At 39.3% G+C, this 57225-nt stretch overlaps 4 protein-coding genes across 8 annotated transcripts in view; 2 read left to right on the forward strand and 2 right to left on the reverse strand.

The window, feature by feature from the left end:
- LOC105386763 (parafibromin) overlaps window positions 1–6923 on the forward strand; it is a 10336-nt gene extending 3413 nt beyond the window's left edge. Inside the window, exons 9-12 of the mRNA XM_048625951.1 lie at window positions 349–457; window positions 713–854; window positions 1240–1381; window positions 6450–6923. Coding sequence (XP_048481908.1) covers window positions 349–457; window positions 713–854; window positions 1240–1381; window positions 6450–6486 — 430 coding nt within the window. The 3' untranslated portion in view covers window positions 6487–6923. The remainder of the gene's footprint in view (window positions 1–348; window positions 458–712; window positions 855–1239; window positions 1382–6449) is intronic.
- A 2404-nt stretch (window positions 6924–9327) lies between these two features.
- LOC105386735 (b(0,+)-type amino acid transporter 1) lies at window positions 9328–37117 on the reverse strand. 4 transcript variants are annotated; one of them, XM_038108584.2, is made up of 13 exons: window positions 36963–37117; window positions 20674–20780; window positions 18667–18763; window positions 16606–16707; window positions 16189–16295; window positions 15741–15876; window positions 14583–14708; window positions 14028–14175; window positions 13074–13301; window positions 12561–12657; window positions 12096–12245; window positions 11400–11568; window positions 9328–10854 (listed from the first exon to the last, which is right to left on the reverse strand). In XM_038108584.2, the coding sequence occupies exons 1-13, from the start codon at window positions 37000–37002 to the stop codon at window positions 10787–10789; spliced, it is 1575 nt and encodes a 524-aa protein (XP_037964512.2). In that variant the 5' UTR covers window positions 37003–37117; the 3' UTR covers window positions 9328–10786. The 4 variants fall into 4 exon arrangements, with proteins under 4 accessions (XP_037964512.2, XP_037964511.2, XP_011555656.3 ...); XM_038108583.2 differs by lacking the exon at window positions 36963–37117 and adding an exon at window positions 25570–26511; XM_011557354.3 differs by lacking the exon at window positions 36963–37117 and adding an exon at window positions 21301–21484.
- A 3675-nt stretch (window positions 37118–40792) lies between these two features.
- Window positions 40793–43225, reverse strand: LOC119691156 (ras-related protein Rab-7a). The gene has a single exon (XM_038107805.2). It carries the CDS (start codon window positions 43098–43100, stop codon window positions 42474–42476), a length of 627 nt encoding a protein of 208 aa, XP_037963733.1. The 5' UTR covers window positions 43101–43225; the 3' UTR covers window positions 40793–42473.
- A 299-nt stretch (window positions 43226–43524) lies between these two features.
- Window positions 43525–56086, forward strand: LOC105386736 (serine/threonine-protein kinase GA29083). 2 transcript variants are annotated; one of them, XM_048625945.1, is made up of 13 exons: window positions 43525–43746; window positions 43840–44058; window positions 44206–44305; window positions 44533–44724; window positions 45802–45915; window positions 46332–46606; window positions 47067–47209; window positions 47589–47707; window positions 48158–48257; window positions 49049–49194; window positions 49943–50092; window positions 53695–53937; window positions 54316–56086. In XM_048625945.1, exons 2-13 carry the CDS (start codon window positions 43841–43843, stop codon window positions 54370–54372), a joined length of 1857 nt encoding a protein of 618 aa, XP_048481902.1. In that variant the 5' UTR covers window positions 43525–43746; window position 43840; the 3' UTR covers window positions 54373–56086. The 2 variants fall into 2 exon arrangements, with proteins under 2 accessions (XP_048481902.1, XP_048481903.1); XM_048625946.1 differs by having other exon boundaries at window positions 43525–43700.
- Window positions 56087–57225: the final 1139 nt, after the last annotated feature.

The following is a 57225-nucleotide window of genomic DNA, read 5'->3' on the forward strand; positions in this document are numbered from 1 at the left end:
TCTCCATGTTCAATGTTAAGGATATGCTGCAGGACTTCAAGTGAGTGTTATTAGTATTTAGTTGTAACATTTACACCTCCTACGTCCTGCTACTGTTGCGCAATTGACTACACTGGCGCTCATCACTCATTAAATAGGAGTCGAACTTATTCTAATAGTAGTATTAAATTTTCAGGTTTAGTTTAATTAAACAACGACAGATAATTTGAACATACCTTGGAAATTTTGACTATATATTAGGGGGGACGGCAACTAAGGGATAACTTATTTATGAACATGACCATTGCTTTATATCGAGCGTGAATACATAGAAATGAAAATGGTTATTTATATTGTTTGTATTTACAGGTTCGTACCAACGGAACAGAAGAAGGCGGAAGGCTCAGGGCGAGAAAATGAAGTATTATTGCAGAGGAGGAAAGGGGACGTGGCCGCTCCCAGCGCCGCTTCTATTACTGTAAGTAAATCTAAATAGACAACATAAAACACAAAGAACCGCGACGAAGCACATTATTATTTAACCCGATGAGATAATGGAGTGGTAGGTACTACTAGGGATATATTGAAAAAGCTAACCAGCTTCCGCAAATCTTCACGAGTTACCTGTAACTGCCTTTTTTTGCCTGAATTTTCTTCAATCTCTTATTCTCTTATAACGATATAAATCTGCTGTCCAAGTACAAGATCACACTAACCGCTCATTTCTCCGCAGGTGCCTTACCGCGTGGTGGACAACCCGGCGCGGCTGTCGGCGGCGGAGTGGGACCGCGTGGTGGCCGTGTTCGTGCAGGGGCCCGCCTGGCAGTTCAAGGGCTGGCCCTGGGACGGCAACCCCGTGCAGATCTTCTCTAATAGTGAGTTGAAGGGCTCTTAAAATGTAAAAGGTGAAGTGGCAGTTGGCCTGCCATATATGCCGAAGAACTGATGATCGGTGAACTAAACAGTGGGATGGAGACCATAGTTAGGCTAAACGAGTGGAGACTATAGTGGAACCGTCGATCTTAGGCTGGTAGTGGCTGGATGTGGAAGGCCAAGAACCGACTGTTGAGGCACTAATGTGTGTCTAGCAGTGGACGATGCTTATAATAGTGAAAAAAACCGTAGCAGTTCTGTCACAGCTCCCTGTCCCGCTTGCACACATCGGCGCGCATCAAGAGCGAGTGAAATAGAAAGCGCATGCGCCTTGCGCACACACTGTTTAAAAAACCGCCTTATTTATTTGCTATTTTGCCCTTGCAGTATGCGCGTTCCACCTGAAGTACGACGAGATGAAGCTGGACGCGAACGTGGCGCGCTGGGCGGTGACCGTGCTGAACCTGAGCCGCACCAAGCGCCACCTCGACCGCTCCGTGCTCATGGCCTTCTGGGAGACGCTCGACAAGTAAGTCTCACTGTTGTACGTGTGTGAAATGTGTAGGTGTAAGCTTAGCGTGTAAGAGATTCTTATAGCGATGTGAAGGATGAGGCATTCGATTAGCGTCTATTGCTGGCTTCCTAGGATATAAATTTTGGGGTGTCGTGGTGTGTTTAGTAGTAGTACCTTTACAGAACTACCGGTCGACTTGCTTTGCTTTGCTTTCCTTCTTCTGGCCTGCTTTGCTTTGCTAGTGGTGGTTGCTGACTGGACTACAAACCACCATAATCTCTTCGCTGGTGGCTCCAAGTAGCTGTCGTGCACGCAGCGGCCACACCCCGGTAAACCGCGTCGACCCGCGGGCTAAACCTAGTGAAGGGGACTGTGCACACTTCGGTGGACATAGTTACCGACGGGTGATCCCCCGTTTAGTGCATGAAGACTGCTCCGGTGTAGGAGGCGGGCCCTGTCAATATGACAAACAATCCGGCTACTACAGCGGTGTAGCGTCGCAATGTGACAAGCGTAGGGCGCATGTCTGGATCTTTTTAAAGACTTGTGGCCTGTCACTGCATCCTGTCATCCTTTCCAGCCGTATCGGTTTACCGCTCCGTTGGGACAAGGGAGGGCCGGACGAGAGAGGGGATATGCAACTGCGCAACTGTTTATCCACTAAAAATTTTCACGCGCTGATGACACCAAGCTAGAACCTGGACTATGAGCACAAGCCCTACGGCGATGGATTTGTTGGCGGGAGGAACGTGAATAGGTGATTTCAGTTTCTAGTCGGCAATCTGCACGTAGGCGGTCAGATGAGAGTGGTCGCTCCTTGAATCGACAGAGGCAGGATTAGAGGTTCGGCAGCACATCTGACGACAAAGCAGGCCTATTTAGGATCACTCTGCTTTCCCCAATCCGGGGAGGGGCCTAGAAAAGGTGGCCTAAAAATTGTCTGTCTCACCGTAACCCAGTTGGCAGGCCGTGGTCTTCTGGGCACCAACCAAATATCGCGGTCGAAAAACACATAAAAACACGATTTACATTGCTACCTGGAATGTCAGGACTTTACTGGATAATCCGAACAACCTTTGTCCTGAAAGAAAAACGGCTTGGATAGCCCGTGAACTATCTCGCTATAATGTTGATATTGCGGCAATAAGCGAGACGCACCTTGCAGATAGCGGAAAGTTGTGTGAGGAGCTTGGTGGCTATACCTACTACTGGAGCGGAAAGCCTGCTAGTGAGCGCTCGGCTAGTGGCGTTGGGTTTGCCATAAAGAACTCGATTGCAAGATCCTTGATGGAGCCACCTAAAAGTATCAATGACCGGCTTATGACACTTCGTCTCCATACGGCCAAAAATAAATTCCTCCACCTGATCAGTGTTTATGCGCCTACTCTTCCCTCATCAGAGGACGTCAAACAAAAATTCTACGACGAGCTTAGAAACGTACTGGCAAAGATTCCAACCACCGATAAAATCATCCTGCTTGGCGACTTCAATGCGAGAGTTGGCACTGAACATGAAGCATGGACAGATGTTCTTGGTCGGCATGGAGTGGGCAACTGCAATACAAATGGCTTTGCACTACTTCAAGTCTGTGCTGAATTTAATCTTAGTATCACGAACACTTTCTTCCGCTTGCCAAATAAGTTAAAAACGTCATGGATGCACCCCCGCTCTAAACATTGGCACCTTCTAGATTACGTGATCGTTCGAAGAAGTGATATTAAAGATGTCCTCATAACAAGAGCTATGCGAGGTGCTGAGGGATGGACTGACCACAGACTTATTCGCTCACAAATGAGATTGCACTACAAACCTCCACGCAGAGCACAACATAAAATCTCACCAAAGTTGGCATTCGCTACATTAAGTCAGGACCATGAGTTGCGGCATAAACTGGATACTCATTTTGGCACTGCGTTTCCATCAGTTGACAGGAGCGTGTCAGCGGGCGAAAGTTGGCGTACGTACGCGGATTCTTTACGAGAAGTCTCCCAACGAGTAGTTGGCAAACCACAAAAGAGAAACCAAGATTGGTTCGACGAATGTGATGCGGAACTTCAGAAACTCGTCGAGGACTCCAGACGCGCACTAAAAACCACCACAAATGCCTTACAACGCCGAAATATACAGCAAGAGCTAAAAGCTAAAGTGCGTGAACAAAAAAACCGCTGGTGGCGCTCCAAGTCCGAGGAACTACAGAATTTCGCCGACTCTAACCAAACGGCAAAGTTTTTCGAAGGTTTGAAAGCTATCTTTGGACCAAAACAACATCTGACGGCCCCGATCTACTCACGCGACAAGTCAAAGCGCCTAACAGATCCTGATGAGGTCCTCGCACGATGGGCGGAGCATTTTTGTGAAGTTCTGAATCCCAGCAGTCAGGGAGCTGACCTTTCATACATCAACCAACTTGAGAATCTGCCTATAGCTCCGGATCTGGGTAATCCGCCCTCGTTCCAAGAATTTCATCAGGCAATAAAGCGACTTAAAAATGGAAAAGCGTCTGGTTCGGATAATTTACCGGCTGAAGTATTTAAGTATGGCGGCCCAAATATAAAGAACAGACTGTTCGAGCTGGTGCTGCAAATATGGGAGACTGAAAATATACCACAGGAGTGGAAGGATGCAAACCTGTGCAAGTTGTACAAAGGCAAAGGCAGAATGTCAGATTGCGGATCGTACAGAGGCATAGCTCTTCTTTCTGCTGCTGGAAAAGTCCTGTCGCACATCATCAACGGGCGACTAAACCAGCTCGCAGAGAATTACCTTCCAGAAAGCCAGTGTGGATTTCGTCCCTTTAGAGGCACAGTCGACGCTATATTTGTCGTCAAGCAGCTACAGGAGAAACATCTGGAACAATACCGTGACCTCTACCTGTGCTTTGTGGACCTAGAAAAGGCCTTTGATAGAGTACCGAGAACTGCACTCTGGGCTGTTCTTGAGAAGATTGGTTGCCCTGTGAAATTTACCAACTTAATACGCCAATTCCACGATGGCATGTTGGCCAGAGTCCAGCATGAGAACAATTTCACAGACCAATTTCCTGTTACCAGTGGTGTCAAGCAAGGCTGCGTAATGGCCCCAACGCTCTTTGCCATTTACTTCGCTGCAACGATGAACGATGCGCTAGCAAAATGCAACAACCCAATAACGCTTAACGTCCGATCAGACAAAAGCGTCTTTAATATTTCACGCTTTAAAGCAAGAAGCAAAGTCCAGAAACTCCCTGTACTCGAGATATTATATGCTGATGACGTCTGTTTGGTAGCAGATAGCGCAGAAAACTTGCAGCTGTACTTAGACAACTTAGACGAATCGTGTCGCAAATTCGGACTGGTAATAAGCGTGTCGAAAACACAGATCCTGAAACAACCTGCAAGGGAACATCTGCAAATGAGACCGCAATTTATCTGGACAGAAAACAATTAGAGGAGGTCCAATGCTTTCGTTACCTTGGAAACCTAATTCGCAGTGACAATCGCCTCGAGTCTGAGCTCTCTGCTCGTATTGCCAGTGCTGCTGCTGCCTTTGGAAGGCTCAATCGAAGAGTATGGGACTCACATGACCTACAGCTCCGAACAAAACTAAGCGTCTACAAAGCAATAATATTACCACTGCTCCTCTATTCCTCGGAGACCTGGTGCCTTTATAGAGGTGATATTAGACGATTGGATGTGTTCCACATGAGGTGCCTACGATCAGTTCTGCGAGTCACCTGGGAGGATCGTGTGCCTAACTCGGAGATTCTTCGTCGCGCCAACATGACCGGCATGGAGTGCCTACTTACTTATGAAAGGACAGCTAAGATGGTGTGGCCACCTGGTGCGGATGGACGACTCCAGATTGCCAAAGTCTGTCTTTTACTCTGAGCTGTCGAATGGGAAACGGAGAGTCGGAGGCCAGCACTTACGGTACAAGGACGTACTGAAGCGTCACCTGGTATCGTGCGACATATCTTGTGAGACGTGGGAGGAACTGGCCCAGAACAGACGCGAATGGCGAAATGCAGTCATGAAAGGCACGGCCAATTTTGAACACGCCCGGCTCCAAGACCTTGACACCAAACGCCAGCATCGGAAAGCTCGCCCAAAGCCCACCTACGACTACACTTACAACTCAAGTGGCCAGCTCTTCTGCTACACCTGCCGAAGAGTATTCAAAACAAAGTTCGGGTTCGCCAGCCACTGTCGAGCACACGCCCGGAACTAGCTCGGTGTCGCCGTCGACGGATACGTCGTGGAGGACATCATCATCATCATCATCATCATCAGGATATAAATGGTGGAAATTCATTCCGTCAGTGAATTACTCGAAGGAATCAATTGCAGTCGATAGACTTATCGCAAAAATAAGCTAATAATGCTTAATGCCTATAAGACAGTTGTTTATTATTGAGATAAAGTTGAGGGTGGCAGTCTCGCTGGGCAATGAGAGTGCTCAACCTGAGCCGCACCAAGCGCCATCTCGACCGCTCCGTGCTCATGGCCTTCTAGGAGACGCTCGACAAGTATGTACCCGTGTGTGTGAAATGTGTAGATGTGAGTTTAGCATGTAGTAGGTCTTCTGAGCGTTGTGAAAGAGTTAACCAGCCAGATTGGCGACCGTTGCTGACTTCCTAGGGTGCAACGGACGCTACAGGGTGGAAATTTTTCAGTGAGCTTACAGAAGGCAAGTCAAAGTTGACAGGCTTATCGCGAAAATAAGCTGTTTCGTAATAATGCTGTTACGTACTTAATCAACTTGTATGGGACAGTTGTTTATTTTTGAGATGAGCTAACTTGACGGGCTAGACAGTGAGAGTGCTCAACCACAGCCGCACAAAAAGCCACCTCTATCGTTCCGTGACTACGTGCCTCTATATGTGTGAAATGTGTAGATATGAATTTAGGAATGAGAGCTTGGTAGTCTGTATACAATGTTATGCAAAGTGGAATTACAGTCATCTTATCTTCACCAATGGTAAGCCACAATTTTTGTCAATCCATACCCAACCTTAGTTTCTGTTTCTTACTAGTCACATCACCTTTCTATAGATAAGTATGATACAAGTGTAATATAAATAACACATGCTTTTGTCTTGTTCCAGGCATATGATGAAAAACAAACCCCACCTTAGGTTTTAAGTCTGTTGATAGCTTTAACAAATTCTATATAACTGTGTGAATAGTCCAAATCCTTTCAATAGTGAAGAGTATCTAAGTCAATTCATACCATTGTAGGAGTATTTTGGCTAACAAACATAGGAATTACAATGTTATTGTATTTTAAATGATTCTTGTATTGATACTTTTTTGTGAACATAATGTTATGTTGTTATAGTGAATATCCTCATGGATGGGTAAGGCTTATATTGCTGCTACTTTAGACTCTTTCTTAAATACTATTGCACTTGAAGGACAAAAACCGTTCTGTATTATAATTATTATTATAAATTCATTTTCTCTAGTATATTCATTATAATTATTATAGGTTAGTAAAGTGGCCCGGGCCCATTCACAGACCTCTACACACACAGCCATGAATCTCTTTTATTATTACGTCATTATGATATCAGCTTAAACAGGGTGTCCACTTTCTGGAAAGTCAGGGATAGTCAGGGAAAAGTCAGGGAAGCTCAAGGTGGTCATGGAAAGTCAGGGAAATTGATGGGCCACCTGGAAAGTCAGGGAAAAATGACTAGTAAAGCATATTTTTTCGCAAAATTGTAGTTCTTTCCTTTGCTAGTTATTATTTTTGTTCTTCTATTTTAAACGTAAAATACATTAGTCATAAAATAAAATCTCGTAAGCCAGATTCCAGACTCAGTTCATAGTTTGTTAAAAAGTAAAATGATGTCCTTTTAATTAAATTTCTTTCAAAAGAGTGGGACTCAGCTTGCCGTTCTGAATAACTTTTATTTTAAGAGTTCGTGATGAAAAATTAGTCCCCATATAACGTGTTGGTGCAGATGCGTTGTATCGGCGCTCATTTCACTCATCAATTCTCATAATTTGCTACGGCGGCTAGCGGGAGCGTATGCAGAAGCGTGGCCTCCTCGCGGCACCTAATGAATTTTTTAAAGCGTCGCGCCCATACGAAGATATATGATTTTGGTTTTGTTTTAATTAAATTAATTACGGTATTTACAAAGCTTAACACGCTTTACTCGAGTTATTTCTGTTATGAAGGTCCTAAGATTACTATACCCCTGTTGCTAGTACAAGTTTTATACATGAATTAAATAGTTTATTTTATGTACCTGCTTCCAACTTCTCATAAAAAAAAATTATGAGAAGGCGTACTTCTTCAAAGCACTCTGTACTAATCGTACCATCAATAAGTGTGCTTAAATAAAATAAAATAGGTATAACTAACGTCTTTTGCTAATAACCAGTGGATCCCACTTGGGTTTCAAAAATTTAAATGACTTTTCTCAAAAGTAAAATGATATTTTGAAAAGTAAAAAAATATATATTTCGCAAAAACAAAAAAGAATTACACGTTATGGCAAAATAAAAGTATTGAAACTTTGTTGTAGGGTGGTAGGATGTCGGGTAATGCTGAATTTCGGGTAATTCTGATTTTTGCTGATTTCTTCCAAACGCAGCCATACTTTGAACCGTGGAACCATTCACCTTGATGGCAACTTAATCTTCTACCTCGCTTGGGTTGACTCAGGGCGCTAGAACCGAGCGTGCGTGTTAAAACGTAAAATTAGTAAAAAAATACTAATTTTTGAATTTTCGGAATTACCCGCATATCGGTAATTAAGAAATCAGTTAAGTTATTTAACTGATTGTTTTTTCATCCAAAAGATTGTCGTTTTTTTTCACTACGTTCGGAGTTTAAAAACCCTAGCTCTACAAAAACAAAACAAACCCTAGCTCTCTATGTATATTTTTTGTATTTAAATTTCCGGATATAGCCAACTAGGGTAATTCCGAATTTTGGAACATTTTATTATGAAATTCTGTGGATCGGGTAATTCCGAATTATAAATATCATACCAATGTGTATTAGTACTTCTGCCTACCCCGCAAGGAAGTACATTAGGACAAGCTGTGAGTGTTTATATTATTATTACATCTGGGCAGTTCTAGACAATATTTCGAAATAAGATTTTACAAGGCACTTTTTACAGCCCCTGTATAAATATTTTACGCAGTCGAAGTTTTCTTAATAAGTGCTTTTGTTTATTTTGATCTCTAGTCAGGGAAAATTTCTAAAATGGTCAGGGAAAGTCAGGGAAAAGTCAGGGAATTTTTTGGAGCATTCTGAGTGGACACCCTGTTAAAATAAAATAAATTATGCTTATCTATCTATGGGGATCGTAATACAAGTTTCTATACATTTATTAGCTTTTGGACACATCAATAATTGTTATTGTAACATATACTTGGTAGGCTCAGACATAGACTTTTCAATTATTATGTAATGAATTTTATTATTTTGTGCAATTTTTATAGTATAATTTTTACAGCTTGTTCTTGGATCTACTGTGACTGTAGAATAACTTTTTAATAATATATGAATAGAAATGGACATTGAAGAGAACTTTTGTCACGGACATTGTATTCTAGTTTTCACTTAAAACTAAACTTCGTAATTTTTCGCTTAAATTTCAGTCGTACTTAGAAATAGCTTCACAATATTCACTTCACTCTCTTTGTTCGCATTCATATATTTTAAGTCTGTGTTTTAGACTCTTTCTTTAGAATGCATGACTTTAAGCCCTAATGTTGTATGATACAATTAGTATCTCATCCTATCTCATCTGTAGGTGTCGCTGAAATGTGCTAAATGGTAAGAATTCACGAGGAAAGTTCAGAGGTCTGTGATTGATCTTTGACGTTTACGTAAAAATTAAACTGTTGAAATAACCTACAACTTTTCATTTAAAACTTACCTTAGCCTTTACTTTATGTTTAATGCCGAAATGGGTAGGTAAACCAACTATGAAACCTGAAACAAAATGAAGATAGACGAATATTTTCTGTCTTTATTTAAAATTTATTTTATTCCAATGATCCTGTATAACAAACAATAAATATTTTCTCTCTCAGAGATTATACATTAGTACATAGTATTTTATATTTAACTTTTTTCTGTACACAAAATAAAACCATTAGTTTTTTACCCATAACAATATCACATCGTTATGTCTGTACTCATGTGTGCCCGATATTACTTTGTAGTTAGATAGATAGCTAGTAGGTCATACACTACTATGTAACATTAGATATTCATATTTATAATTCAATTAGGTACACACTACTTGGATAACTACAAGCAATGTGTAGTATTTACGCTAGTATTTAGGTAACTATGTCTTTTACACCTTGGGCTACGGCACTGCAACTAACAAAAAACTTTGTACAAAAACATTGTTATGAGTAATAATAATAAAAGAGATAAAATCATAATGAAAAAAAACATTGGCTCGGATGGAGTCGGCCGCCCCGGTAAGGAATGATAGGACCAAATTATACCGATCGCGGGTCCCCTCCACCGCTCGCTACTCAAAAACCTATAAGTATGTTAATATTCTGCACACTTTAAGTCTTCAAAAAGGGAACAGCATGGTAATAAAGAAATAACTAATATTATAATCACACAAATATTCTCGAGAAGTCTGTGAGCTGTTCCCAAAATAACAAAGTTATTAAAATAGTACAAGTATAAAAAATAAAACACCTGGCTATGCAAAATTGAGTCTAAGGTTTCCTTATGGATGATATGATGAGCTAAATACTATGAGCTTAGCACAATCACTCATAGTTACAATAACAGGTCTTGTGCACAGCTGAGATTTGTCTTTCAAAATGACGACATAAAGACTTTTAAAATTAAATCATCTTAATTTTGTAAACAAATTGAACATTAGTTTGTGCAGTATTAAACAGAGATCGATTGTAAACAATTGACTAATACCCCGATACGTTTACCTATCATAATGTAAAAAGGTTACAATCTCAGCATGTGCGAGCCCTTATTAAAGGAATGATTCGTGCAATCTAACGAAATGAGATGAGAAGATTATGGCTAGCTTCACAATATCAACAGAACATACCCACGCCATTTGGCAACAATACACAAATACTTCATTATTAATATTATAATCAAAATATTTGTAATTATTACATCAATGACAAATAATATGTTCTGACAACTTTTAAAATGTATAAAATACATAACATTTTGTGAAAGTATTGCATAAAGACAATTTTATATCAAATTTTAATTCCAAATTATAAAAATTACAACATCAGTCAGTTAAATTATAACAATATGTCTCATTTAACATTACTTTAATAATTTTGAGGGGCATTTCAATTTGCATAATAGGTACTTTTTAGATTAAGTATGTATTGTATTTAAGTAGCTCTACCTAGGTACTTATAAAATGTTCGTCACTACTGCTCGTTTAAAGTCAAGCAATGACTACTAATATTCGAAAGTTGTTGATGTCGGAACCACCTCCAGCACCATTTGAAGAAAAACTGTTATCTTATCTGAAAAGAAAAAAATAGGTCAGTAAGTAAAGCACACAATTAACTAAATGATTTATATGTTTTGCATTGCATTCGTATATGTACCACACACATTGCTGCTAACTAACACCATGGTTTATACCTATCTGTACTTCAGAGGAAGACAGTAATAAATCGCCTTTTTAGTACCTTTTCTTTCACTTATGTGATAAAGCTCATCCACGCGATCTCAATATACTTACTTAGTAAAAATAAACTATAAAAGTGGACTTATTACTGTCTCGAAATGCAACAAAACAGTACTAATGGTACAGGGTTAACGCGGCCTGGGTGACCCAGCTTACATGTACGTTCAGCTGCATAAGTAGCTATACACTTTTGTTCCTTGTCAAACTAGCTACTGTTAAACATTGTTAGTTTGTTAAACTAACAATGTTTTGGTAGGCAGTTTGTGAGTTTGACAAGGTATAAAAGCGTACAGCTACTTATGCAGCTGATTGTACTTGTATTGTAATAAACATAATCATTTACTCTTCACACTCATATAGTTAAGACATAGACATTACCCATGAACGGCAGCGAGTACCCCCACTTGACGAAGGGCAGGTACACCAGCAGGCCGGCGAGGATGAAGGCGGCCGCGTACAGGTACTCCCACTCCGGCTTGTCTATGATGGGCGCCACCACCAGGTATGTGGAGACGAAGAGGACCAGGTACGGGATCACTATCGGCACCTGCGAGGAAGAGATGTTATAAACTAGAGTTGATGATGACAGTCCCTGGAGCCTACAGGTGGGTTGTCTTGTCATGAAACTGTTAGGGCTGATAATGATAGTTAGGTACTATGTGTATTTGTAAAGGTAAGTCAGGCCCCTTTAACTTTCTACAACAGGTAGGTACTTATTTAATTTAAAAATATTCAAAACTGTATTTTGGTGAAAGTTTCAGAACGTTAAAAGCAAGCCTAAACTTAGATGAATATCCCCTTAGTTGTACTAGATGAAAAAGACCGAGGATACAGAGCCAGGAAAAATCATTAATTAAATACAAATAATAATTTATTTTACCAAATACAAATAATTTTATCAGTGGAGTATTATTATCAGATGATGATGAGCTAGTTAGGCTAGTTAGAACTAGGTGCTTGGGTCACTTTATCAAAATGTAACTTTTACCGTGATACATTTTATGTTTTTTTTTCAATAAGTACATGTATATTTATTTGTATTCTATGATAATGCCAATCAATTTAATTAATCACCTTGTAAGGCCTAGGCGCATGCGGCTTGGTGTAGCGCATGACTATCAGCGCCAGCATCGCGCCGCCGTAGAAGATCCACGCCGTGAACGAGAAGAAGTCGATCAGCGAGTCGATGGTCCCGTACAGCACCATCGCTACCGCTATCAGCGACTGCGGGGTAATAAGAGACATTGGTGAGTTTAATTAAACTATTAGGTCAGCTTGGTAGCGTATTAGTTAATACTATATGGGGTGTATCGTCGTGCTGAAAGTATTAGCCAGTCTGCGTAGGGAACGGGCCAGTCAGATTGGCGTCCGACAACTGCCACATATTCAATCACATAACACCTCCCTAAAGAACTAGAAAAAGTTAGTTTTTGTCTACAGCTCAAGTATATTGCTTCTCTATAGGCTAGAGGTATTTTCCAAACGAAGAAATTCGTTTGCAAAATATCGAGATGTAGAGGAGTGAAGAAGACAACTCACGTGGAATATGAGTCCGGGCGCGGGCGTGAAGCGGCGCACGTGCACGTACGACAGGATGTCCAGCAGGTGCCCCTCCCGCGACGCCGCGAAGCACAACCTGGAAGTTAAATAAACTTTAAAAAGAGATGTAAGTAATAGGTATGTAAAAAAACTGCGAATCGGTGACATGCGAGCTAGCAATACGCGCGATTAGAGAGGGAGAGATAGGTGTACAATTTGGCAATAAGACGTCGTATGTTCGTTGTGTTGAAGCTATAATTCCTGTCGATGCGCATCAAGAGTCACCTCTTTGATTGAATCTACTGAGACAGTGATTCTTTGGATTTGGTGACCATAATGAAATACCTACTCTACTGCCCGGTATGATTCATACACTACAAAATAGGGCAGAGACTGGCGTATAGGTATATGATCCCCGGAGAATCCAAGGATCTCATATCATGACTCACACCTACACATGTATCAATAGGTTGTAGGTAAGTACTATGATAGAAAGAGAGTAGGGAGACCTACCTTCCAGCAACAAATAGCGTGCCGTTTGCCGACCCAAACGTCGATATCGTGACCGCCAGCGGCATCAGCCAGGCCATGGGCCCGAGCAGGCGGTTGCCGAACGTCACCGCCACCGCCTCGCTGTCCGTCATCTCACTGACCGACATCACCGCCAGGTACGACACGTTCACGAGCGCGTAGCAGAGAGTGACGAGCGGGATGCCGATTATTATACTTAGTGGCAGGTTCCTGTTGGGTAAGGGCTGGGTGAGCAGGTTGTTGGTTAGCTTTACTTATCGGACGTGTGTAGTTGGATTCACGAAAGATGACCAATAATGGGGAAATAATAATAGGGACTTAGCATGCTTTAAAAGCACATAAGACGGATTCAGCGGATAGCTCCATCCACGAAACGTTGCATTTTTTAATAAATCTGTAAAGACAACATGAAAATTGGTCAACTTAAGTGAATCCAACTCTATATCGTCGTTTGTGGCTGTTAAGTTTTTGTCGCATCGTATATTGAAGCATATAACTAGTCAGGTCAAATCTTTAATGTACCTAATGTTTGTCTTCACAAGCCATTAAAATATTAATACTTTAGTCCCATTTTCATGTTAATGTAGAGCAATTGTAAATTATTTTCCCGACAAGCCGTTTTATGTCAGAAAACGAAACTCGGCACTAACATAAATCAAATAAGCAATATTTTAATGCAAAGTATGTGCATAAAATGTGTGAAAATTTACAAATGCTACTAAAAGTCAGTAAATTTAGATACTAAACAGCTAGCTACATACTAAATAGTTTCGGGAACGTGATAGCTTTCATCAACTGCAGTAAAATAGTCTATATTCATCTTACCTAACAACTACCTACTATAGGTATTATTATCCTATTATAAGTAGATGTTATAATTCTGCCGTAAAGCTAAAATCATTAAAATCCATTAAGAAAACAACAAATCCCACTTACTTAGACGGATTCTTAATTTCCTCCGTGACATAGTTGAGGTTGTTCCAGCCGTCGTAGGCCCACAGGCCCGTGTAGAAGGCGGTGGCGATGTTGCCGAACGTGGCCGTGCTACTGGCGAAGTTTGGCTCCTGTAAATGTCGCGTATTACCTGCACCATACGGACACAACCACCGTCAGTCGCTTCCAAAACTGTTTAGTTAATAGGGATGTTGGCGGGTGATGGGTGCTCAGTCCATTGCAGCTGTTGAGTCAGATTGTTATGCTTGTAATGGATCGTAGCGATGCGATGACCGGGGTGGATTGTGGATTAAAATGAGGGATGTCTAGCTCAGGCTAAAGAGTTTAGAAAGCTTTGGTTGAAGGCGATGTAGACTCAAGCCGCACGCGATTGTTGATCTCAGATGGTATCAATTCTTCACTGCAATGGACTTAAATGACATCATGTTGTAGGCAGATGAAGTGAGCGGGTAATCATTGTTACGTAAGTAAATAAATAATCACAAATAGAGAATAACTCATCTTACATCAGTTAGTAAAAATGTAGGAAGTGGTTACCTAATATCAATTTATAAGCTCCTCCACAAACGATAATGGCGATGGCGACGAGCTTGGCGGCCGTGAAGATGTTCTGCACGTTGGTGGCCAGGTTCACGCTGTAGCAGTTCACTGCCAGAATCATCACTGTGAACAACAATAGTAATAACTATTACAATATTTAATTAATGGTGCAGAAATATACTCAGTTATATTTTGGGATGCAGATTATCTAGTTACAGACTTTGCACAGCGTGTAGGTGAAAGCTTTCGCTGTATGAATGTGATGTAACAAAATGTAACGCGCGTAGTGATCTTCTCATGGCACCATCGGAAAATCATCAGACCTCAATCGCCCAGTGCTGGCCATATGCCTGTCCCACCACACTTTATCTTCGGCCACCTTCATCCACCGCTACCTATTGAGGTCGGTTGCTGGTCGTCGGTCCAGCGTGCTAGAGGGACTCCCTCACTACGCTTGCTATTTTATATATCGTATAAAAATTCGTGTGGACTCTACTGGGGCACATAACGCTGAGGACAGCCTTTGCAATAGAACATAACAGAAGCTACATAAAAAAAAAACCGGCCAAGTGCGAGTCGGGCTCGCGCACAAAGGGTTCCGTAGCTTAAATCAACCTATCTCAAAAACTATAAATCTCTTATAGTATACCAAATCGTAGATAGTAGATCAAACCAAAAATCGTTGAAAGAGTTAATTAGCATGCATCACCTCTATTTTTTTTAGAATTTTATACCCCGTAGTTATAAAAATAGAGGGGGGGGGGACATACTTTTTACGACTTTGAGAGCTGATATCTCAAAAACCGTTCACTTTAAGAAAAATGTTTTTTAGAAAACTTTATATCATTTTAAAAGACCTTTCCATTGATACCCCACACGGGTATGTACATCGAAAAAAAAAATTTCATCCCTCAGTTACATGTATGGGGGGCCCCACCCCCAATTCTTTTTTTTACTATTTAGTGTCATATTTTTGTAGCGGTTCATACAACACATATTCCCATCAAATTTCATCACTGTAGTACTTATAGTTTCCGAGTAAATCGGCTGTGACAGACGGACAGACGGACAGACGGACAGACGGACATGACGAAACTATAAGGGTTCCGTTTTTGCCATTTTGGCTACGGAACCCTAAAAACCATCCACCCTTACCAATAGAGATGACAGCGACGAGTTTGACGAGCGACACGGGCGGCTCGCACTCGGACACGAACGGCTCCACCGCGTACTTGGCGAAGCTCAGGCAGATGATGGCCATCTGCGACGGCTTCAGCACCAGCGTCGACACCTGGAGCAGAACCGGGGTTGTCAAATACTGCCAGAATGGGCACAGTTGGGAGTAAGGGCTGCTACTCATAAACGGATAATTAAAGCAATGGACATCATCATTACCATCGTGGCCCACCGAGGTCTCCACTCGTTTACGTTTACCCCACCGGTGTTCTGCTCTTCAGCTAGCAGTAGATTTTAAAAGCTTGAATCCGAAAATGTCGGTTACTTTAGAAGTTCATAAGAATGAGTATGAGTGGCGGCAGGCGTTGTTACATCAATGGAAAACCTAATCGAATGTTCTGTACTTTGTTCAGATTTTGGTACTTACCCAAGAGAACAGGAACGCCGGGGGTCCCCCGAATGCGTCCATGAAGTAGGCGTACTCCGCGCCCGAGGACGTGTTCATGGTTCCCAGCTCCGCATACGCCAATGCGCCTGCCGAATTAGTGTCGCACTTATTGAAAAGGTCAATGAAATAGGAAACAAAAGAAGAGCGGAACGCCACTATAATATAATTATGTATATATGTAGTAGTAAAGGGCCAGATAGATGTCCGAGTAAGTACGCGGCTCGACGGCTTTTTTCGCCCGTTTGTCGCCGTAAATTCTCGTACTACACAAACAAAAAAGTTCGTCGAGCTTTAAGTACCTAACTACGCGTACTTACTCTTACGTATACTTATCTAATTATCTATACATACAATTGTAAATAATGTATTAGATGCACAGAAGTAATATTGACTCACCTAACAGAGAGAGCAGACCACACGCCATCCATATGATGAAGCTGATGCCCACTGAGCCCGTCCGCTCCAGCAGCCCAGAGGGCGACACGAATATTCCAGATCCTGAAACATAATTAACACATGTGAGTAACATGAATATTTACGCTACTTTTTATGCATTTGTTGAGTAATTGTTTTATTTTAGATTTAAGTTTAAATGTAGCTAAGTAGGTATATCGAATTAGTGTAAACGGCAATTTTAGTTTAAATAATATATATTTTTTAGCTTCATTATGATTTTATACAGTACTTTCTGAATGCAATATACTTACTTATTATAATACAACAATACGGGTAAAATAATAATAAGTACCTACTGCTCTCACGTAAGTATACAGGGTGTTGCAAAATTGGTATATTAAGCCGAAATGGGTCCACACAACTTATCCCGGAGATAACGTTTTCGATGTTGGAATCGGGCGCACGACATTTTTATCGTCCCATACAAAATTTAATCCATATTTTAGTCTGTATCGTTTTTGGCAACCCTACGTTCTAATATCATTACGTCAAAAGCTGACGTGTTTATTGTAAACAAAAACATAACCTCAAAAACATATGATAAATCGGAGGCCGCAAATTAGAAATATGACTGATTAGAAACACAAGAGTATGTTTGGAATTTGTACGTTTTACCTCCCTAGTTTTGAAACATTGCAATAAGAACATTCTTGGGATACAATCAAAGAAAAACATACCTAGTTAATTCCAAAGTTCAATCCATTTTCACAACAATCCTTTTCCACAACAAACACAACACTACATCTTCAACTCTTCACAGACATCTGATGAACCACCGCAGCCTCAAATAATCACATTAATCACATTCCACTTTCACAATACTAACTGTTTTGAAGTAATACTTAACACGAAAAACAACAAAACACTTGAACCACGAGAAAAAGGTTAAATCGGTCAGACTTGTGTAAGTTCCAAGTGTTTCGGTTTAATTATGCTAATGTTTAAATCCGCACTGAATCTCGATTATAATTATTCCTATGAACTTCCAAATTAGTTACTAGTAATATTATTTAGTAAACATAAAAAAGCAGAAAGCAATTTTTCCACCCGTTGCCATATTGTTGCCTTGTTGCCAATAGAGAAAATAAACTAACTACGATGTTGCCAGTAACTAGTAAGTCGAAGACCCGTTCCCGTTTCCGGCATTTTTATTTCGTCGGATTTCATAACCCAATTAAATAAACAGAAATAGTTTTACTAAGTATTTTTTTTCACTGTCTATTATTTACGTAATATTAGAGACAAGTAAAAATAAATACCGGCGTGAACTCGCATTTTACGCTTTCGCGGCGCGAGTGTAGCGCGGGCTTAAAGAATAAAATATTTAAAAATGAACGGATCGGTTTCCATAGGTACGTGATTTTATAAGGTCGTTGACACTCGTTGATATGTAGGTCACTGTGTCACGATAGGGTTGTTGGTACCCAGTTTTCGAGTAAAACTTTGGACGTTAATTACTCAAAAACGGTAACGTATTTTGAGATTGTGACTTCTTTCCCGGGCTTAGATATAACATGCTGCATATGCTGGTTTCGGCTTGATATACCCTTTTTGCAACACCCTGTATAGGTAATCAGGTATAATAAATGGTATTGAATCCATCTTTTATAAATAGTGGACTTAGGTAATATCTATGTATTTCTGAACAAAATGTTATAAATTTGCATAATCATACGTGAAAATGCATTGAATGACTTAAACTAACGTTACTTTTTACTTATGCGAAAAATGGATGAAAAATCTAACTAAATTTACAGTTTCATTAAAAGTATGCAAATTTTATTCATTGCTGCAATAAAAAATACAGGCAAAAATAACTTATCAATACAAAAAAATATATACTTATTGCAGACAATAATTAATATGAAACATTGTATTTTATAAAGACGTAAGTAGACGCTTTACATAAGTATGTACTAACTTGAATATTTAAAATCTATTTTTATGCTCAGCCGACAATAATTAACTTACTTACGTAAATGATCATAAAGTAGGTCGTACCTATCATGGTGCCGACGATTAGAGCCACCCCACTGAAGAGTCCCACCCGTCTCTTGAGGTGAACAGGGTCGTCCGCAGCTGCGTCCGACCCCTCCAGCTGAAACATATGAAATATACCATGTGGTTACAGTATTTAGGCATACTACATAAATAATCTTATCATCATAGCAATAACGGTGGCGAGGTTTTGTGTTAGTTCCAATGAAATAGAGACCCTATGCCCTATACAATACCTAGGCATGCAGAATATAATTGTCATAATACAGGTTTAATATTCACATTCCTCGTCATAGCTATGTCTAGATTAGGTCATGTTTGAATACTTTTTATATTGCTGCTGCAAATATTCTCGTGAAATGCATTCTTGCACTTGAAATCAGAGCACTTACGCTGCAGAATTTCAAAGCACGATTGCTTACTTAGAAATTCAGCGAAGTTTGAAAACTCGGTTTCGCAAACTTCGCCTTCTGCCCTGACTAGTGCCTAGCAAACGATCGTTCAAGGCTAAGAGTGTTTAGTATAATAGCTGATAGATGCAGGGGGGTCTCTCTATATGACGGAAAACGAAGTTTGGGAGAGCTGCTGCGTGAGCCACGACTCTATCTCGTGGTATTAAACGTGCAGTTTGCACAACATCTCTTATCGTTCGTTTTTCGTCAGTATAGAGTAACCCTCCCGATATGTTAGTTCTGCATCGTAAGGGACAAATTGTAATTTAAGAGGCAACTATAAACGAAGATAATAAATTCTTGTTGAGCCGAGCGCGCAGTATCCTCAGTGGAGTGGATAAATGGCGCATTAAACGCTGATACCTACAACCACACTTTAGCTTGTGGTTGTAGGTATGTCGCAGGCATCTGGTTTTATCTCCTGTTTGATTGAACCGCTAGCCCGTTCATTGGATGACGCTACTCAGTTGAATGACTAAAGAACAACTCGTCAAGTGGTTGACTGTAACGTCCAACGTCTTGACTGAAAGTTATTCAGCGAAGTCGTTAAATGGGATATAGTATAGCAACTTTGTAATGTCTGGTTAGGATGAACATGACCAGACAAGATTCAACAAAAAGACTATGTTACAAAGCTCTCATCTCACAAATTAACTAAACAATAACAATAAACGTACCTTGATATTGTTGTTCATAATTATCCAGTTTCAGCACATTTTTTTCTTTGAAATTATCCGCCGGCGGTTTAATAATAGGTAAATCCATGTTGTCACACTATTTTAACATAAATAACGCACTTTAAAGCTAATTTATTTGCAAAAAAAAACAATACAAGTGGTTTTTGTGTCAGCTGTTCGCTGTTAGACGCCATATTTGTTTTATTCACCACCTGACTGATTTTAAGTCCGCTAACTAGTTGGACGTTTTGTGACGCTTGTACAATCAACGTTCGGCCTAGTCATACAACTGAATAGCGTCATCCGATGGACGGGCTAGCGGTTCAATCAAACAGGAGATTAAACCAGATGCATGCGACAGGTATATAACGAGAATTTACTAAACATACCTAACGAATGGAGAGTAAAATACTTATATCAAAAATGGTTTTGCAACCTACTTTTGTGGACGCTACTCATAAATCTTATGTATTTAAGTACTTACAATATTATGACTATGTACCTATAACGTTAACAATACTTTACATAAATATATGAGGACATTCATCATGTTTTTATAGGTAGCTACTTACATACATAGAGAAGTAGAGTAAACTCTATTTTGACAATACTCGCATAGCCCTCAGTAAGTTTATATGCATCCAGCAATGACTCCTTGCATCAATCCGGGTTGTGTGGTCAGGTCACATAGTTACTACAAGAAGAAGCCTCTCCGAGTGACGTATCAACTGTACGGTTTACGGATACCGTGCTGGCCAGTCAGCGACCAACATCTAAATCTAATCTAAACACTTCCATCACACTGAAAAACGCTTGTCCACCTTAATATTTAAAACCGACACTCTAAGAAGAGGGAGAAAAATAATATGAGCTTTTATTACCTTGTCTCCTGGGTTGAGGCCATCGCCGAGCGCTCCCGCCGCGCCGTCCTCGGCGTCGAGGCCTGTGGAGCAGCCGCGCCATACCAGTCCGCCTTCGTGTGTGCCCCCTGAGGACAACACACCGCATGAGGGAGAGCACCAATCAGAGACAAGCGCATGAGAGAGATGGTTAAAAAACACCAATCATAAAACTAAGAGCAAGTGCCTTTTTCGCGTGGTTTAGCCGTCAGCCATAGGAATTCTCCCTCAGGAACCACGTTATGATATGGCCTATATGATGCTATGCTAAATTATTTTCACAATTTGAGGCAAGATCCGTTAAAAATCTAAAACATGCTTTTCATAATAAATACCTCTACATTTACGAATACCGAACTTCCAGGAATTCCTTTGATGATAACATTATACCCAGTTATCTACAGCTATGTTTACATAATGCCTGTAAACTTGGTTCTCCGTAACAGCTGGCACACTCGGTATGCAGTTGTGGCCTAGACTTGACCTAGTTGTTCCGGATAATCTAGACCTTGTGGGTCAGGGGTGCGTTTACCAAGTTTACTGAAAGCTCATACTCAATCCTGAAGTTTTCAAGGGTTCACTGTCTTTCACTAGATTATAAGTACTCACACAATATTTTTTCTTTTTCCAAATTTATTTTATTTGACATTAAAGATTACTGTAATTTAACACCAATAAAAGAAAACACAGTTTGTATTTAAACATTAAATGCTCGCTTAATTTAAATTTCCAGAATCAAACATAAAAATTGCAGGATCACTGCAGTGTTTAGGCTATCTGGATAGGTATCTATGTGAACAACGCTTGTCGATTTCCTTTATCTTTATTGTTCCTGCCTGATATAAATCGAAGTTTAGTGTGTCATTCATTACGCGATTTGTGCAAGGCCGTCGTCTATACCTATAACCTACGTATTAATAGACTATTGATTACTTGGACAACATTAGATCATACATGTGGGATTACCCTAAGTAGCACTATAAATTATAAAGAGTACTTTACCTATAATGAATAGGTAATATCCTCGTTTGGGTACTGTTTATAATTCAAATATGTAGAATATTTTATGGTAGTAGCGTTTTTACGCAAAGATTTGGAATGCCTGTAAGTACCACTAGGGTACCTTTTGCTTGTCTAAGTATTAACAGCAATAAAAATTAACTTGTTAAGTTTACAAATCAAGAGCCAACATAAATAATAAATTTTCTGCCAAGTCCCCCTAGATTAGCCCCGAAATTGAAGCTCACCTACCCGCTGCGTTAATTGGCTTGTCTACAATCTCCAAACTTTTATTACAATTAGGAAACCCAGGGATTATTTTGTAAATGTAAATTATTGGGCCAACTGTGAATAATAAACTCTTTTTTACGCAACATACAGACAAGAGGAGCACTAAAATACCAATTTTAATGTTGTCTGGGGTGTCAAGATACGGCGCAATGCCATTGCCAATGATTTTAATTGTTAGTGCACGCTGAGATATAGTGCCAAAGTGCCAAACATTGTTTATAAGGACAAGTACCTGACGCGTAATACGAGTAGGTGTCCTTTATTTGATGGCTTTTTCCGGTATTGTAGGTTCGAACCTAAACCCGAGAGTGCCAAAACTACCAACTAACCCCCTTATTCATAAAAAAAAGTTACTGCTGGACGCTTTAGCTAATGAACTGTTTTGTCACTCTCTGACAGAGAACAATTTGTTCTTTGACAGAGAGTGACAACACAGTTAAATAACTAAAGCGTCCAGTAACTTTTTTATGAATAAGGGGTTAAGTGTATTTACTACAGACCTAGAAAGAAAGCACTAGACTGGAACTAAGTATATTATTTCGTTTCTCCATGAAGCACTTTCGAGGACTAGGTATAATTCGGTGAACGAGTTCAATCGTCCGGTGTCGATGATTTTTCAGAACCATAATGGGCAACGTCATCCTAAATCATCATCACAGATCGGAAGTTTAAAACATGTTTAATTAAGTTTAAGAAAAAGTTTACCTGAATGCTTTTTTTCTTGTTGAAATTGTGCAATAAGCTGAAGTTTGTATATAATCGTGTTAGCCGGCCGGTGTCTTTTGGATTTCTTCCAAGAATTACGTGCATTACGCTAACGTTCTGAAAGCTTCATTGCATTGTTTGTAAAATCTTGTAATTTATGAATTATAAATATATCTACGCATAGGTTTCATTTATTCGCGCTACCCTATGTTCTGCGGTTTATACTTGCGCAATGCGCAACGACGGATTTGCCTCCCAAAAGCATTGTTACTATGAGAGGGGAGTCAGGTTTCTCTGCACATGACCGTACCTTAGCAAAGTTAAAAACCTACTTATTTCTACACTCATTCATTTACGAATTTTTATCCTACTTTCCGAAAAAAAATATCTAAGTACTAATTTACTTGGGACGGAAGATTGTTTAGTACCTAGTTAAGTTAGCATTTCCTAGTTCATGAATTACATATTGTATCATTTATGACTTATAAGACATTTCTGACCCTCAGGTGTGGTGTTCCTAAAACGAAGCATAACAAAACTGTGCAATAAACGTTTTTATACCGTAAAAATCCTAAACTGTGACGCAAAACTGAAGATACGCGTCATGGACAAAATCACGTGCCTCCAAAAGTTAAGTAAGTCTATGACGACGGCCTGAAAATTAAATATTTACTTTGATCTAATATTTATTGTTCCTGTTTAACAGTTTTGCTCTCGCTTTCCTGATTTACTCTTATCCGTGAAGGAAAATGTGCATTGCTGCACTTATGTAGATTTCACCGGTGATATTATTTTGTTCTAATTAACCTAAACACTCAGATTAGGAAGACGTTATATGTTCTTTATATTATTTACAATTAGTATTCAATAATATCTTTATATTAATACAGAACACTGCTGAGGTTTCTTATTTACTCCATACTTCACAGACGACTAAACTAATTAGTTTTCAGTTCTTGAAACCAACTGAAAAATTGTGATATTCCCACCCCACTTACATTAAGTATGCCTACTTATGTATTTACTAAGTAATTGTGATTGTGATTAAAATGACTTTGGTGAAAGGTGGGTGCAAAAGCAGCACTGCTCCGGTTATCCCGCAAAGAAGGTGAATGAGAAACAAAAATTAGATTTTGGAACGAAACGGAACGGAACGGAAGCAGGATGCACGAATGTAACAACTAGTGTTGCCACGAATAGTGATTTGGCCGAATACCGAATACCGAATATTCGGCCGGCGCTCTCAGCCGAATACCGAATATTCGGCCACCGAATATTAGGCAGGTGATCCAGTATAATACAATTAGTTGAAGTTTTATTTAAAGAGTGTTTTTCTTAATCTTATGGCAGATCCGTACAATTGGTGGTCAACGAACTCGAATCAGTAGCCAAATCTATTATATTTTGTTGAAAAATACTTGTGTCTCAGTAGCAGGTATTGTATATTTTATGAAGAAACGCGCAATCGTCTCTTACGAACAAATTCCGAAAAACTTGTCTTTATTCATCACAATTTGCCTTTAATTAATTTAAGATATTAAAAATACTGACGTTGTATTCAGGTTTTCGCAATTAATTATTGTTTGAAAGTTAAAATGTTTCGATTAAATTGTTTTTTTTTAAGACATTTGCTACTTTTTAAGTATTCGGTATTCGGCCGAATACTACTTACTATTCGGCCGAATACCGAATACTGAAAAAACTGGCCGAATACCGAATACTTGCCGAATATTCGTGGCATCTCTAGAACAACATACGTAAAATACTTCTTATGCAGATATTTTTACAATAAATAACGATTTACAATGTTTGGTGAGTACTCGTACAATCCTTGGAAATACTTGTAAATACCTCAAAAAAAATTTGAAGACGTGCTTATAGTTCGTAGGTATGTAAATGATCTATTTACTGCCTACTTAGTAGGTACTTATTTGTGCAGGCAAATATTGTATTTCGTCGGCGTCTGTAATGTGTAAAGCTAACATGAACATTGTCGTCATCGTCATGTTTTTGCAGAACTAAGTACCTACAATAAGTACTTACATATAAATCATTCAGATTACTTACTTAAATAAAATTTAATTTTTGAAATTCGTTTGTTTCAAATTAGAATACCGAAAATACGACCAAGTACCTATTCTAATTATAAGACACTCTAAGATAGATAGATAGATAGATAATTCTTTATTGCACACAAACACAGAAATTACAATAGAATATGCACAACATAGACGGTACAAATGGCGGCCTTATTACTAAGAGTAATTTCTTCCAGACTACCTCGGAGGAGAGAAATTATACAAAAGAAAGAAAAGGGGAAAGTGCAAAAAATTACAAACATAACTTATAAAAGGAAAAATTAACAATTATATAAAATGATATACCTAATCTATACCTAGTAATAGGTAATATAAACTACATACAACATACCTGTAAAACTTATGGATGCAATAAAAGATTGAGTATTGAGTATTGAGTACTTATATACTTAAATATATACATACTTTTAAATATATAATATATTATAAATAAATATTATTCTGGCAAAGATAATAATTTATTGTAGTGCTTATTCAGCATGGATTTAAATGATGCTAGCGAAGGCGCAAGTCTGATATGTGTGGGTAAATCATTCCACAACAATGTGGCCTGGACAGTAAAAGATTCGCTGTAGAATTTAGTTTTATGTTCAGGGATGTTCAGCCTGAGATTCTGCGATGAACGAAGGGTACAGCTGTGGGTAGAGCAACGTACTTACTTATAAGTTTATTTTTTGTGATTTCTTCCTATTGGTCAAATTTTATTCAAACCACCTTCTCGGCTACTGCCACCTGACACGAAATAAATAAAATATCAAGAGTATAATGCTAGTCTGATAGTAACCTTCACCAGAGAAGACCAGTACAGGAGTGATGCCATTGTGACCATTGTGAAGTTTGTCGGTGTCGTGAGTCTCGGCGGGGTCGGCCGCGCGCAGCAGCGCAGACAGCGGGCCCTGCATGGCATGCGCGCGCGCAGCCCCGCCCGCCACCGCCGGCGCCACGCTAGCAGCAGCCAGGCACTACCCCCACACACGCACCACACTGAGCCACCCGGCCCGTGAGACCCGTCAGTCACACCGCCGTCTTATCACACACTAATCCCGAACCCTGTATATTTAGAACTAGACTAATCACTTTGTTTTTTAAATACTTTGTTGCTTTAATTGACGCGATTGTTCATGTGTCTAATTGTTAATTTATTTGTTGTTGCCGCACAGTCTTTCAGTCGGAGAAGATAGAAAATGGAAATTGGGAAAAACTATTTTTTGCTTAAGAAAATTTTGTTGTAAAAATAAAAAAGTAAGACGTAAAGTTTTTGTAGAGAAAAAGCGGGCGATGCGAGCCCGAGACGGTTGCGCGAGGACTGTCTATTCCCGGCCTGCGGAGCACGTGGGCGCCGCCCCCGCCCCGCCGCCCGCCCGCCCCACGATCAATGGGCACGACACGACTGCTGACTACTTCCACCTTCCTCCGCCCGCGCTACGTCACGCCGCGTCATGCATCAGGGCTAATCAATAATGCTATTGGGAACCCTGACCGTGAATGCACCTCTGTTTAACTATTCAACGTGACCAGGAAAATTATTGGGGTTGAGAAAGGGTGATGATAGTGATACCGACACTTACTTGAGGTAGAAGTTTATTGAAACATAGATAGGTAATCGAAACCTTTCTACGACATTTATAATCAAGTCCATTTTATTTTATTATTAATAGATTTGACCTGTTACGGGTACGAGTTTAGTATTTAAAGCGGTTACATTTTCTAAATATAATATTAATGAACACTACTGTAATTACAATTGAAACTGTAACCTATAATTTTTGCCATGACATATTACATGAACTCGTGTTTGTGTAGGGTCTTGGTGCCTGCCTACCTACCGCCTGAATAAATCTTTACTAAGTACTTACAGCAATATTTCTAGGCGCTATTATACTACCTACCTACTATCAACTAATAAGTAAGTAAGTAAGTATGTGATATTTGTTTAAGCATATCTCTAAGACATTTTCTTAGAAAATTGTTACATATTCGAATGGCGTTGCGGTTTTCCTCTGTGTTCTCTGCTGATGCAACATCGGCGACTGTTGCTAAGGACGGCTTATTGATTCAGAGTCCGTGCGGACCTCTTGTAAATATCTACTAGAGACGATATACGGTTATAAATAAAGTAATGATGAGGGAGATAGGTATATGGATTAGAAATAATGTAGTTATAACTAAGTATCTGAAGGATAATCGTGTACGTCACGAACATTGTATATAGATTATTTTTCATATTTTTTTCTCTCTCTTCTACAAACAACAAAAATTATAGAAATTGAGGCTCGTTTTTCAGTCATTGTTCTAATAAAATACACTAAGTACCTTCACTCACAAAGAAACCCCAATTTTTATGAACATTTAATAGAAAATTTGTACAAAATGTTTCAGTTGCGTTTTTAGTTGGTCATATTCTCATGCGCCGTAAAAGAAGGCGTAATTAAGTTACATTTTTCAGTTTAAAAGTAATTTGTTGATTTTCTCAATGGAACTTTTTCCTTGCCCGTGAGTGTAGTTGACTAATCAAATGCTATTGATAGGATACTATTATCCCAATTAGCGATGTATTGAAGAAGCAACAGTGCGTAAACCGTAAACCTATTTATTTGGTTTTGGTAACTGAAAAAAATCAGTTCCAATTCACTGTATAATTGCTATACATATTTTAGTGCTACGTGACTGCAACCACCTACGACTAACCGGATGGTTATTTATCAGAGACTCTGAAACAAAACCGTTGTAGCTACCTATAGCCTATCTCTATCTATATACACAAGGTGTTTAGTCATGATTCTATACAGAATGTTCCAAAAGTGGTATGCTAATCCGAAAGGGGTGACACAAACGGTCAATCTCAAGTAACTACGTTTGTACCTACTGAGACTTTTGGAAATACGCAAAAAAAACTTCCCCATAGATATGTACATGGTTATACGTCACGTTACTATGGGCAAACACAAAGAAGATTTTAACTTAATTTAAATATGTATTTAGATATCTTCTTATCCCCTTATTCATTGAAAAGTTATAGCTCGTTTTAGCTATCGAGCTATTTTGTCAAAACAAAACAGTTCAATTTGAGTGAAATTTTCCATTACGGATCAGTTTTATTGGACGAACTATTGTAGGGATAGCAGTTTATTTTTGATCCTCATAAGAATGCAGTGGTCCGTAGATTGGCTCTAAGAGAGGTGATTTGGCTCGCGACCAACTACAAAGTGTTATTGTTCGAATCGGTCGCATTTCACTTCGAATCGATATAAAAAAACCAATAACATTTTACAGAGTTGATGTTTGAGTTTAATTAGTTAATTGTTATGGTTAGGTATAAGCATGTTAACCATTGTAATCGTTCGGTGTCTCTACAATATAACTTCATAGAATTAAGATAATAAGCGACCACAATATAAAAACCTACTATAACTTTATGCTTCTCTGCTAGTGATGGTCATCATCAGTAGGTAAATATCGATTAACCACCAATTGTGGTGTATACTTAGCATCGGGTAGCAATACGAGTATACCTAGCTGAAGTAGGGGTGATGACCTGAGTCGTACCTAGAAGCGAAGACAATCACGTGAAGAAATAGGCATGGCCCGTTGCCATAACCAGAGTGTAACCACCAGAATGTTAAATGAAATAACTCGCAAAATCTGGCAAATTGCTTAAAGCTCAGACTCAATACAAATTATCAACACTCCGGTAGGTTACTCGGTACTTCATTTTGTTTCGGCTATAATAGAACAATCATAAAACGCGATTCCGACATGATAATGATATGAACCAGATAATGTTGGTCACGTAAATAAACATAATCTACATTGATCGATTAACTGCACTGAACATAATCAGAGTAACTAATAGGGCGAATGTGATATACATTTATTTATTAAAACTATAACTACACTTACTCTTATTTACGTACATACATACCTACTTATTTACCGTTTCATTCGTTTCAACTAAGCCCTCCACTAATGAATTCTCTAATAATATTATGTCTAATTCCAAATGTTTATGAGTAGGTAACACTAACCTACTCAGTAAGTATACCTATTGGTGTCATCATTGGCCACAGCATCTATATAGATGATTGTTGCAGCGCTCGTGGGTCAAGAGTTACGACGGCCGCACCGTCGTTGATATGTATTGGTGTATGTATATTGTGAAAATTAGAGCGAGTCCAACAATTATCGTTGTACACTTATCTAAAGGGGGTATTGTTGTTCCAAGCACCTAATTGGAAACCATGTTGCCAATTTAACTTACACGCTAATTAAGTGTTATCCGTGAAATACATGTGAAAGACGAAGACGTCACACCTATCGATTAGTGTCAATTTATGTCAAGTTGTTAATGCAAATTTTCAAGCTAAAGTAGAATCTCTGAACCCGGTCCGTTGAAAACCAATGATTTGTTGTAGCAGATCATGATGAGAGCAAACCCAACCTTATGGTTAAGATATTGGTTGAGAAAACAGACAGACAGTACGTTGTGACTACTTGTGACCCTTTGGCACTGAATACAAGAGTCCAATGACCACTTACGCACCAATCCCAATCTTTTCAACTTAGCAATCATTAGGGCACACCGCCCAACCGTCAACTGTTTCAAAAGTCAAAGGGAAACGACTTCATATATTCTGATGGAGGCAATTGTCCTCTTTGCTCCGACCTTCACACGACCTCTACGGTGCTATCGATCCTGGCCGCGCACTGGCGCCTCATGTTGACTCTCTAGACCTCAATAGAACCATGAGTCCACTACTTACTTATTATCGTCAGGCAATAAGCTCTGTGTAGAGCCCCACTTCTATTAAGCCTTTTGATGACTAGATCGAACGGAGCTTTGTAAAGCATAAAAGCTTTTCAGTAGAGATAATGCGCTTATATTAAATTGCCTATAACGTAAGTATCTGCTACATTTAATGTAAGTACGTATTATGTACTACTTAAGTACCTATGTGTACGTACTTACTTACTTATTTGTTAGTTGCTAATATCCGACCAAAAGTTGAGGCTTTATAAGTTTATAACGTATAACTTTGCCTTTTTTTTCAATAATAATATGTGGGGACATCTCACACCCGGCCATCCGACCCCAAGCTAGGCAGAGCCTGTGTTATGGGTATCGGACAGCTGATATATCTACACAAATATATAGATAGATACATATTAAATATCAACACCCAAGACCCGAGTACAAATATTTGTCTTTTAAACAAATATCTGCCCCAGCCGGGAATCGAACCCGGACCTTCGGCATAGCAGTCAGGGTCACTAACCACTACGCCATCCGATCGCATCAAATTTGCTAAGTAAGTAAGTATGTAGAAAGTTACTTTAAGAGTAAGATCTAAATCAGGTTAGTACCTACCTATATGGACAGAGAATTAAAAACTGAAGACACACGTGCCCCGCGACCACCATCAACTGTATGTTGTAGTGGAAGCCGTGTCGAAATACAAGAGGAGCCGCCATTAGGATCAAACGTGAAATTGAATCGAGTGAATATGAACCCGCGACCATTTATAGCTTCGGTCAGCACGACAACGACGTGACATGTGGCGCAGAACGAAACAATGACCCATGTTATTTGTTGGCATTCAGTTTTGCAAACAATTTCATAATTTTGGATTCATTGCTATGTGCTATTTGGCATATAAAATACGATGAATGATGATGATTTTTTAGTAATTAAGAACCTTTTTAAACGAAGCACCTGATGATATATATAATATATCTACCTTGAAGGGAAGGTGAGGGAGTCTTAATTAGTAACTATTTTTGTCATTCATAATCCTGTGTTTTTCTACTTTCCTCGTATTTGTAATGCACAGTGTTTACCTCAGGTACCTACTTTTTCAGGCACTTTAAATCCTATCAAATGTTTCATCATCAATAGGGCTGTCATTTTCCTCCGAGAATTCCATGAACCCTTATCTGAGATGTAACAAACAGCAACTTCCGACGATAGGGCGACATAAACAAGCAAGCGTAGCTCTCTCGGGCAAGCGTAAAGAGTAGATACAGTGTAGATAAGTTAGAAATTGTGCGTATACATCGAATAAACCTCATGTAGAGACGGAATGTATAATTAGACCCGACGGCCAGCTATTCTGAGATTGCGAACGATGTCACGAGGTGCGAGATTCGACTCTGCGGATCATTGGAATATGATCGCTACAAAAATTAAATAAGTAGTTAGATACATCATTACATTAACGAGCAATTAAAAAGTTGCACTTATAAAAGTCGACTCAAATTATTTAAATTAAAACAATTAATTTAGAATTTGATCAAAATGTTTAACTTAGGTATTTAGTTGGTAATATTCTGATGGGCTGTATTTCCGTTTGGAAGTAATTAGGTTCACTGGAACGTTTTCATTGCGCGTGAGTGTAGGTAGGTACCCTATATTAGATTCTTCCGATGTTCCGATTGACTCCTACATCAACCATACGTACCTAAGAAATGATCGCTTAGTCGTCATAGCGTCTTTAATAATGTTTTTATTACCATTTATTATTCACAATTAGGCTCCTCTACCTAGTGTTTGAATTTGTCGCTCTCAACTCAACTAATACTTACATCCGTAATTTACTCGTACTCACGTAAGTACTACTTACATTTAAATAAACTCAAAGAAAATCACGGAATAAAGTACTCATAGCATCAAATCGTTCGAAAGTAATTTCCGAAAGCTTAATTGAATGTTGAAAAAGATCCGCTCTGAAATCCGACTTCAGCGAAAGCTCGCTAACTGAAAGCTCGCTCAAGGTCACCTCTAGCCGCTCCGTTCTCCGTCTGACGTCACGATCCCAATCTATCTACTTAAGTATGTGTACTCTTCACAAAGTACTCTTATAAGCAAGAATTTACTACATATTAGTAAGCACATGTATTAAAGTATTTCTACTCATTGGGAAAGTTGAGTGCACACAAATCTTTGTTACGTGAGGGACAGCTAAGTCCATTCAGCAACCGTTTAGAAAAGTGGTCTTAGTCGTTATGAGTAAAAAAACACCTGCTGAAATTAAATACGAAAATATGCTAGCTTTTAAAAATCTAAATTTGTCCATATAGGTACTATCGTAATACTTAATTAAAAAACGTGCGCGCAGCGCGGGCCTTATTGTTGTTGCTGTTTGAAAACGTTAGAGCTTATGCAGAACTAAATGTTGATAAAAATCTGATAGCCCTTGAAATTGTCTGAATTTATACCGAAACTATCGTAACACTATTATAATTAATCAGACAAAACTTAAGAAAAGTTTGGTAACAAAACTTTCAGCTACGTCACACGTTTGTTTCCGTCCTTCGCGTGACGGATCTAAAATAGCCGGCAATCGTTGTAATAAATGTATTTTCGGTAAACAGCGATCTCCTGTCGGGGCGATTCGGCAGAGGAATCAATACCGTCCACGCATGCGTCGCGTCATCTCCCGAGGACCAGCCTGTGGAGCCAGCTGAAGCCAGAGTAACAAGGTTCCAGGGTAATTAGGAGTAAGAGGGCTGTTTACGCGGGCTAGCTACGCGATGTTCATAATGAAACATTTCATTCAATAGTTGGCTACTATACTATAATGAAATTGTAGGACGGTAACCGCTTTGTAAAATCTTCTCAATCTGAAAATTTCATTTATAAGTAGGTAGACGGTGTTCACAAAATGTGCTCAAATGCAATACAAATAAAGAGTTCAAAACAACGACTTTGACCATTTAAAATAGAGTCAGCCTAAAATAAAGATACGAATACCTTGTGAAGAATTGACGATTCATAATGTAGTGATAGAATTAACTTTTTATCTTGTAGGTCTAAATAATAATAATTAAGCGTATACCTAAACCAATATACCATGCTAAATTGCCAACCGTGCTTGAATAGCCAGATGGAATGTTTAAGAGCAAACATTTTAATCATATTGAACTTGAGCACTGGGGGTCACTCTAGCTTGCGAAAAACTACGTTTCGAAACGCTTCTGAACTAACCACGACTCTACAGTCCAACTATAAAGTCATGAAAACGGAAGGATCCTAACTAATTGTTTAAGATCGTATTTAATCGGTCTGTTATATTTATTAAAGGACAAATCCGTTAAAAATCCATAATCAATCGGTATTTTATTTTTAAAATTTATGTAAAAGGAAGTAAATAACTGATGAACATAAAAAGTCTTAGCAAAATCGCACTCTTTTATGTCAGGACTTTATAGTTTGACTATTCCTCGTTGCATTAAACGTATCGATTGCCTAACAGCTCTCGTTCATTCATTCGTTTTTTGTCAATCTAGAGTAACCCTCCGACGACCGGCGACCGAATGGCGTAGTGGTTAGTGACACTGACTACTGAGCCGATGGTCCCGGGTTCGATTCCCGGCTGGGGCAGATAGTTGTTTAAACACAGATATTTGTTCTCAGGTCTTGGATGTGCCCGTAAAATGGCAATAGGCCCGCCCCCTATTACATTGGGACTAACATAACACTCTGGCGAAAAGTGGGTGCAGCAATGCACCTCTGCCTACCCCGCAAGGGAGTACATTAGTACAAGGCGTGAGTGCGTGTGCGTGAGTAACCCTGCAGGCTCCAAGTTCACGCTCGATCCCCGCAAAGGTCACACTAGCATGTTTACCATGTGAATAGGACAGGAGATCATATCGTATTGCCAATAGTGGCAAAAGGAGACGTACCTAGATCTATTACGTCTACCCGTATATGTCTCTTTGAAAAGTATCGTAAGCAATTTCATGCTTATGTGTATGTAGAGCAATTAGGCAAAAGGATTTATATCAACATCATAAGCCTCCCCCAAGGAGCAGGACAGTGGTGTCCCACAACACTATGTCCATGGTCTTCGTTATCCAGCCACTACAGGGGACCGAGGGGCGCCCCACGCTACGCTTGCCCTTCGTAGCACTAGAGGTAATTACTAATTACATTCAATAAGAAAACCGTTGAACTTTGTACCGGTGGTCTTATTTCATGTTGTGAAATTCAAATCAAGCGATCAAAGGATTATCTCGTGTAGATATTTATCTTAGTACGCAGGTGTATATCAACGTAGATATACAAGATCAAGTATAGGTACCCACATACCATCGTATAAACATGTCTTACACTACACGACCCTTTAATATAAACACATGACTATGCTATAGGATATTTATACTACGAGTATACTAAGTAGGTACGAATGCCATCTTTTAATATGAGTATGGTAAGTACCTACATAGTTATACGTCGTTTGTAGTAAGTAGGAGTGGTTGTCGCCAATTCTCAAGATTAATTACAGTAAATAATTTCAATTTAAATAGACGTTATGCGTAGTTGGATTCACGGAACTTGACCACTTTTTTATGACAATTTTATGTTACTTATATGTTATGATGGTGGTAATCAATCAGTTAACTAGTACTAAGTACTTATTGTATTTCAGCTAACAGAAAAATAAGACATAGGGAGAAGGATTTACAATACAGTCTTATAAATGCGATATTTAATTATTTAACAATATTTTTTGCTATTTTAGGTAATCTATCGTGAGTAGGTCTATCCTAAAGAGAAGAGATTTTAGTAAATCGGTATACCTACGTAGGTATATTGCATTATGCTCTAGGCTATAGGTACCTATTATTTATTATCATGACGATTCAAACACAGTATAGTAAGTATTAGGTAGGTAGGTATTTCGCTTGGCGATATTCACAACGTAGGGTAAACTACCCAATTATTGACACTTTAAGACGAGTCGTCTGCAAAACTGGCCATAAATACGCATAAAATATTAGTATTGTGGTATTTTTTCCGTAGCGGTCTCAGGTGTATATTCATTAATAATATTTTTGACAAAACAATGACCCTATAGTCTTAGTTTTTTATTATCAGCTATAAATTTGAAAGAACCCCTATTTTCCAATTATTGACACGGGTTTTCCAATTTATGACACCTCCTGTACCAATTATTGACATGCTTGATATTAGGTAATAAAAACTGTTTTAAACAGGAATTAAACCTTTGGGAGGGTACCATGGGTCCGGTTCTCTATATGGTATATCACGGTGATATATTGAAACACCATAAGTGTCACATACCATAAGTCATCAGCTAGTTATCTGACATACCATATATACTGCATCTAATGCTAATGCTAGCAGACTAGTCCCACTGAGTTAGGCTGCTTCGTCTCATGATCTCCTGGGCATTTCTCAAAGGTTCCAGCTAGTGCGTCCTGCTGCTGATGCCATATGGTTCAGAAACGTGGTCACAGCTGGGCTAACAGGTCCACCGATATAAAGTCGTAATGCGGACTGAACTGGTGTAATCAATCCATCAGAGATCCAATTTGAGATGCCAATAGGCCAGCCACCCAAGAAGAAAGACAGTTGGAGTAATCGAGTTCTCGAGTGGAGGTAACGAACAGACAAGCGTGACATAGCATGCTTTTTGGCCGTCAGGACCGAGGCTGATCTTAGACCTGGTAAGTACTTGCTGGAAGAGAAAGGCCAAAGAAAAAGTGTGGTGTAGCTTTGTCGCATCTTTATTTTGATGAAGAATCATGAATATGCCTCTGATATCTCCAGTTTATGCTCGCAGAACTACACGTAGCATCCTTGAGGGTTGGCCTGTAGATAAACATGTTCAAGATTAAGGTAATATCCAGTGTCCCAATCGAAACGAACGATACAGCTGGATATCATTAAATTTTGTGGATCTTAACACCTATCTTGATAATTGTTTACCCGCCGGGTCAGAATCCCAGTTTAAACAGATTACGAGGTGGATTCAGCTGGGTGGGAAGTGTGCAGGACACTTTTGGCCAGGCAAAATGATGACAGGTGGACGTAGAGCAGTTGGCAGGCCACCTGATAGTCAGACAACTTCATATAGGTTGCAGAAAGGCAGTGAGAAGTGAAGCAGAAAAAGTTTTTTTTCTGCTTCACTTCTCACTGCCACTTTTATGGTAAGCTCCCATAAAAATATTTATCGTTTATGAGCGTAATTATTGACACTTTGCCTATATATAGACATGTCAATAATAGGGAAATAGATTACTGACACTATGTCGATAATTGGATTTCACTGTATTGACACTGTGTCATGAATTGGAAATTCGTGTTGGATAAATGATTAAATAGTGCCAACATGATCATTATAGGATATACTACCGGAAAAAGCTAAAATATTAGCATGAAAACAAAAAACATTCCTTCCAATTATTGACCCAATATGTCAATATTAGGAAAATATACCAAAAGTGCTACCTATAATTGACACCACCTAAATTCGAAGTTAAAATCGAAAATAAGTGGTTTTTGAGGTAAGAAATGGAAAAGGAATTTTGTTCCCTTTTCAGTCCAAATAACAAATTTAACCATTTTTTTAAAGAAATACTAGCAAATTTATTCCTAAAGTAGCCACTGTCCTTTGCAAAAAGCGATCCAAGATGGCGGAATTTAAAGAAGCAACGGAAAGGCACGAATTGTCTATGTTTTATTGGTCAGCCATTGCTGTAAAAATGACTGCCGAGTGTTACCATTACAGAATAACTATTACTACTGCATTCAAAGATAAATATAACTAAATAGAACGAAGCGTTGTCTTGTTTTCTTTAATTATTCCGCGCTGTGTCAATAAATGGAGGGGTGTCAACAACAGGGTAGTTTACCCTATTTTAAATTTAAAAGCATGTTCCTAACCCCATTTAATTGAAGGAGATGTTTCAATCAAAACAATCAAGACCATCAGTATGGCAGACTGCCTACCTACACACATCATAATTATTATGAGTGTAGGTACATAACATACATTGTACCTACATTGGTTATTGTAGGATAAGGAAGTTTGCTAAATGTTTATAAAAATAATTAGAGTAGAGAGAAGAGACTGCATTTAGTTAAGCAGAAAATATATCTCTACTTTCAGGTGTAGGTACTGACTGCGTTTTAAAATGTAATCGGTACAAGATTACACGCCTTTCATTAACTTAAAACCATTGATAGGTCTTAGTGAAAAATAATAAAACAAAAGACAAACACACTTAGTTTTAACCTTATAAAAATTAACCCACATAAGATTCGCACGCGGCCGGCGAGCGATGGTGTCTAATGCAAATCTAATGACCGTCGCGGCCCGTTCGAACCAACTAATAAATCTATCTGATAATTGAAACAGGTAAATAAAGACTCACCATTTGGTGCATTCCTTGGCGGTTGTCCATGGTGATGCATTGCTCGAGGCACCGTGCTGAGGGGATCAGAATGCGCCCTTTCATGTCACAAACGAGACTGAAGCTGAAACGCGGGCAGCGCGGTGCCGGCTAGCCTATGTCTGGGTTGCCAGCTCGCTGGAAATAATTTCCCCTCTTTGCGGGAGGGAATTGGTCCCATATAAATACAGTTTTCAATAATCATGAAATAGTAAGGCGCATAATTAGGTTAAGTACAGCAGTTAGGCACTAAATGGGTAAGATACTAAATTCACACCATACTGCTGGGTCCTCGGACTTCTAGGCGATCCTCATGCAGTGTGCCGTGTGAAATTCGTAAGCTCAGACAGGCCTGTGTCACTCGCGCCTGCCGCCTCGAGGGGGCAAATCTAGTCGGCTGCCGCAAGCGGAAGACGATACACGCGCGCGCTATTTGTTCCTATTTCGTACTAGTTTATAAATGTCGTATTTAGGTATTTATTAAAATTTATGAATAGAAAAATGGACATAAAAAGGAAAAAAGCAGCAAAAAAATACTGTGCCGTATTTAATTGCTTAAATACGGATCGTGATCCAAATTTAAATTATTTTAGATTACCAAAAGATGCTGACAGGTAAAACTAATCTAAGTATTTTATTGATTTCTTCTACGTTCCTTATTTGAAATGAAATTAATCCGAACTACAAACCCTTTTTTTCTCCATGTTGAACAAAGTCTATTCCAATTTTTTTTCGTTAAAGTATTAAATTTACAGACACAACTACCTTCAAAATGTATTAATGAATCGATTATAAAATGTGCGCTGAGTGTGATTAGTGTTTAACGAAACTAACACGTTCTGTATCATAATATAAATTATATCCATAATATAAATTATAACGAAAAAAAACATGTTTTCACAAAATTAAATGTTTTAGGTACTTAGATTCATACATATTTTATGTACTTCAAAATATCTTAACTATGAAATTGTCATTGTTTTTACTGGTTATTTCCAATAGAAAATAAGTTTGGAATAGCTTTGTATTCTAAATTCAAATTATTTTGTTTTAATATCATGACATTCTTTTTACAAACTCAGTCCGTTGCTTAGTAAACGTTGTAGTCTGTGGTGCTGAGGCAACCCTAAGGTGGCTTCTTTTTCAATGCGTATAACCACGTATAACTTATTATGCACCGTAGTCCATTGAAGTAAGGCGCATATTCCCTCAAAAATAAATTGGTAGGTAAGTAAATAAAAACGTGTGCGGCTGGAGCGCGATCTAAATTAGATCTTATTGCTTATGGGATGGAGTCATATTTCTTTGATAGCCATTGCGAAGATGGACTTCTGTACCTGGTACTAGTTATTATTCTGTGGCTCAGAGGCCAGTTAAAGTTCTACTCACACCATGTCAATAACTGGCTGACTGTCACATCATAGCTTCAAAATACCAAGAGCCACCAATCTTATTCGACATTCTTATGACGGCCGACTGGTGTAGTGGTTAATGACCCTGACTGCTTAGCCGAAGGTCCCGGGTTCGATTCCCGGCTGGGGCAGATATTTGTTTAAAGACAGATATTTGTACTCGGGTCTTGAGTGTTGATATTGTTGATATTTATATTTAATCCTAGCTTGGGGTCGGATGGCCGTGTGTGAGATGTCCCCACATATTTATTTATTTATATTCATTGGCCCACATGCTAGCATAGCGCTGCTGGTGGGAAGGGATTGATTTCACACCTTCGCAACTTACCTGCATAGCTTATCTCTCTGTGTTGGTGGAAAAGCTGCTGATGTTTTTCGCGATGAAGTTTTCCAGTGTTGTCTAAATATAATAGTCTGGCAACATTGCGACTGGTCAGCAACTGAAACAATAGCATCCTCGGTCGTCTCGCTCGCACGCGCATGCGCACCACCTGCCAACCACAGCCTGTCCACCTATGTGTATGTAACATGTACTAAACTATGTCTACAATACGTATACATAATATTATTAAGTACCTACATAACCAATAGCGGTCATTAAGCTAATTCATGTAGGTACAGACAGCTTCTTAAGTTTCTATAAACATTAATTTGTACCTTGTCAAACTCATAAATTACCTAGGTATTCGTTCATTGAAAGTACTGCAGTAAAAATAACAGTAAAGTAGGTACCTAATTTGATAAGGTACAAAATAAATACTTACCTATAACGACCAACTTCTGAGTCTGAAAACTAATACTGAACCGAAGACCGTTGCATTGGGGTAGACGAGTTCTTGAGTAGAGAGTTAGAGATCACTAACTCATAAGTCGGTGATGGTTGGGTGAGGGTGTCGAATGAACCTCTACTGCGAATTATTTTATTTTGTATGTCGTTAGACCGGATGCAGCAGTTTCTCATACCAAACCATAATTATTATACTTTAGAACGATGATAGAACAGTCTCTTCTTCTCAGACTTAAAAGTTTAATAGCAATAAAATGTGTTTTCTAGTCTTGCTAAGCGCAAATAACTAGGCTCTAGAAGGTCGGTACGATATGGATATTTTGTTTTCAGTGTGCATGGGCTTGTGGTGGACACCTCGCGACACAAGCAACAGATGGCGCTCGGAACGCAAAACACAGCAAATGTATAATTTTAAAATCCCAGTTCAATTTCAATCAAATTATGTTTTTAACACAATACATTTTTCACCGATTTACCAAAGATTCCCGTGAACCTTCCTTACTTATACGCAGACAGGGTATCGTCGACCCACCAAGCAAACGAAAAGAGTGTCCGGTTCGATTGTACAGCCATGTACTTATTAGTTATGTAGGTAGGTATCTATAGGTGATTAGGTGTATCATCAATATCATAAAGATCTAACTACTTTGGTTAAGACTTGACACCATAATTTATTGCTATGATTTCGATATAGTAGGTCTGCAGAGTAAGGCGTAGGAAGTTAAAAGAAACCAAAATGAGCCGAGGCAGGCAGTCAGACTGTTCACTAGAACGAGGCCATTCCAACTTACAACAAAAACGAATGACGTCGTCGTTCACTCGGAGCCCTTGGATAAGTACCTAAACCATCCCCGCTCAAGACTTATGTGCTACCCCACTAACCTATTCGTATTTGCCAAAATTTCCATGTGTGGCCAGTATATTCGCCAAACTTATAGCCCTATTTGCTTATAAAATTCCTATTTGGCAAATATACTACGAATAAATAAATATGTGGGGACATCTCACTTGATCTCACACACAGCCATCCGACCCCAATGGGTGTCGGACAGCTGATATATCTACACAAATACATAGATAGATACATAAGTAGTAAATATAAATATCAACACCCAAGACCCGAGTACAAATATCTGTCTTTAAACAGATTTCTGCCCCAGCCGGGAATCGAACATGGGACCTTCGGCATAGCAGTCAGGATCACTAACCACTGCACCATTCAGCCGTCCGTACTATAATAATATATTGGCTATAGCCAATGGAGTGGCTTGCATCCAGCTGGTAGGGCATGGACCGATGCCGATGGATGTCGCTAGAGCGGGATAGATCATAACTATCTTTTGTGTTTGCCCCCAAGTCATAGGTAGGCAAGATTAAGAAAATACCGGGAGTAAATGTTGGATGCAACCTGCTGGGTGTCTGCCTGCCTAAATGATTCAAGAATAGTAAAATGAAGCAATAACTAATATCGATCATAACGACAACACAACGACGCGACGCGAGGACCGGATACACATCAGCACATCACATACGGAGGATTATATTAGGTAGGTACATACGGCCCAATGTACTTAATAAGCTACAACTATGGGATTAGCATTAAAAATATTATATTTACGATATTATTTATTTATAATATAAAATTACAAGCAACCACATAATTACAGCATATTAACAACTCTTTGTTGTCATTCCTAGTTGTTCCTAGGGCTAGCTCTTAAAATGAACCTAGGCTTTTCGTGAATAGTAGCATTTATAACTATAATTTAAATTATATATTATAATTAATTTCTTGTAGGTAAAACCATAATAACATTTGAGACAAAACCATTTTCAGAATTATATGCTAAATTAACACAGGAAGTTGTTGTTTGAAGAACAAAAGCTAGACACAAGGCTATCCATCAGCCAATAATTTAATCTCTGAACCTGTAGAAAAAACCCTTCCAAAATGATTTGTTTTGATTCCATATGATTAGTTAGTGGCCACTCTATCAATGGACATTTAAATGATTAATTTATGAGTAGGTACATATCTAGCCATAATCATGATTAGAATAAAAGCCCATGTATTCCATAACTCGTAAACTATTTACAGCTACTTATTTTGGAATATACAACATAAAAATGTGTGTGAAATATTAATTCACTTGATGAAATTATTAACTAAAATTCTAGTTATCAAAGTGATATGCAAGATACAATATATCTAAATGTTTATGCTCAAACATTTCATAAATTGTTGACCTTGATGTGTATCTGAGGAAGTAGTGTATGATTTGCATAAATAAATACAATATACTTCCTTACTTAAGTTTAATAATGACACATATGCATTAAATTTGTTATAATATATTTCACAAGATGTTTTACAGCAGCTGTATTTGCCATGTATTGTAATGGAAAACTATTCACTTTGCTTTTCTGTAAAAATATCATGTCTCAACAAATATAATTTATCAAATCACCTTGAATCTAATAACTTGCAACAAAACAACAATAGTTCAATCACAATAAATAAAGGCCTTTGTATTCCAATTTAGACTGCTTTTAAGAATATCCATTCACAATGTGAAAACTTTAAGGAATTGCAATAATGGTGTTTATGCCAAGAAATATGAACTTGCCTATGCAGTGGCACTTAATAATTTTCTTAAGATATAAGTATCTATAATTTATATTTAACTATACTAGGTTTCCATTTTACCTCACTTCAAAAAACATTTAACATGAACACAGTTGACACATCACATAATATTATTATAAACTAAAAAATATATATATTAGATATGTATGTGCTAGCCAAGAGAGAAGCTCCTGGCCTTTCAGTGAGTATCAAATAATGTGATAAACAATTTAGGTCAAATGTTTGTCAACTGTATCCTTTATATCAATAAGTTGTGAAAACTTAAAGTGGTTCCATTGAACTAAAATATGGTCAACCTAATTAGGAATAATTGGTAATAGATAATTAATTATGAATCACAAGAAACAAACAAGATTAACTTTTATTCTAAGATTAACTTTGCTAAAGACAAGTCAAGCTCATAGCATGAATAAAATATATTCGCTTACAGCCTGTCATCTAGTCAGCAGCATCAATTTATAACAAATCGATAAATATATCATAAGTATAAAGGAAATGTGCAATGCAAACAAAGTACCCAGTGAGTTTACTATTACCCTATACATTTTTACAAGAATGATACAAAACATAACTTACAGAGTAGAGCTATCATTTATATTATATTTAGAATGAGAGACATGGCTTGTTCAGTGGAGGGTTCCTAGAGCCTAGCATGCACAGTTATCACCGTCTCGGTTGCGGTTGTTGTCGTTGGAGTTCAACTTGATCTGGTCGGGGAATTCATTGTAAAGCTCAGCTTCGGTTTCCTGGGCGAGTGCATTTCTAGCTATGGTTTGGAAGGCAAGCTCAACATTCACAGCTTCTTTGGCACTGGTTTCAAAGTATGGTATATCATTTTTGCTTTGACACCACTGTTGGGCGCGCTTAGCAGACACGGCTCGGTTTTCCAAGTCCACTTTGTTGCCTAAAATGACAAAAGGGAAATTCTCGGGATCCCGCGGCGACGCTTGTATCAGGAACTCATCTCTCCAACTTTCCAAGGACTTGAACGTAACGGGGGCAGTTACGTCAAACACTAATACGCAGCAATCCGCCCCGCGATAGAACGCCACTCCGAGCGACTGGAAGCGCTCCTGGCCCGCAGTGTCCCATATTTGCATTGTGACGATCCTGTCGTCGACGATTACTTCCTTCGTGAGGAAATCAGCGCCTATTGTTGCTTTGTACTGGTTTGAGAATTTTTTGTTGACAAACTGATTCATTAGCGATGTCTTCCCCACACCACTGTCTCCAAGAATGATCACTTTCAGAAGCACCTTTTTTCTTGACGACATTTTGCACAGAAATTTAACGATAGATTAACAAATTCCTAAAAACAATCACACTCTTTGTCTCGAAAACACATGCGATGACAAATGATGAATTAATTTATTTGATGATTTGCGACTCTGCGTCACCTGTTTAAATTATTGCCATATGAAAATAATACGTCAATAGAGAGTAGGTACAACTCGTTATCGTTACTCGTTACATAATTTTATATCCTTTTCCGTCATCCATAGGTACCAATAATATCTGCCGAAACTGCCTTATTTTTGTAATCATGCTTATCAATACACTAAATTCACTGCCTGCCTTTGGCCTGCGGTACCTGTTTTAGGGATGTGCAATGCAAAATAAATGTGTGCACGAAAAGAGCGTTCCCGAGTGCCGCTAGCCATTTTTCAGTCGTGTGAATGCGCAATAACATTTGTTTTTACTCTGTGAAACAGGACGTCAAAAAAAATACGCCTTTGACTTTGCATTTGATTGCGATTTCTAATTTTTGTTGGAGCCGATTTTTATGATTTTATTCAGTACAATTAAGAGTTTTGCCAGTGAATATCTGTGAAATCAAAATGCCAAGTCGTTAGAAGCAATGATCGAGGCTGGAGGTCTGAAATTTCAACATTAGACTTGTTAATTTGCTACATAACTAAGGTATGGTGATGGGTTGTCTTATAATTTTTGGACTCGTGTATCATATCTGCAATTATCGTCGATGAAATAATGGACTTTCTCTATGTATTTTAGGATGGAGAGCAATCTGAGCCGCAGCGGAAGCCGCTCGAGCTCCGTGTGTGAGCTGGAAAAAGACTTGAACGATATGGACATACTGAAAACTAGGGCAAACCGACGTAGCGTAATGCTGCGAACTCCGCCAGCCAGGAAGGCTAAGCGAGTGCGATTCTTTAGAAATGGGGATAAATTTTACTCAGGAGTCATTATTCCAGTTTTACCTGAGAGATACAGGTACACCTTCATACTTTATCTAAGAAGTACTGACCTAAATAGATTTTCAATTAGAATATTATCATATATCATGCAGGTTCCTCAAGAAAATTCCATTACAATAACACTTTTTGTTTTTATGCTACTACTATATACTTAATTTTCCAGGTCATTTGACAGTCTAACTGCAGATTTGACCAGGGTGCTAGTTGATAATGTCACACTCCCTAGTGGAGTCAGGGCAATATACTCTTTGGAAGGACGAAAAGTAAGTTATATTTATCTTATGTAAAATTCTATTTTGCATTATGAATACTTGCATAAAGTTTATGATACTTTTGTACATCTCACAACTGTAATGCCTGATGAAGTAGTCAGAGTTACTTGTATTTCTTAATGTTTTTACTGTGCTGTTGGGGCTAGAATATATTTAAAAAAATTATAAAAATATAATTAATTATTAGAGTTTATAATACTTTTTAATACTTATTTCAGATAGGAAAACTAGATGACCTGGAAGATGGTCAATCATACGTTTGTGGGGGATTTGGGGAACCTTTCAAGCGCTTGGACTACGAGGCAAGTGCTGTGACACCACAATCATTCAGACTGAGCGGACCCGAGTCCCTGGACGCGGCCAGTCCGTCACCCGCCAGGGCCAACCACAGACTGTCCCGATACTTACAGGTACTTGATGATTGCTATTATAGATAAATAGATAGATAATTCTTTATTGCAAACAGAAATCTCAAAAAAAAATACACAACATAGGTGGTACATTTGGCGGCCTTATTACTTATTATTACATCTTATAAATAAAAGTATGATATGGGTTTTGTTGGTAAATTAAATTAGGCCAACTCAGGTGGAACCATGATGACCTAATCCATATCTATGTATTTTGGGTGGGGCATATTGTAATCTGTGTATTACTCATTCACTACAACATTTTATTAGGTTATAGCACTCATCAGCAAAAGAAATGCTGTTACATTGATTAATCTGACCTCAATTTTAGTCAAGCCTTTTTTTAATTACAAGATTCCTCTATTATAAAATTTTATCATCATGATTAGAATAGACACCAGGTTAAAATGACAGATATTAGGTTTCGAAACATTAATGTGCACTACTGTCCTATCATCATCATCACCTGCTGGCCACAGGCCTCCCCTGTATACCTAGCACAGGCTGCCAGACGCCCACAACAAAACATGACTAAAGCTTTGGATAGCACTCACTCACATTGCTCCCCCTTGAGAGCCAGTCAAGAGTGCTCCTCTTAGGGCGCCTTCAAATTAGTCGCTAAGTGTCGCGCGGCTGCAGTCTAAATTCCATATAAATTATTAACGCGCGACTGCAGCGCTGCTGCGGCGCTCCAGTCGCGCATCTTTTAAATTACAAAATTTATATGGATTTTGACAGCAGCGCGGCTGCAGCGCTGCAGCAGCGCTGCAGCCGCGCGACACTTAGCGACTAATTTGAAGGCGCCCTTACGCTCCGTGCTAGAATTGCTGTATACATTATACATACCTTAATATTATAAAGGCTCCTACTAATATTATAACGTCGAAGGTTTGTGAGTATGTGTGTATTTTTGTCACTTCTTCACGTCAAAACGGCTGAACCGATTTTAATGAAATTCGGTATGGAGTTAGCTGACACCCTGGAAAAACACATAGGCTACTTTATATCCCGGAATTCCCACGGGAGGCGAGGCTAAGCTCGCGGGAACAGCTACTAATACAATACATGGTTTGGCAGACAAATGGTAGTGCGACTACTGGTAACGGGACGGCGCGCGTGAGCCCGGCGGGCGACAGCGCCGTGCGCCCGCGCATCGTCACCATCATACGGAACGGCGTCAAGCCGAGGAAGGTAACTGCTTACTTTTTATTGTAAACATTTATACATACAGGGTGTTGCAAAAAGGGTATACTAAGCAGAAAGGGGCTGACTCAGGCGATCATTCTGAACTACTTTTGTTCTAGAACATTTTGTTTTGGTTTAGTAAAGCCTTTTTGCAACACCCTGTATAATTAATCAGAATATAATGCGATAAGTTAGGATTGGTGTGGTCACTAAGGACTTGGGAAACAATGAAAGTGCAGGCTGTACGATTTAGGATAAGCTACCCATACCTCACTTGTTTTTACTGATACATAAATAAGACAGACGTCAGACGTATTATTTGGTGATTTATTTACCTATCTGTACGCTAAGACCTTGAAGAAGATGAATGCAACAATCATTAAATTATCAGCATTTCAACTAAAACATCAATTTCTTCTCAGGTGTGCCGACTGCTCCTAAACAAGCGCAACAGTCCAACCCTAGAACACGCTTTAGCAGCCATCACAGACTGCGTGAAGCTAGACACGGGCTGCGTCCGCAAGGTGTTCACCCAATCGGGGGCTCCTCTAACCTCTCTGCAGCAGTTCTTCGAAGACGAGGATGTGTTCTTCGCGTACGGCAACGAGAGGGTCAACCAAGAGGACTTTGAGCTGGAGTTTGAGGAGAGCAAAGCGGTGCTGCAGTGCAGGAAGACGTCTATTTCTAGGAATTCCAGGTTAGTCGTCGAAACTTAACTGTGTTGTACCTACTGAGTGTACCGAAAAAATCTATGATAACAATGAGAAAGTATCTAGGTAACAGGCAGCAAAAATCTAGTTTTTCTAGGCACATTTCTTCACAGTGGCCCATTGAGGATAGTTTAGTGCAGATTACTTATGATTGAAATGCTAGTTAAGTGATCTCTAAACAACCCCAAATCATCATCATGGTGCCAAGCACGTTTAAAGACAACCGAAATCTCTATTTGTAATCAAAATTCCCTTTGATTTTCTATGTATCTAAAAGGGTTTTGTACAAAACTGCGATGCGACGTCGCATCGCAAAAGCGTCTCCCTCACACTCTCATGTTTTGCATAGGAGAGAGCGTGATGTCGCCTCGCCATTTAGCAAATCTAAACCTATATGGACATAACAAAAGTATCTACTATTTTTGCAACCTCATTTTTCGTCTCCAGGGCGGGCCCGAAGCCGGTGATGCCGGTGAAGGCGGGCGGGCGCGCGCCGGGCGGCGGCGAGGGCGCGGGCGACGCAGACGCGGCCGACGCCCCCCCGCTCCCCCACCCCTTCCGCCTCAAGTATAGTGTCGGCAGGATTATTGGTGAGTTGTTAGATATGGTAGAAATGAGACATGAATAAAAGACTCGCGGTGAAACTATGATAATAGATTTCATACAAATTGGAACCGCACACAGGCTTCTGGATAATGTAGTTTGACGCCTAAAGGCTAAACCCCTGAAGGCCTGTGCAGTGCGATGCGGATGACCTACATAGACCTCCGCGATGGATGGTAAAATATTATTATATAAAACCTTCAGTTGTTCAGAGTGACGCGAACTTACAAAGTATGACTGCCTGTAAATTGTGTATTTTAGACCAGAAAAAGGTGGACCACATTTTTTAGGTCATGTGGACCAATTCCCATAGTAGATACGTCCAAATATTTTTAATTTTATTAATCTACATCATATCTTTCAAAGGTGATGGCAACTTCGCCGTGGTGCGGATATGTAAAGAGAAAACGACTGGCCAGGAGTTCGCACTCAAAGTGATAGACAAAGCGAAGTGCAAGGGCAAGGAACATTACGTAGAAGCAGAGGTGAGCTTTCCTTAATTTATATAGCCAAACTTACTACTTTATTCCAGCAAATAATTTCACATACATCAGTTTAAAAACATCCACTTTTAGACTTCGACTATCGCTATCGGTCATTATCTAACCACTGGCAACTTTCCAATCTCCAGAGGCCCATAGTCTCCCTGTTTGTCTATTCGTGGTGTCATTATCGGTTTTTCGTCAGTCTGACTGCCACTGCAGATTACCTAAAATTATCCTGTTATGATTAACCTGAAAAGCCCCTAACGAATAGACCAACATTGAGAGACACAAATTATTTCTACTACTATAGGCTGGTACTTGGTGGAAGGAGTTACAAACATCTGTGTACCTGTCTGTCAGCTGTTTGTGTGTGTACCCACGAAGTTCCTTGACCTATGGCCCCAACACTTGGCAACATTTAACTAATATATTTACGATCGTAACCGTCAGGTCCGCGTGATGAAGAAGCTGTGCCACCCGCGCATCGTGTCGCTGATCGAGGAGCAGGACAGCCCCGAGTGGCTGTTCCTCGTCATGGAGCTCGTCAGCGGTGAGTGACACTCATGCAGATATTATGTACATGTACTGAGTAAGCTCAGGGTGGGCAGCAGCGTGACAAGTTTTAAAATATTTATAATATGTTTATTTTAACTTGGCGAGCAGATCCTTGCACATTATTAGGCATTTATGGCCAATCGCCTCCATACGACAATCAACTTCTAGAATAATAAGACTCGCTCGCTGTCTAGCCTAATCATTAATTATATTAATCATAAATCATTATAACAAATTAACATAATTCTTCAGCCGTGTTTTGCACAGAGTTATCCGATGCCCATGAAATAAGTAGCCAAATATAAGTTGTGATCTAACAGCACTTTATAGATCGCGTGCAAACTATACTTACTCTTCCTTCATTAATTTTGTGTAGTCTAGCGCAAAATATCACACATGTTGTCAGATACGGCTTTCTCGAATACCGACAAAATGTTATTGGAATTCCACATAAATTGAAAGTGTTTTAAATATCTTCACCACAAGAAAGTTAATTGGGCGATAAAAGTAAAAAGAATAACTCTTCCTTACTTTATTCATGAAGTTTGCAGTACTTGGCACTAACTTTTGCAACGAATAGCGGGTTCGATTCCTGTAAAAAATATGTCATCTAGGCTGGATGTGTGTATGTAAATTGTTATTATACATACCCGATTTAGTATTTTATACCCTTCTACAGTTTTTAGGCTTCAACATGAAACAGTATTTTGCTTGAAAATGTAGTTGAGTTGCAAACTCAAAAACAAACTCTGTCGGTAAAGCAGCACATCTTTACTTCTGTTCTAGGTGGCGATTTGTTTGATAGTATCGCGGCCGCCTCCAAATTCTCTGAGCCGCAGGCTCGATTGCTAATCGGTCATCTAACATCCGCCATCGCATACCTGCACTCGCTTTCTATCGTGCATCGCGACATCAAACCTGAGAACCTGTTGGTAAGAACACTATCACGGACAAGGACATCACCAACTGGCCCTATTCAGAATATTGTTTTTAGATATGATTTTCCGTAGCATTTATTCGTTTTGGTTTAGTTTAATTAGTTTTTTCCATTACTGTCGCATCGAGGCGCTAGTGCTGCCAATAATGTATGACTACTTTAGTCATCGTATTTGTAGAATCTCACATCTCTACTTTTATATATAATTTATTAATTGCCGCTTAATATCTACCTTCATCATCAAATCCTGTGATCCTTAATAACGAACATCTTAATAACTAAATCTGAACGGCTTCAGGTGGTTTAAAACTATGTTGCCGGTTAAAATTTGATGGCCAGTTGGTAATGTCCCGACTAAAACTAACCTACCATTCCATCAGCCTACTGGTATAGCTGTGATAACAATCATTTTCGATTGCGTTAAACAATAATATAGTTAGTATTTAAAGTTGCATTGCACCAGCACTTTGTAGGTTAGTTGTGTTTATACGGCTATATGTGAAATATTATAGGATTGTGTTACGTTCTGACACAGCCATATCTAATGTATTTTTTAACCGCCATCCATTCTTTGATCTAGCACTAGCAGATATTACATTTTTCGAACATACCTTGAAACGTGAAATTTTGGTTGCAATTCCTTTATTTCCTTCCGTGTACAAGTACCAATCATAGTTAACCCGTTTACAGACAGTGGCTGTACTTTAGTGTATGGAATAAACCATTTTACCTACCCCTCCCAGGTGGAAGTAGGCGGCGACGGCAGCATCCGCGGCCTAAAGCTGGCGGACTTCGGTCTGGCGGTGGAGGTGTGGCGGCCGCTGCACGCCGTGTGCGGGACGCCCACCTACGTGGCGCCCGAGATCCTGCTCGAGACCGGATACGGGCTTAAGGTACGACATATTGTGTGTGAGGAAGTATAGTGGTTTGCAATGGAAACCAGCAATCATGTAAACAAACCAAATTGTCACGATTACTCCGTAATCACATACATTTTCGATCAATTTATGAACATAGTCTGATTTCAACGAACACACCATTGTTTTCACATTATCTTCAACACGATTTAACTTGTATTTATAAGTTAAATTTGTTAAAACATTTGCAACGTAAAAATTTCGAAGTATTTGACAAGCTGTCATCTTAGTTTTTTACTCATCGAACTCTATAAGTCATTGAAAAGTTAGTGTTGTTCGTAATCTGAAGTTATCTTTTATTTTTAATTTAATAAATTATTTTAATTTAATATTATTTGAATACAATTTAAAAAAAATTCAAGAGCTTAATATGATTAACCAAAACGAAAAAAGGAAGAGGAAGAAATGAAAAAGCTCGACGGCATTTTAGACATGGCAAGCGATGACATAGTGGTTCCATTTATAATTACGGTCACCGGCGACACTTCTGATAGTGATGATGACGAAGACGAAGATTTAAATTTGTTTTAATAAACACTTTTTTTATATATAATCAGTTTTATTTTATAGTCTATGGCTTGTAACGTAGCGCCTTAGGGGCGGCTAGCTCAGGGGGTGCTACGCTAACATAAATGAACCTAATGACTGATCATTTGGGTTACCTATCTGAGTGGAGTTTGAATTGAAACAACTGATTTGGTTTTACGAATACAACGAGGATAAAATCTTTGACTTTTATTTATATATAATGCTTAACCAACAACACGATATAATTACAACATACGGCCCAGACTATGAATACGACCAAGAACCGATAATCTAGTTTTATTGACAATTCTGATGCGGCTCTTTATGCTTTTAAATGCTTTTGGATATGACAATTATGCTTGCGGCTGAAGGCCCTTTTACAGAGAGGTTGAGGGAGCAGGGGTGGAATAAACGTGGTACAGAATCCGGCAGTTCCTTTGGGTTCTGGGAGCGACGCGATCGATCGAACCGCAACCAGACTTAGTAGAAGTGCCAGGTCTTTCGAGAACTCCGTAGTTCCACCAGGCTCTTGCAAACGTGTGCGGGGGAAGACCACAACGCAAGCTTGAGGAAGGCAGACTTACTGAGCCGGTCTATGTCTTAGCGCACTAGACCTCCGGAAGCGACGCGGTCGACCGAACCGCAACCAGAGCTAGGTGTGAGCACTAAGACGACCCCACGATAGGGATGTCGAAATAATATCGATGTATCGATATATCGATATATTTTTATGAATCTATCGATATTTTCCGACGATATATTGTAAACCGATATATCGATGTATCGATATAAATAATCAAGTATCGAAAACATATCAAAATCGATATATTTTTCAGTAACAATACCCTTTTGTTTGCGTCACAACGCAATGCGGCGATGCTAGCTCGCAACCGTGTACCGAGCGAGAGTGTAAAGGGGTCATCACACATGTCAATACACGACACTGGCACAAAGTGAAAATAGTATTTTTTAATAATAAACGAATTTGATTTCGCAAGGATTTATTCCTATTAAGCTACCGATATATCGATATATCGATATTTTTTATTCGATATATCGATTTCAGTAACGATATAAAAGAAAATATCGATATATCGAAATATCGATACTTTTTTGCACTTTCGACATCCCTACCCCACGAGTATTGCCTTTCTGTCCGCGCGTGCGCCCTTTTATATGCGGCTTCTGTAGTGGGGAGTGGCGGCACGCGGCGGCGGCGAATCTTGTTTACTTCAGTGGCAGTGGAATCTTCCATGACGTCATCGAGTGGCGGCAGCGGCGGCGGCGGATGTTGTTTACTTGCTCGCGGCCGTGGAATTTTCCGTGACGTCGCGCTGGCTTCTTGTTTCTATGGTGCGTGGGCGTCACAGGCTTATATATTTAATCTAATTAGAACACTATGACATCACTATGGGCATAAACAATACGCTGTCAATGTCAGTCCGCCATATTTGTTTACATGATTGTTGGTTTCTATTGCAAACGACTGTATACCCATGCATTGTAGTAGTGTTGTATGTTTTCTTTACCACTCCTTGTGTATTTTTTAGAATAGAATAGAATAGAATACTATTTTATTGACTAAAAATAACACAAATAACAATTTTTACAGTGCAGTTAAAGCAATAGGCGGCCTTATCGCTAAAAGCGATCTCTTCCAGGCAACCTTTAGGTGGAGGAATGACTTAAAGAATAAGGTGGGAAGGTGTATAAATATAGTAGTAAACATTCACAATTTTTATAATAAATACTTAAGATATACAAAAAGGCAGAGGAAATAGTTATCTAGATTTATATTATACTAGCTGACCCGGCGAACTTCATACCGCCTCTTACCCTATCCTACCCTACACTACACTACCCTAAACTACCCTACACTACTCTACACTACCCTACACTACCCTACCCTACCCTATACTACCCTACACTACCCTACACTTCCCTACACTACCCTATACTACCCTACACTACTCTACACTACCCTACCCGTTCACTACACTATCCTACCCTACATTTCTTACCTTTTAAACCTTCCCTGGACTTCCACGAATATTTCAAGACCAAAATTTGCCAAATCGGTTCAGCCGTTCTCGAGTTTTAGCGAGACTAACGAACAGCAATTCATTTTTATTATATAGATATACTTAGGTACTATTGCAAGATTGAGGAAAGATATTGTTCTCTTACCTGATTTTTGAATGCTATAATTGTCTTGGCAAAACGGATATTTAGTGGTAATGCATTAATAATATAATAATAATAATAATATGTGGGGACATCTCACACACGGCCATCCGACCCCAAGCTAGGCAGAACCTGTGTTATGGGTGTCGGACAGCTGATATATCTACACAAATACATAGATAGATAGATACTAAATATAAATATCAACACCCAAGACCTGAGTACAAATATCTGTGTTTAAACAAATATCTGCCCCAGCCGGGAATCGAACCCGGGACCTTCGGCATAGCAGTCAGGGCCACTGACCACTACGCCATTCGACCGTCAGAGTCTTATAGCAGTAACAGTAAATGAGTTGCTGTAAAACTCAGTAGTATGCGATGGGAAATTCAATAGACGCATTTGTGAGGATCTCATTGGTCTGTCGTCTGAATGGTTTTTAAAAATAAAACGCTCTTTGAGGTACGCAGGAGTTCAGGGATTGAACAGCACAGAGTAGAGTAAGGAGAGAATATGAGCATTCCGGCGAAGGCGAATTGGGAGCCACTTGAGTTTATTTTTAGCTCAATAAATATATGAATAACGCGTTAGGTTACGGCGAATTAAATAAACAAATTTATGAGGACATGGCTACCCGATCCATAAGTAGCTAGTGTCTAATTATGGGTGTCATATAACACATAAATATAATAATGAGGATAAAATATCTTACAGTCTGAAAGTAAACACAACTATTCATAATGCTTCGGAACTACTACAGTGTCATCTTGATCTTATAGGGAATCTAGTAGTTTTGGGAATCATCCCTACCATCCAATATGTATTATATTATTCCAGAGAAATTAACCATCCCACCCACTCCACAGATCGACGTGTGGGCGGCAGGCGTGATCCTCTACATCCTGCTCTGCGGCTTCCCGCCCTTCTCTTCGCCCGACGGCGACCAGGAGAAGCTCTTCGACGCCATCCTGTCTGCGCGGCTGGAGTTCCCCGCGCCGCACTGGGAGCGCGTGTCGGCGGGCGCCGTGGACCTGCTGGCCAACATGCTGCGCCCGCAGCCCGAGCTCAGGTTCGCCGCTGAAGACGTGCTGGACCACGCGTGGATGGCCGTGAGTATTACGCGATGCGTGAGTGCGCGGCCGAGCCAGAGCTTATTTGATAGCGCGGCCGCCATTTTGTAGTAGCGTGCCTTGGGGTTGTTAATCCAAAAGTATCCTGGAGGAATGTGCACAAGAGCGCGCGTCCTGTCCTCAGCAAGTGCCATGGCTTCGGTCTATCTGGCTCGTAGCTCATAGTGTGGTGTAGGGATTGGCCTTGTAAGTCTAGTCTAGTAACATTATGACCTACTTTGTGATCGTGTGCTGCCATCTATACGAAATCTTAGGTAACCTTTTGCAGGATCAGTAAGTGCACGTATACGCAGCGAGAATAGAAGTTGCCACATTATCAACACAGCCATATAATATAAATTTTATTATTATTTTCAGGATGATTACGACGAGACTTGCGACTACCGCGCGTGGTACGACGACGACTCGTCATAGCCGAGCCGGCGGCGGCCGAAGTCGGCCAACAAGAATGCGTAGCATTCGCATTACCCGAGCCGCAATGTACCAGCGGCCGACTGTACTGTACGCACGTGCTTATAACTCTCAATGGATGCTTCCACTTCCTCTGTGCAAGCGAGAAAAAGACAGCCACCTTTCTCGCTCGCGCACGCTGCATACAAGTTGAGTGAGCAATTTTATTACTGTACAATAAAACCTTAATCCATCCCGAGCATTGAAGTTGTATCGTACCAGTAGATAGAACAATCGTAAAGAACGTTTATTTATTTATAGACATTCAAAATGTCATCATCGTAATCGTCAAAGTTCATATCAGATTTTGGAATTTAAAATTCTGCTGTTCTATTGTCCAAACCAATTTGTATAAAATATCAATTAAAGCTTATTTTATCGTATATTTGGTTTTTTGAGCTTACTTGCAGCAAAAAATATGTACTTATGGTAAAGTATCCTGGAAAAAAAAATCTCTTCAGCGAACCCAAAGTGGATATCGAGTTAGAATAAACTGTCAAGTTTGCTCATAAAACTAGTTGTAGAACAAAATTAAAGCGATGAAGAAAAATCGTAGTGAAATAATATTTATAGCGTCGGTAGAATGTTGCGTGGTACTGGTGGGGTTATGACAGTGCCGTTGCGCACTACAGACATTTATAAATACATACATTAATTACTGTTGTACCGACATCCGATATACTTCTACAACTTAGAAGTTATCCTAATTGTAAACACAGCAATATGAACGCCTTTGTGAAACATAACACACACCAAAGTTATTCGTAATATTATGCCACTAATCCTAATGCTTTAGTAATATTTGTAATGTTAAACAATTTAAATGGTGACTTTTTGAGTGCGTTTCTGTATGTAGAAACACCAATTTAGTTTCAAATTTTGATACCGAAAATGTTTTTCATGTTTTATATGATGAGGGGGTTAGAGGATGCGATGTTTATACGATATGTTACTTTGTTATGGTGTGAAAGAATCATTGTAAGTGCATACGATGCTGTGCCCATAGTGTATGTGTCGCTAGTAAGTATACGTAAAAGCCACTGACCTTATAAACGCGATTCATCCTTAAACGAAAAATTGGCTTGTTATTGAATAAGATTTTTTTTTTTAATCACCTAAATTAATGTTATTTTCTATCATAATATTTAAGAGGCCCACATTTTTTGTTTATTTAATGTTTCCATCGATTGGCCCATGACGTAATTTGAAGTCAGTGGCGTGATCCCATCATGCTGTGTAATAGTTATGTCTAAGCAAATTATAAGTTTTCAATCATTATAAATCTTAGAATAAAAAACACCGAACCACATTCTTTGGTGCATTTTTACATTGGTAACAGATCTCAGCAGATTCGCTTTCTAACATCATCAGTAATGATAATATCGCTTTAGTGTCTATTAGGTTAAATGAATTAATAATATTTATAAAACAGATTTTATTTTATGTTAGTGTAATATACTTACTTATATGCAATGAATTATTTAAAAAGCTGTAAAGCATGATTAACAGAATCTTTATTATTTATTACTCAAGATATTCGTATTCTGTTTTCCATGGCTTTTTCAGGTTATGTAATGTTTATATTTTCCACATTCCTCTCGTATCGATAGCAGTAGTAGTCGGCAGGTGGCAAGTTTAGCAAGACTCATCATTCAATAACATTGAAATTTTCATACTGGCGTATCTCTCTCTCAGCCTTCTGTAGTCCACTGTTGGACATAGGCCTCTCCTAACGATCGCCACCCCAAACGGTCACCCGCCATCTGCATCCAGCGGCTTCCCGCTACCTTCCGCAGATCATCAGACCAACGGGTTGGGGGGCGACCGACACGCCGTTTGCCGACACGGGGTCTCCACTCCAGAACCTTTCTACTCCAGCGGTCGTCGGCTCTGCGGGCTACGTGGCCAGCCCATTGCCACTTCAGCGTGCTAATCCTTTTGGCTATGTCGGTAACTTTAGTTCTCCTGCGGATTTCTTCATTACGAATCCTATCTCGCAGGGACACGCCTAACATAGCCCTTTCCATAGCACGCTGAGCAACTCTGAGCTTGTGGATAAGCCCTTTGGTGAAGCACCACGTCTCGGCTCCGTAAGTCATCACTGGCAACACGCACTGATTGAAAACTTTTGTTTTCAGACACTGAGGTATGTTTTCAGTGAAGATGTGTCGTAATTTCCCGAACGCTGCCCATCCGAGTTGGATTCTACGAGCTACCTCTTTATCGAAGTTGGATTTACCTAATAGGATCACTTGTCCTAGGTAGGGATACTGATCGACAACTTCGATGGTGACACCTCCTACAGTTACGGGCGATGATGAAACATGTTCGTTCGACATGACCTTTGTCTTGTCCATGTTCATTTTCAGCCCAACTTGTTTAGAGGCATCATTGAGGTCTGTGAGCATTTCGCCTAACTCCTCCAGCGTTTCCGCCATAATAACTATGTCATCAGCAAATCGTAGATGAGAGATATATTCGCCATTGACGTTAATGCCCAGTCTTTTCCACTCTACAAGCTTAAAAACATCTTCCAGTGCACAGGTGAACAGTTTCGGAGAAATAACATCTCCCTGTCTCACGCCCCTTTGCAACTGGATCGGTTTTGTGCTATGTTCGTGTAATCGAACTGACATTGTGGCAGCATTGTACATACATCTCAACACCTCGATATAGCGATAGTCTATATGGCACCGCTGAAGGGATTGAAGCATCGCCCAGAGCTCAATAGAATCAAAGGCTTTCTCATAGTCCACAAACGCTAGACATAAAGGTAGATTATACTCCTCGGTCTTCTGTATAACCTGCCGAAGCGTG

The sequence above is a fragment of the Plutella xylostella genome, chromosome 15, assembly GCF_932276165.1.
Source record: "Plutella xylostella chromosome 15, ilPluXylo3.1, whole genome shotgun sequence".
Taxonomy (NCBI): domain Eukaryota; kingdom Metazoa; phylum Arthropoda; class Insecta; order Lepidoptera; family Plutellidae; genus Plutella; species Plutella xylostella.

Bases quoted from the DNA above. Each gene is read 5' to 3' on its own strand.
- LOC105386736 (XM_048625945.1), top strand. From the start codon at position 43,841: ATGGAGAGCAATCTGAGCCGCAGCGGAAGCCGCTCGAGCTCCGTGTGT. The intron at 47,708-48,157 runs GTGAGCTTTCCT...CGTAACCGTCAG, and splicing joins AACATTACGTAGAAGCAGAG to GTCCGCGTGATGAAGAAGCT. The intron at 49,195-49,942 runs GTAAGAACACTA...TACCCCTCCCAG, and splicing joins TCAAACCTGAGAACCTGTTG to GTGGAAGTAGGCGGCGACGG.
- LOC119691156 (XM_038107805.2), bottom strand. From the start codon at position 43,100: ATGTCGTCAAGAAAAAAGGTGCTTCTGAAAGTGATCATTCTTGGAGAC.
- LOC105386735 (XM_038108583.2), bottom strand. From the start codon at position 25,687: ATGCAGGGCCCGCTGTCTGCGCTGCTGCGCGCGGCCGACCCCGCCGAG. The intron at 14,709-15,740 runs GTAAGGGTGGAT...TGTTGTTCACAG, and splicing joins CGTCGCTGTCATCTCTATTG to TGATGATTCTGGCAGTGAAC. The intron at 10,855-11,399 runs GTAATGTCTATG...TTTTCTTTTCAG, and splicing joins GTACTCGCTGCCGTTCATGG to ATAAGATAACAGTTTTTCTT.